The sequence below is a fragment of the Dermacentor variabilis genome, chromosome 4, assembly GCF_050947875.1.
Source record: "Dermacentor variabilis isolate Ectoservices chromosome 4, ASM5094787v1, whole genome shotgun sequence".
NCBI lineage: Eukaryota > Metazoa > Arthropoda > Arachnida > Ixodida > Ixodidae > Dermacentor > Dermacentor variabilis.
The window spans coordinates 140,252,763-140,323,959 of NC_134571.1; the positions used below are offsets into that span (position 1 = coordinate 140,252,763).

Sequence of the window (71,197 nt, forward strand, 5' to 3'; positions counted from 1 at the left end):
AACACTACTTCAGCAGCTGATAACGCTTGAGTGCAGAGAGCCTGGTCTGTACAAAGACGATGTGCGGAGCGTCAAGGAAAAGCTTGAACAGTTCGACAAAGAACGTTATCAAGGTGCCATCGTGCGAGCAAGAGCAGATGCACTGGCGGCAGGGGAGACGCCCACTAAAAGGGCGCTCGGTTTAGAGAAGGCACACGGAAGACGAAACCATGTCGATCAACTTTTAATGAATGGAGCTGTTGTTGACGACAACGAGAGCATAGCACACGCCTTCTTCCAATACTATCAGTCGCTCTTTGCATTTCAGGAAGCGAATTTAGAGGGTTTCAAAGCGGACTTTCTGCACCGCATGCCGCGTTTGAGTGATGAAGCTAAGGAGCGATTAGAAGGGAAAATAACGGAGAGGGAAGTCGAAAAGGCAATCGACGATTTAAACTTGGGCAAGTCACCGGGACCAGATGGACTCAGCGCCGCCTTATATAAGACATTGAAAAGAGAACTGGCCCCTTTATTAGTAGAAGTATTTAATGAAGCGTACGAGCAGAAATCATTGCCACCTTCTTTTGGGAAAGCGCACACCATTCTAATTCCGAAGAACGATAAATTAGATAAACTGAGATTCGTATCATCCTATAGGCCCATATCACTAACAAATGTGGATTACAAGATATTTATGAAGATTTTAGCGACCAGACTTCAAAGTGTCATAAAGGAAATCGTCACAGACCATCAAACTTGTGGAATCAAAGGGCGAACAATTTTTTCTAACATCCATAAGATGCGGTGTGTGCTCGAGTGCTGTGACGTCACCGGTGGCGGCGTTGCAGTTCTTCAGCTTGATCTTGAGAAAGCGTTCGATTGCGTCGCTCACGTTATTTTGTTCTCCATATTGGATCATGTTAATGTCGGTACCATCATCACTGAGGGTGTGGCCTTGGCGTACCAGAACTGCACTACAAGGTTAATTGTTAATAAGTCGCTGGGGGCCCCCATTAACATCATGCGTTCAGTGCGCCAAGGCTGTCCCCTCAGTCCTCTGTTATTTGCTATATACATAGAAGCAATGTGTGTGGCCATTACCGCAAATAACAATATACGTGGTTTTAGATTGGCAGAATCCGAAGTGAAGCTGCTAGCGTATGCTGATGACGTTGCAGTGTGTTGCACAGACGAACCAAGTGTGACTGAAACAATTGCTGTAGTAAAACATTTCTGTGACGTCACGGGCAGCAAAGTCAATTGGGGCAAATCCCTCGGGCTGTGGCACGGGGAGTGGTCTTCGGCACCGGAATACTTCGCCAATGTCAACTGGGTGAAAACTCCGACGAAGTATCTGGGTGTTCCCCTCGACAGGTACAAGAGCAGCGATGAGTACTGGAGGAACCAAACTAATGAAACGAAAGAAAAAGTGGACAGATGGACAAGCACTAACCAGTCTATTTTTTCAAGGGCGACAATTTGTAATATGTTTTTTATAGCGAAGTTATATTATGTTATGCAAGTGTTGCATTGTTCCAGGGCAAATGTGCAAAGGCTGCACAGAGTGTTCGCGGTCTTCATCTGGGGATCAGCATGGGAGAGAGCTAGCCGAACCAATTTGTTTAGAAGAGTGAAGGACGGGGGTGTTGGCTTGGCACATCTTTTTGTTCGACAACTTGTCAACCGCTTTTTGTTTTTTCGAGATGTGCGCGATCCTTTTCTGCGCACCGTATGTCAACTCAGGTTGAGCGACGCATTGCCGGCGTATGTTGTTAGTACGGCAAGCATGACCGGAAAACTTCGGGGTTATCTTAAGGAAGTGGTCGACAGTGTGCGCTTCCTTTCAGTTCGTTTTTCAAAAGATTATCTATGTCAAGTGAAAAGGAAAACACTGTATAATGATGTGTGCGACATTGTGTTCCCAGTGCCCTTATACAGAGCCATATACAGTGGAGGGCCAGGACAAGACGTCCTTAAACGGGTGAAACGCATGCAGGTGCCACCAGGGGTTAAAACCTTCTTTTTTAAGCTCCACACTGGAACACTTTCCGTGAAGACATTTATGGAAGAGCGAGGCTGTCTTGTGCCGTGGGGTTCACACTGCTTGATCTGCAAGAAGCCCGAAACCATCGATCACGTGTTCTTGCACTGCTGGGCGACTGTGTTCTTCTGGGACGTCTTGAAGCGAACACTGAAGAAAGAATTACCTGTAGGCCCCCAAGGGATCCGGTATCTGCCAATTAAGGATGAAGAGGGAGTTCCATACGACTTTATTATGTTGAATGCACTCCACTGTATATGGCGGGCTCGCATGGCAGGGTACCATTGCGATGCCGACGCCCGCCCGGTTCACATATATTTTAGAGAATGTATGTCGCGGTTCGTTGATGTACAGAAATTGCAAGAATGTGCACCGGATTGGCTGTCGAGGCTAGAAGCTCTGACAGCCATGAAGGAATTTTAATTTGACGACGCCGGTCCCATACGGACAGTCGGCATTATTGTAATTTTTTTTCTTTTTTTTCTTCCCCGCAAGCTTGTATTCCTGACATGTGTGTAGTATTTGTATATTCAGTGTTATGTCGAAAACCGGCATTAAATAAAAAAAAAGGATGGCCGAGTGGTCTAAGGCGCCAGACTCAAGGGAAACCTTGCCCAGCGATGCGGGATACACGAGAATTCTGGTCCACGTATGTGGGCGTGGGTTCGAATCCCACTTCTGCCACAATATTTTGCGTTTTTTTATACCACGCTGTACGCGCCGCTCACTGCGCGCTCTTCTCACAGAATGTATACAGTGTCAGGATGGCCATTCTGCTTCCGGCTCCCGAGCTGAACGGATCGCGGGATCATGGGCTCCAATGGAGCGGCATATGCGGCTGTTAGCCGCGGCAACAGGCTTTCGACGGAAGAAGATAAAGATTACCAGATAATTTTGCCTCGCCTACCTACAGGACGTATTGTTTTGAACACAGTTTTTTTGCACGGCGACGCTCGTGTTCGCCCGTTTCGTGTAGAAGATTTTCGAGACGCGCTTCAAGCTGTTGGTATGCTCTCTGGCGTCGTCGCCCTTGGAGCATACCAAATCAACCATGTATGGGCGGTGACGATGAAGACAGCCGAGGCTGCCGAAAAGCTGGCGGCCCTGAAGGAGCTGCAGGTGAAGGGGCGTCGCTGCCTGGTCATCGACCCCAAGGAACAACAGGTGAAGCTTCGTATCCACTGGCTTCTGCATGGGGTGGACGACGAAGACGTCAAGACCGCGCTGGCCTCCTTCGGCAAGGTGACGGAAGTGACCCGGGAGCGCTGGCGAGTGGATGGCGTTTCCGACAAGGGCTCGACGACCCGAGCAGTGCTGCTGCAGCTGAAGGCAGGAATGAAAGTCGACGACCTGCCCCACCAGATCCGCGTCGCCGGCGAGCTTGCGCTGGTGGTAGCCCCAGGACGTCCCATGCAGTGCCTGCGCTGCCGAGGCTCTGGCCACGTTCGTCGTGAATGCAAGGTTCCCCGTTGCTCGCGGTGCAGGCTTTTTGGACACAACGACGCGGACTGTGTGCGTTCATACGCAGTAGCCGCGGGTTCGGCGGAGAGCGAGCCGTCGACGTTAGACCATGTAATGGACGTGACCGAGGCGGAGGAAGCGGCCACGGGAGCTGGAAACGGCAAAGTGGCGGCAGAAACCGGCGTGACGACCAAGCAAGCCGAAGGAGGAAGGAATATCCCTCCCCCCAAAGAACCAGCAGCTACAGTCGAGAGCGTGAAGACGGCCCCGCATGAAAATGAGAGCCACCAGCCAGCTACGGATGCAACGCAGGCAGAGGCGGACGACAACGCGACCCCTGCTAGCGCCCGCGTCGAATCCGTCTCGGCACCGGTCAAGAGATCCCTGCAGCACGCGGAGAAAATCGACGGAAAGGCTGGCGGTGACTCCGAGGCACCACCCGCTAAGACGCTACCTGGAAGGCGCTCCACCCTCAAGCCTAAGCCGAACGTGGAGACTGACCGTAGGCTAACCCCGAAGCCGACCAAAGAGGAACCCGGGCGACGGCCGCCGGATGGCCACGGAGGCGTCTAGCGGTCAGCTAGACGTTAAGGTGAGCACCATGCTCCGGGCCTTCTCCCCTCCGGTTTTCACCAATAATGGCTACCAACCCGTCGCTTAGCCTCGGCACGCTAAACGTTCGAGGTCTGGCCGCCAAAAGGAAACAGAGTCAGGTTTACAGACTACTAGTGGACCACGACCTCGACGTTTTAGCCGTGCAAGAAACCAAGGTAGACGGCGAGGAGGAGACCGGGAGCATGGTGCAAAGGTTCACGTATAACTACTATACGGTAGTGAGCCACGCCTTAGGGACTTCGGCAGGGTGTGTGCTGTTCGTGAGGAAGCTCCCTGGTCTTGTTATAGATGGTTACTTCTCCTGTACTTCTGGTCGACTTGTCTTTTGTGACTTCAGCTATTGTAATGTCCAATGGCGCGTGTTTTGCATTTATGCGCCTAATACTGTGCAAGAGAGGGCAAATTTCTTTTTGAGTTTAAAGCATCATTTACATGTGCAAAAAATGATAGCCTGTGTAGGCGACTTCAACTGCGTATTGAAAGCTGAGGATAGGTCTACGCGTCGCGTGGTTTGTGACAAAAGTAGTGATATCCTGGCGCAGATCACACACGAATTCGAATTAGAAGATATCGCAGAATGTTTTCGCGGTCACGGAGACGTAAGCTACACTCACTTTCAGGGCACAAGTCACGCACGCTTAGACCGTATCTATCTTTCATATGATTTAGTTGAAAAATGCCAGTGCTACACAGTTACGGCCATATCATATTCTGACCACTGCCTGGTAATATGCACGGTGGGCAGGAAGAAAGAACGAAACAAGTTCGTCTGGGAACTGTGGAAATTGAATGCAGAGCTGTTACGGGATGAAACTTTTAACGAAAATGTAGTGGCTACTCTGAATTCTTTTGGAACAGACAGTTCTACGAAATTTGGTGAGGAATGGGAGTTGCTGAAGCAAAGCATTAAATTGAAGGCAATCGAAAGAAGTAGCGTACTGCGATATGAACAAAAGGCCAGAGAAAAGGATTTAACAACATTGCTAGAAAAATTTGCGAAGCTTGAATGCATGCAACCTGGCGCCTATCAACAAGATATGCGCGCCGTTAAGAAGAAGCTCGAGGTATTCGCCGAAGATCGCTTCCGAGGTGCGCTAGTGCGCGCCAGAGCAGAAAGGCTATCATGCGGGGAAACGCCAACGAAAAGAGCACTGGGGTTAGAAAAAAAGCACTCGAGACGTAAGCAGATTGAGGCTATCGAATATGAAGGGGTGGTATTAACGGATAACAATAATATAGGGCGTGCTTTCTTTGAGCATTACAAAGAACTTTTTACATTCAGGCCTGTCAACATGCACGATTTCAAGAAATTATTTTTGCAACGAATCCCACAGCTGTCGAGTGAGGTTAAAGAAACCTTAGAACGACCATTAACAGAACATGAAGTGATGAAAGCCATCGAAGACCTGAATCCTGGGAAGTCGCCAGGTCCAGACGGTCTTTGTGCCGCATGGTACAAATCGTTCAAAAGCCACCTAGCTCCTATCTTAACAGCAGTTTTCAAGGAAGCATATGAACTGAAAATACTTCCACCATCCTTTGGCCAGTCCCATACAGTACTAATACCAAAAACAGAAGAGACCAAAAAGCTCAAGCAACTTTCCTCCTACAGACCCATAGCGCTTACTAACTGCGACTACAAAATATTGATGAAGGTGTTGGCACGACGGGTCCAGTCAGTTATTCAGGAAGTAGTCGGCCCACACCAGACGTGTGGTATTCGTGGAAGAACCATTTTCACTAACATCCATAAAATGAAGTGTGTGCTGGAGTGTTGTGACGCCATGTGCGATGCAGTAGCCATCCTCCAGCTAGACTTGGAGAAGGCGTTTGATTGTGTTTCTCACGACATATTGCTTACCATCCTTGAACACGTTAATTTTGGCCACATAATCACTGAAGGGGTGACCATGGCGTACCGGAGCTGCTATACCAGACTTATAGTTAATCAGATGTTGGGGGCCCCCATTAACGTGAAGCGCTCCGTTCGCCAGGGTTGTCCACTCAGTCCACTCCTGTTTTGTGTCTACATAGAAACGCTATGTCTGGCCCTCATTGAAAATGAATGTATTAAGGGGTTTAGTCTTCAATCAGCAGAAGTGAAGCTACTGGCATACGCTGACGATGTGGCTGTGTGCTGTAAGGACAAACAAAGTGTATTGAATACTGTGAATATCGTCAAAAAGTTTGGTAACGTCACTAACAGCTACGTTAACTGGCAGAAATGTTTGGGGTTTTGGCATGGAAGATGGGCGTCTACACCAGACCACTTTTCGAACGTAAACTGGGTCACGACGCCAGTGAAGTACCTTGGAGCACCCCTTGATGCCTACAAGGACAGTAGCGAGTACTGGAAGGAGCGGACAAAACAACTAAAAGAAAAAGCCGACCGATGGAACGCCTGTTACTTGTCAATATTCGCGAGAGCTACAGCGTGCAACATGTTTCTCGTGACAAAGATCTGGTACGTAATGCAGGTACTACAGTGCTCTCGTATTAATGTGCAGAAACTGCACCGCGTGTTCGCTGTATTCGTGTGGGCATCAAGCTGGGAGCGATGTAGCCGAGATAATCTCTTCCGGCGCGTGAAGGATGGTGGTCTGGGGTTGGCGCACCTCTTCCTGCGTCAACTGGTGAATAGATTCTCCTTCTTTCGAGATACAAACGACCCATTTCTGCGCACGGTGATCCAAATGAGGCTGTCAAGATCACTTCCCGAATTCGTTGTAGGTACGGAAATAATGCCAGGACCAGTCCGTGGTTTCTTTCGGGAAATAGTTCAGAGTGCTTCCTTCTTGCGTGTTCGTTTTTCAAGTGCATATTTGTGGAGTGTAAAACGGAAAAAGTTATATCGTGATTTATGTGACAGTGTTTTGCTGGTACCTATGTACAGAGCCCCGTACAGTGGGGGCCCAGGCCTAGATGTATTGAAAAGGGTGAAGAAGATGCCAGTTCAACCAGCCACTAAATCGTTCTTTTTTAAATTACACACTGGTACTGTACCTGTTAAATTCTTCCTTGAACAACGTGGGTTCTACATGCCATGGGGAACCCACTGCCTTATATGTAAAAAAACAGAAAGCATAGATCATGTCTTCATCCACTGTTGGGAAGGGGTCTTTTTCTGGGACGTGTTACAAAGGACTCTAAAAAAGGAGCTACCTATAGATCCCCACGGAATCAGGTTTCTGCCAGTATATGACGACGAAGGTTTCCCGTACGACCTGATCATGCTTACGGGCCTCCACTGTTTATGGCGCGCAAGAATGGCGGGTTACCATTGTGACCCGGATGCCCGACCGGCGCGTCTGTACTTTTGTGAATCCATGCAACGGTATGTGGAAGTGATGAAGATGCAACAGCCTGTTCCTGAGTGGCTGTCGAGGGTTGAACCCCTTACAGCACTAAAGGAATTTTAATCCGACAACGTCGTGCCACAGTAGCGGACGGCAGCGAATGTAAATATTACTGTTCCTTGTTCCGTTTGTGTATTCATCCCTTTTTGCTTCTTTGGTCTTTGTTTATATCATTTAGGAATTTGTGTTGTGTTATGTCGAGGACTGGCAATAAAGAAAAAAAAAAGTGTCAGGATGGCCGAGTGGTCTAAGGCGCCAGACTCAAGGGAAACCTTGCCCAGCGATGCGGGATACACGAGAATTCTGGTCCACGTATGTGGGCGTGGGTTCGAATCCCACTTCTGACACAATATTTTGCGTTTTTTATACCGCGCTGTACGCGCCGCTCACTGCACGCTCTTCTCACGTGATGTATACAGTGTCAGGATGGCCGAGTGGTCTAAGGCGCCGGACTCAAGGGAAACCTTGCCCAGCGATGCGGGATACACGAGAATTCTGGTCTACGCATGTGGGCGTGGGTTCGAATCCCACTTCTGCCACAATATTTTGCGTTTTTTTATACCACGCTGTACGCGCCGCTCACTGCGCGCTCTTCTCACAGAATGTATACAGTGTCAGGATGGCCGAGTGGTCTAAGGCGCCGGACTCAAGGGAAACCTTGCCCAGCGATGCGGGATACACGAGAATTCTGGTCCACGTATGTGGGCGTGGGTTCGCATCCCACTTCTGACACAATATTTTGCGTTTTTTTATACGGCGCTGTACGCACCGCTCACTGCGCGCTCTTCTCACAGAATGTATACAGTGTCAGGATGGCCATTCTGCTTCCGGCTCCCGAGCTGAACGGATCGCGGGATCATGGGCTCCAATGGAGCGGCATATGCGGCTGTTAGCCGCGGCAACAGGCTTTCGACGGAAGAAGATAAAGATTACCAAATAATTTTGCCTCGCCTACCTACAGGACGTATTGTTTTGAACACAGTTTTTTTGCACGGCGACGCTCGTGTTCGCCCGTTTCGTGTAGAAGATTTTCGAGACGCGCTTCAAGCTGTTGGTATGCTCTCTGGCGTCGTCGCCCTTGGAGCATACCAAATAAACCATGTATGGGCGGTGACGATGAAGACAGCCGAGGCTGCCGAAAAGGTGGCGGCCCTGAAGGAGCTGCAGGTGAAGGGGCGTCGCTGCCTGGTCATCGACCCCAAGGAACAACAGGTGAAGCTTCGTATCCACTGGCTTCTGCATGGGGTGGACGACGAAGACGTCAAGACCGCGCTGGCCTCCTTCGGCAAGGTGACGGAAGTGACCCGGGAGCGCTGGCGAGTGGATGGCGTTTCCGACAAGGGCTCGACGACCCGAGCAGTGCTGCTGCAGCTGAAGGCAGGAATGAAAGTCGACGACCTGCCCCACCAGATCCGCGTCGCCGGCGAGCTTGCGCTGGTGGTAGCCCCAGGACGTCCCATGCAGTGCCTGCGCTGCCGGGGCTCTGGCCACGTTCGTCGTGAATGCAAAGTTCCCCGTTGCTCGCGGTGCAGGCGTTTTGGACACAACGACGCGGACTGTGTGCGTTCATACGCAGTAGCCGCGGGTTCGGCGGAGAGCGAGCCGTCGACGTTAGACCACGTAATGGACGTGACCGAGGCGGAGGAAGCGGCCACGGGAGCTGGAAACGGCAAAGTGGCGGCAGAAACCGGCGCGACGACCAAGCAAGCCGAAGGAGGAAGGAATATCCCTCCCCCCAAAGAGCCAGCAGCTACAGTCGAGAGCGTGAAGACGGCCCCGCAAGAAAATGAGAGCCACCAGCCAGCTACGGATGCAACGCAGGCAGAGGCGGACGACAACGCGACCCCTGCTAGCGCCCGCGTCGAATCCGTCTCGGCACCGGTCAAGAGATCCCTGCAGCACGAGGAGAAAGTCGACGGAAAGGCCGGCGGTGACTCCGAGGCACCACCCGCTAAGACGCTACCTGGAAGGCGCTCCACCCTCAAGCCTAAGCCGAACCTGGAGACTGACCGTAGGCTTACCCCGAAGCCGACCAAAGAGGAACCCGGGCGACGGCCGCCGGATGGCCACGGAGGCGTCTAGCGGTCAGCTAGACGTTAAGGTGAGCGCCATGCTCCGGGCCTTCTCCCCTCCGGTTTTCACCAATAATGGCTACCAACCCGTCGCTTAGCCTCGGCACGCTAAACGTTCGAGGTCTGGCCGCCAAAAGGAAACAGAGTCAGGTTTACAGACTACTAGTGGACCACGACCTCGACGTTTTAGCCGTGCAAGAAACCAAGGTAGACGGCGAGGAGGATACCGGGAGCATGGTGCAAAGGTTCACGTATAACTACTATACGGTAGTGAGCCACGCCTTAGGGACTTCGGCAGGGTGTGTGCTGTTCGTGAGGAAGCTCCCTGGTCTTGTTATAGATGGTTACTTCTCCTGTACTTCTGGTCGACTTGTCTTTTGTGACTTCAGCTATTGTAATGTCCAATGGCGCGTGTTTTGCATTTATGCGCCTAATACTGTGCAAGAGAGGGCAAATTTCTTTTTGAGTTTAAAGCATCATTTACATGTGCAAAAAATGATAGCCTGTGTAGGGGACTTCAACTGCGTATTGAAAGCTGAGGATAGGTCTACGCGTCGCGTGGTTTGTGACAAAAGTAGTGATATCCTGGCGCAGATCACACACGAATTCGAATTAGAAGATATCGCAGAATGTTTTCGCGGTCACGGAGACGTAAGCTACACTCACTTTCAGGGCACAAGTCACGCACGCTTAGACCGTATCTATCTTTCATATGATTTAGTTGAAAAATGCCAGTGCTACACAGTTACGGCCATATCATATTCTGACCACTGCCTGGTAAAATGCACGGTGGGCAGGAAGAAAGAACGAAACAAGTTCGTCTGGGAACTGTGGAAATTGAATGCAGAGCTGTTACGGGATGAAACTTTTAACGAAAATGTAGTGGCTGCTCTGAATTCTTTTGGAACAGACAGTTCTACGAAATTTGGTGAGGAATGGGAGTTGCTGAAGCAAAGCATTAAATTGAAGGCAATCGAAAGAAGTAGCGTACTGCGATATGAACAAAAGGCCAGAGAAAAGGATTTAACAACATTGCTAGAAAAATTTGCGAAGCTTGAATGCATGCAACCTGGCGCCTATCAACAAGATATGCGCGCCGTTAAGAAGAAGCTCGAGGTATTCGACGAAGATCGCTTCCGAGGTGCGCTAGTGCGCGCCAGAGCAGAAAGGCTATCATGCGGGGAAACGCCAACGAAAAGAGCACTGGGGTTAGAAAAAAAGCACTCGAGACGTAAGCAGATTGAGGCTATCGAATATGAAGGGGTGGTATTAACGGATAACAATAATATAGGGCGTGCTTTCTTTGAGCATTACAAAGAACTTTTTACATTCAGGCCTGTCAACATGCACGATTTCAAGAAATTATTTTTGCAACGAATCCCACAGCTGTCGAGTGAGGTTAAAGAAACCTTAGAACGACCATTAACAGAACATGAAGTGATGAAAGCCATCGAAGACCTGAATCCTGGGAAGTCGCCAGGTCCAGACGGTCTTTGTGCCGCATGGTACAAATCGTTCAAAAGCCACCTAGCTCCTATCTTAACAGCAGTTTTCAATGAAGCATATGAACTGAAAATACTTCCACCATCCTTTGGCCAGTCCCATACAGTACTAATACCGAAAACAGAAGAGACCGAAAAGCTCAAGCAACTTTCCTCCTACAGACCCATAGCGCTTACTAACTGTGACTACAAAATATTGATGAAGGTGTTGGCACGACGGGTCCAGTCAGTTATTCAGGAAGTAGTCGGCCCACACCAGACGTGTGGTATTCGTGGAAGAACCATTTTCACTAACATACATAAAATGAAGTGTGTGCTGGAGTGTTGTGACGCCATGTGCGATGCAGTAGCCATCCTCCAGCTAGACTTGCAGAAGGCGTTTGATTGTGTTTCTCACGACATATTGCTTACCATCCTTGAACACGTTAATTTTGGCCACATAATCACTGAAGGGGTGACCATGGCGTATCGGAGCTGCTATACCAGACTTATAATTAATCAGATGTTGGGGGCCCCCATTAACGTGAAGCGCTCCGTTCGCCAGGGTTGTCCACTCAGTCCACTCCTGTTTTGTGTCTACATAGAAACGCTATGTCTGGCCATCATTGAAAATGAATGTATTAAGGGGTTTAGTCTTCAATCAGCAGAAGTGAAGCTACTGGCATACGCTGACGATGTGGCTGTGTGCTGTAAGGACAAACAAAGTGTATTGAATACTGTTAATATCGTCAAAAAGTTTGGTAACGTCACTAACAGCTACGTTAACTGGCAGAAATGTTTGGGGTTTTGGCATGGAAGATGGGCGTCTACACCAGACCACTTTTCGAACGTAAACTGGGTCACGACGCCAGTTAAGTACCTTGGAGCACCCCTTGATGCCTACAGGGACAGTAGCGAGTACTGGAAGGAGCGGACAAAACAACTAAAAGAAAAAGCCGACCGATGGAACGCCTGTTACTTGTCAATATTCGCGAGAGCTACAGCGTGCAACATGTTTCTCGTGACAAAGATCTGGTACGTAATGCAGGTACTACAGTGCTCTCGTATTAATGTGCAGAAATTGCACCGCGTGTTCGCTGTATTCGTGTGGGCATCAAGCTGGGAGCGATGTAGCCGAGATAATCTCTTCCGGCGCGTGAAGGATGGTGGTCTGGGGTTGGCGCACCTCTTCTTGCGTCAACTGGTGAATAGATTCTCCTTCTTTCGAGATACAAACGACCCATTTCTGCGCACGGTGATCCAAATGAGGCTGTCAAGATCACTTCCCGAATTCGTTGTAGGTAAGGAAATAATGCCAGGACCAGTCCGTGGTTTCTTTCGGGAAATAGTTCAGAGTGTTTCCTTCTTGCGTGTTCGTTTTTCAAGTGCATATTTGTGGAGTGTAAAACGGAAAAAGTTATATCGTGATTTATGTGACAGTGTTTTGCTGGTACCTATGTACAGAGCCCCGTACAGTGGAGGCCCAGGCCTAGATGTATTGAAAAGGGTGAAGAAGATGCCAGTTCAACCAGCCACTAAATCGTTCTTTTTTAAATTACACACTGGTACTGTACCTGTTAAAATCTTCCTTGAACAACGTGGGTTCTACATGCCATGGGGAACCCACTGCCTTATATGTAAAAAAACAGAAAGCATAGATCACGTCTTCATCCACTGTTGGGAAGGGGTCTTTTTCTGGGACGTGCTACAAAGGACTCTAAAAAAGGAGCTACCTATAGATCCCCACGGAATCAGGTTTCTGCCAGTATATGACGACGAAGGTTTCCCGTACGACCTGATCATGCTTACGGGCCTCCACAGTTTATGGCGCGCAAGAATGGCGGGTTACCATTGTGACCCGGATGCCCGACCGGCGCGTCTGTACTTTTGTGAATCCATGCAACGGTATGTGGAAGTGATCAAGATGCAACAGCCTGTTCCTGAGTGGCTGTCGAGGGTTGAACCCCTTACAGCACTAAAGGAATTTTAATCCGACAACGTCGTGCCACAGTAGCGGACGGCAGCGAATGTAAATATTACTGTTCCTTGTTCCGTTTGTGTATTCATCCCTTTTTGCTTCTTTGGTCTTTGTTTATATCATTTAGGAATTTGTGTTGTGTTATGTCGAGGACTGGCAATAAAGAAAAAAAAAAGTGTCAGGATGGCCGAGTGGTCTAAGGCGGCAGACTCAAGGGAAACCTTGCCCAGCGATGCGGGATACACGAGAATTCTGGTCCACGTATGTGGGCGTGGGTTCGAATCCCACTTCTGACACAATATTTTGCGTTTTTTATACCGCGCTGTACGCGCCGCTCACTGCACGCTCTTCTCACGTGATGTATACAGTGTCAGGATGGCCGAGTGGTCATTCTGCATCCGGCAGCCGAGCTGTTCGGATCGTAGGGTCATGGCCTCTTCCGGGGCAACGACAGCGACCACTTTTGGTCGCGGAAACAGGATCACCGACGACGATAAGGATTATCCGTTTATTTTGCCTCAGCTGCCGAAAGGACGAGTTGCCTTTAACACCGTGTTTTTACACGGTGATGTACGCGCCAGACCTTACAAGGTCGAAGATTTTAGAGACGCCCTTCTGCCGACGGGACTGCTGCCGGACGTGGTATGCATAGGGGCGTACCAGATAAACCACGTCTGGGCGGTGACCCTGTCTGACGCCACTGCGACGAAGCGCCTCATGGCCCTTAAGGAACTGCAAGTGAAGGGAAGACGGTGTGTCATCGTGGACCCGCAAGAGCAGCAGGTGAAGCTTAGGCTTCACTGGCTGCTCTATGGCGTTGCAGACGAGGACATACGGACGGCGTTCATGGCTTTCGGCAAGGTGGAAGAGGTAAGCCGGGAAAGGTGGCGCGTCCATGGCCTGGGCGACAAGACGTCGACAACCAGGACTGTGCTTCTAAAGCTGAAAAGCGGCGTGAAAATGGAAGACCTTCCTCATCAGGTCCGCATCGGCGGAGAGCTGGCATTGGTGGTCGTCCCTGGTCGACCCATGCAGTGCCTGCGCTGCCAAGGCACGGGGCACGTCCGCCGGGAGTGTAAAGTTCCGCGCTGTTCTCGCTGCAGACGGTTCGGTCATGTTGACGCCGACTGCGTCAAATCCTACGCCGCCGTGACAAGCCCAGCAGTGAACGACGTGGCCGCAGAGCACGTCATGGACATGGTCGAGACGGAGGACGCCGCTAGAGGCATCGGAGACCTGGTACCGACAGCGGCAGTCGGCGAGACGTCGACCGTCGGCGCAGAAGGCACGGTTGCTCAAGGTACTGAGAAGCGGTGTGGGAAGGCGCAGGGCGCGACTGCTGTGGGCCCCGCGACGGGAACCATTAGTGAAGACCCGCCCGACAACGGTATGACGGCAATGCAGCAGGACGAGGCTGTGAAAGACGGCGACCGGACTGAGACTCTTGGCGGCCCCGTCAAACGCCCCCACGACCAGACCAAGGACCAAGGCGAGGGTGCGACTAGCACCACCGAGGGACCACCGACAAAGACGCCCCAGGGGAGGCGGGTGGGCTTCAAACCAAAGCCGAATGTGCCGCCTGAAAGAAAGCCTGTGATCAAAGTGTCGACGACAAACAATGCCGGGAAGCCGGATGGCCCCGGAGGCGGCTAGCCAAGGGCTGGTCGTGAAGGGTAAGCACCATGCTCCGGGCCTACTTTTCTCGCTAGATGAAGATGGATGAAATACCGTCACTTAGTATTGCCACACTAAATGTGCGAGGGTTGGCGGCTAGTCGTAGGCAATGTCAGGTCCTACGGTTGGTAACGGACCATGACATAGACGTACTAGCCGTCCAGGAAACCAAGGTTGACGGAGAGGAGGAGACCGGGAGCATGGTGCGACGATTCACGACTAGGTACTTTGTGGTGGTGAGTCAAGCGGTAGGCACCTCCGGGGGGTGCATTCTTTTTGTGAAGAAGCTGCCGGGTTTACATATTCAAAGTGTGTGGTCCTGTCTGGATGGAAGGATTGTTTTATGTGACTTTACGATCTCTGACTTTGAGTTTCGCGTCATATGCGTTTATGCGCCGAATTCTGTAGACGAGCGTGTCCTCTTTTTTTCGAACCTCTCACAATATGTTTGCTGTAATAAGCGCGTTGTGTTATTAGGGGACTTCAATTGTGTGTTGAGTGCTAGAGACCGAGCCAACAATGCCGGCGTGCGTGATAGAAGTAGTGACGTTTTGTCAAAATTAATTAATGAAAATGAACTTGATGATGTTTTTCAATGTCTGGAAGGGGAGCGTCAAGTGACATTTACGCGTTTTCAAGGCAGTAGTCATGCGCGACTGGATCGCATGTACATTTCGTTGGACACGATTCCAAGATGCCACGGTTATTGCGTTGTACCCGTGTCATTTTCGGATCACTGCCTGGTAAAATGTAACATAGGTATAAGGAAAAGGGAACATGCATTTAATTGGCATCTATGGAAACTCAATGACTTGTTATTAAATGATGCATCTTTTGTAAAGGCAGTGCGGGATGCGGTTAATGAAATACGCGAAGATGCGGCTGATACAATAGCAGAAAAGTGGGAATGTGTTAAACAAAAAGTTAAAATGAAAGCCTTAGAAAGGTCAAGCTGCCTCAAATTTGAGAGGGAATATAAAGAAAAGGGTTTGCGAACACTACTTCAGCAGCTGATAACGCTTGAGTGCAGAGAGCCTGGTCTGTACAAAGACGATGTGCGGAGCGTCAAGGAAAAGCTTGAACAGTTCGACAAAGAACGTTATCAAGGTGCCATCGTGCGAGCAAGAGCAGATGCACTGGCGGCAGGGGAGACGCCCACTAAAAGGGCGCTCGGTTTAGAGAAGGCACACGGAAGACGAAACCATGTCGATCAACTTTTAATGAATGGAGCTGTTGTTGACGACAACGAGAGCATAGCACACGCCTTCTTCCAATACTATCAGTCGCTCTTTGCATTTCAGGAAGCGAATTTAGAGGGTTTCAAAGCGGACTTTCTGCACCGCATGCCGCGTTTGAGTGATGAAGCTAAGGAGCGATTAGAAGGGAAAATAACGGAGAGGGAAGTCGAAAAGGCAATCGACGATTTAAACTTGGGCAAGTCACCGGGACCAGATGGACTCAGCGCCGCCTTATATAAGACATTGAAAAGAGAACTGGCCCCTTTATTAGTAGAAGTATTTAATGAAGCGTACGAGCAGAAATCATTGCCACCTTCTTTTGGGAAAGCGCACACCATTCTAATTCCGAAGAACGATAAATTAGATAAACTGAGATTCGTATCATCCTATAGGCCCATATCACTAACAAATGTGGATTACAAGATATTTATGAAGATCTTAGCGACCAGACTTCAAAGTGTCATAAAGGAAATCGTCACAGACCATCAAACTTGTGGAATCAAAGGGCGAACAATTTTTTCTAACATCCATAAGATGCGGTGTGTGCTCGAGTGCTGTGACGTCACCGGTGGCGGCGTTGCAGTTCTTCAGCTTGATCTTGAGAAAGCGTTCGATTGCGTCGCTCACGTTATTTTGTTCTCCATATTGGATCATGTTAATGTCGGTACCATCATCACTGAGGGTGTGGCCTTGGCGTACCAGAACTGCACTACAAGGTTAATTGTTAATAAGTCGCTGGGGGCCCCCATTAACATCATGCGTTCAGTGCGCCAAGGCTGTCCCCTCAGTCCTCTGTTATTTGCTATATACATAGAAGCAATGTGTGTGGCCATTACCGCAAATAACAATATACGTGGTTTTAGATTGGCAGAATCCGAAGTGAAGCTGCTAGCGTATGCTGATGACGTTGCAGTGTGTTGCACAGACGAACCAAGTGTGACTGAAACAATTGCTGTAGTAAAACATTTCTGTGACGTCACGGGCAGCAAAGTCAATTGGGGCAAATCCCTCGGGCTGTGGCACGGGGAGTGGTCTTCGGCACCGGAATACTTCGCCAATGTCAACTGGGTGAAAACTCCGACGAAGTATCTGGGTGTTCCCCTCGACAGGTACAAGAGCAGCGATGAGTACTGGAGGAACCAAACTAATGAAACGAAAGAAAAAGTGGACAGATGGACAAGCACTAACCAGTCTATTTTTTCAAGGGCGACAATTTGTAATATGTTTTTTATAGCGAAGTTATATTATGTTATGCAAGTGTTGCATTGTTCCAGGGCAAATGTGCAAAGGCTGCACAGAGTGTTCGCGGTCTTCATCTGGGGATCAGCATGGGAGAGAGCTAGCCGAACCAATTTGTTTAGAAGAGTGAAGGACGGGGGTGTTGGCTTGGCACATCTTTTTGTTCGACAACTTGTCAACCGCTTTTTGTTTTTTCGAGATGTGCGCGATCCTTTTCTGCGCACCGTATGTCAACTCAGGTTGAGCGACGCATTGCCGGCGTATGTTGTTAGTACGGCAAGCATGACCGGAAAACTTCGGGGTTATCTTAAGGAAGTGGTCGACAGTGTGCGCTTCCTTTCAGTTCGTTTTTCAAAAGATTATCTATGTCAAGTGAAAAGGAAAACACTGTATAATGATGTGTGCGACATTGTGTTCCCAGTGCCCTTATACAGAGCCATATACAGTGGAGGGCCAGGACAAGACGTCCTTAAACGGGTGAAACGCATGCAGGTGCCACCAGGGGTTAAAACCTTCTTTTTTAAGCTCCACACTGGAACACTTTCCGTGAAGACATTTATGGAAGAGCGAGGCTGTCTTGTGCCGTGGGGTTCACACTGCTTGATCTGCAAGAAGCCCGAAACCATCGATCACGTGTTCTTGCACTGCTGGGCGACTGTGTTCTTCTGGGACGTCTTGAAGCGAACACTGAAGAAAGAATTACCTGTAGGCCCCCAAGGGATCCGGTATCTGCCAATTAAGGATGAAGAGGGAGTTCCATACGACTTTATTATGTTGAATGCACTCCACTGTATATGGCGGGCTCGCATGGCAGGGTACCATTGCGATGCCGACGCCCGCCCGGTTCACATATATTTTAGAGAATGTATGTCGCGGTTCGTTGATGTACAGAAATTGCAAGAATGTGCACCGGATTGGCTGTCGAGGCTAGAAGCTCTGACAGCCATGAAGGAATTTTAATTTGACGACGCCGGTCCCATACGGACAGTCGGCATTATTGTAATTTTTTTTCTTTTTTTTCTTCCCCGCAAGCTTGTATTCCTGACATGTGTGTAGTATTTGTATATTCAGTGTTATGTCGAAAACCGGCATTAAATAAAAAAAAAGGATGGCCGAGTGGTCTAAGGCGCCAGACTCAAGGGAAACCTTGCCCAGCGATGCGGGATACACGAGAATTCTGGTCCACGTATGTGGGCGTGGGTTCGAATCCCACTTCTGCCACAATATTTTGCGTTTTTTTATACCACGCTGTACGCGCCGCTCACTGCGCGCTCTTCTCACAGAATGTATACAGTGTCAGGATGGCCATTCTGCTTCCGGCTCCCGAGCTGAACGGATCGCGGGATCATGGGCTCCAATGGAGCGGCATATGCGGCTGTTAGCCGCGGCAACAGGCTTTCGACGGAAGAAGATAAAGATTACCAGATAATTTTGCCTCGCCTACCTACAGGACGTATTGTTTTGAACACAGTTTTTTTGCACGGCGACGCTCGTGTTCGCCCGTTTCGTGTAGAAGATTTTCGAGACGCGCTTCAAGCTGTTGGTATGCTCTCTGGCGTCGTCGCCCTTGGAGCATACCAAATCAACCATGTATGGGCGGTGACGATGAAGACAGCCGAGGCTGCCGAAAAGCTGGCGGCCCTGAAGGAGCTGCAGGTGAAGGGGCGTCGCTGCCTGGTCATCGACCCCAAGGAACAACAGGTGAAGCTTCGTATCCACTGGCTTCTGCATGGGGTGGACGACGAAGACGTCAAGACCGCGCTGGCCTCCTTCGGCAAGGTGACGGAAGTGACCCGGGAGCGCTGGCGAGTGGATGGCGTTTCCGACAAGGGCTCGACGACCCGAGCAGTGCTGCTGCAGCTGAAGGCAGGAATGAAAGTCGACGACCTGCCCCACCAGATCCGCGTCGCCGGCGAGCTTGCGCTGGTGGTAGCCCCAGGACGTCCCATGCAGTGCCTGCGCTGCCGAGGCTCTGGCCACGTTCGTCGTGAATGCAAGGTTCCCCGTTGCTCGCGGTGCAGGCTTTTTGGACACAACGACGCGGACTGTGTGCGTTCATACGCAGTAGCCGCGGGTTCGGCGGAGAGCGAGCCGTCGACGTTAGACCATGTAATGGACGTGACCGAGGCGGAGGAAGCGGCCACGGGAGCTGGAAACGGCAAAGTGGCGGCAGAAACCGGCGTGACGACCAAGCAAGCCGAAGGAGGAAGGAATATCCCTCCCCCCAAAGAACCAGCAGCTACAGTCGAGAGCGTGAAGACGGCCCCGCATGAAAATGAGAGCCACCAGCCAGCTACGGATGCAACGCAGGCAGAGGCGGACGACAACGCGACCCCTGCTAGCGCCCGCGTCGAATCCGTCTCGGCACCGGTCAAGAGATCCCTGCAGCACGAGGAGAAAATCGACGGAAAGGCTGGCGGTGACTCCGAGGCACCACCCGCTAAGACGCTACCTGGAAGGCGCTCCACCCTCAAGCCTAAGCCGAACGTGGAGACTGACCGTAGGCTAACCCCGAAGCCGACCAAAGAGGAACCCGGGCGACGGCCGCCGGATGGCCACGGAGGCGTCTAGCGGTCAGCTAGACGTTAAGGTGAGCACCATGCTCCGGGCCTTCTCCCCTCCGGTTTTCACCAATAATGGCTACCAACCCGTCGCTTAGCCTCGGCACGCTAAACGTTCGAGGTCTGGCCGCCAAAAGGAAACAGAGTCAGGTTTACAGACTACTAGTGGACCACGACCTCGACGTTTTAGCCGTGCAAGAAACCAAGGTAGACGGCGAGGAGGAGACCGGGAGCATGGTGCAAAGGTTCACGTATAACTACTATACGGTAGTGAGCCACGCCTTAGGGACTTCGGCAGGGTGTGTGCTGTTCGTGAGGAAGCTCCCTGGTCTTGTTATAGATGGTTACTTCTCCTGTACTTCTGGTCGACTTGTCTTTTGTGACTTCAGCTATTGTAATGTCCAATGGCGCGTGTTTTGCATTTATGCGCCTAATACTGTGCAAGAGAGGGCAAATTTCTTTTTGAGTTTAAAGCATCATTTACATGTGCAAAAAATGATAGCCTGTGTAGGCGACTTCAACTGCGTATTGAAAGCTGAGGATAGGTCTACGCGTCGCGTGGTTTGTGACAAAAGTAGTGATATCCTGGCGCAGATCACACACGAATTCGAATTAGAAGATATCGCAGAATGTTTTCGCGGTCACGGAGACGTAAGCTACACTCACTTTCAGGGCACAAGTCACGCACGCTTAGACCGTATCTATCTTTCATATGATTTAGTTGAAAAATGCCAGTGCTACACAGTTACGGCCATATCATATTCTGACCACTGCCTGGTAAAATGCACGGTGGGCAGGAAGAAAGAACGAAACAAGTTCGTCTGGGAACTGTGGAAATTGAATGCAGAGCTGTTACGGGATGAAACTTTTAACGAAAATGTAGTGGCTACTCTGAATTCTTTTGGAACAGACAGTTCTACGAAATTTGGTGAGGAATGGGAGTTGCTGAAGCAAAGCATTAAATTGAAGGCAATCGAAAGAAGTAGCGTACTGCGATATGAACAAAAGGCCAGAGAAAAGGATTTAACAACATTGCTAGAAAAATTTGCGAAGCTTGAATGCATGCAACCTGGCGCCTATCAACAAGATATGCGCGCCGTTAAGAAGAAGCTCGAGGTATTCGCCGAAGATCGCTTCCGAGGTGCGCTAGTGCGCGCCAGAGCAGAAAGGCTATCATGCGGGGAAACGCCAACGAAAAGAGCACTGGGGTTAGAAAAAAAGCACTCGAGACGTAAGCAGATTGAGGCTATCGAATATGAAGGGGTGGTATTAACGGATAACAATAATATAGGGCGTGCTTTCTTTGAGCATTACAAAGAACTTTTTACATTCAGGCCTGTCAACATGCACGATTTCAAGAAATTATTTTTGCAACGAATCCCACAGCTGTCGAGTGAGGTTAAAGAAACCTTAGAACGACCATTAACAGAACATGAAGTGATGAAAGCCATCGAAGACCTGAATCCTGGGAAGTCGCCAGGTCCAGACGGTCTTTGTGCCGCATGGTACAAATCGTTCAAAAGCCACCTAGCTCCTATCTTAACAGCAGTTTTCAAGGAAGCATATGAACTGAAAATACTTCCACCATCCTTTGGCCAGTCCCATACAGTACTAATACCGAAAACAGAAGAGACCGAAAAGCTCAAGCAACTTTCCTCCTACAGACCCATAGCGCTTACTAACTGCGACTACAAAATATTGATGAAGGTGTTGGCACGACGGGTCCAGTCAGTTATTCAGGAAGTAGTCGGCCCACACCAGACGTGTGGTATTCGTGGAAGAACCATTTTCACTAACATCCATAAAATGAAGTGTGTGCTGGAGTGTTGTGACGCCATGTGCGATGCAGTAGCCATCCTCCAGCTAGACTTGGAGAAGGCGTTTGATTGTGTTTCTCACGACATATTGCTTACCATCCTTGAACACGTTAATTTTGGCCACATAATCACTGAAGGGGTGACCATGGCGTACCGGAGCTGCTATACCAGACTTATAGTTAATCAGATGTTGGGGGCCCCCATTAACGTGAAGCGCTCCGTTCGCCAGGGTTGTCCACTCAGTCCACTCCTGTTTTGTGTCTACATAGAAACGCTATGTCTGGCCATCATTGAAAATGAATGTATTAAGGGGTTTAGTCTTCAATCAGCAGAAGTGAAGCTACTGGCATACGCTGACGATGTGGCTGTGTGCTGTAAGGACAAACAAAGTGTATTGAATACTGTGAATATCGTCAAAAAGTTTGGTAACGTCACTAACAGCTACGTTAACTGGCAGAAATGTTTGGGGTTTTGGCATGGAAGATGGGCGTCTACACCAGACCACTTTTCGAACGTAAACTGGGTCACGACGCCAGTGAAGTACCTTGGAGCACCCCTTGATGCCTACAAGGACAGTAGCGAGTACTGGAAGGAGCGGACAAAACAACTAAAAGAAAAAGCCGACCGATGGAACGCCTGTTACTTGTCAATATTCGCGAGAGCTACAGCGTGCAACATGTTTCTCGTGACAAAGATCTGGTACGTAATGCAGGTACTACAGTGCTCTCGTATTAATGTGCAGAAACTGCACCGCGTGTTCGCTGTATTCGTGTGGGCATCAAGCTGGGAGCGATGTAGCCGAGATAATCTCTTCCGGCGCGTGAAGGATGGTGGTCTGGGGTTGGCGCACCTCTTCCTGCGTCAACTGGTGAATAGATTCTCCTTCTTTCGAGATACAAACGACCCATTTCTGCGCACGGTGATCCAAATGAGGCTGTCAAGATCACTTCCCGAATTCGTTGTAGGTACGGAAATAATGCCAGGACCAGTCCGTGGTTTCTTTCGGGAAATAGTTCAGAGTGTTTCCTTTTTGCGTGTTCGTTTTTCAAGTGCATATTTGTGGAGTGTAAAACGGAAAAAGTTATATCGTGATTTATGTGACAGTGTTTTGCTGGTACCTATGTACAGAGCCCCGTACAGTGGGGGCCCAGGCCTAGATGTATTGAAAAGGGTGAAGAAGATGCCAGTTCAACCAGCCACTAAATCGTTCTTTTTTAAATTACACACTGGTACTGTACCTGTTAAATTCTTCCTTGAACAACGTGGGTTCTACATGCCATGGGGAACCCACTGCCTTATATGTAAAAAAACAGAAAGCATAGATCATGTCTTCATCCACTGTTGGGAAGGGGTCTTTTTCTGGGACGTGTTACAAAGGACTCTAAAAAAGGAGCTACTTATAGATCCCCACGGAATCAGGTTTCTGCCAGTATATGACGACGAAGGTTTCCCGTACGACCTGATCATGCTTACGGGCCTCCACTGTTTATGGCGCGCAAGAATGGCGGGTTACCATTGTGACCCGGATGCCCGACCGGCGCGTCTGTACTTTTGTGAATCCATGCAACGGTATGTGGAAGTGATGAAGATGCAACAGCCTGTTCCTGAGTGGCTGTCGAGGGTTGAACCCCTTACAGCACTAAAGGAATTTTAATCCGACAACGTCGTGCCACAGTAGCGGACGGCAGCGAATGTAAATATTACTGTTCCTTGTTCCGTTTGTGTATTCATCCCTTTTTGCTTCTTTGGTCTTTTTTTATATCATTTAGGAATTTGTGTTGTGTTATGTCGAGTACTGGCAATAAAGAAAAAAAAAAAGTGTCAGGATGGCCGAGTGGTCTAAGGCGCCAGACTCAAGGGAAACCTTGCCCAGCGATGCGGGATACACGAGAATTCTGGTCCACGTATGTGGGCGTGGGTTCGAATCCCACTTCTGACACAATATTTTGCGTTTTTTATACCGCGCTGTACGCGCCGCTCACTGCGCGCTCTTCTCACAGAATGTATACAGTGTCAGGATGGCCGAGTGGTCTAAGGCGCCAGACTCAAGGGAAACCTTGCCCAGCGATGCGGGTTACACGAGAATTCTGGTCCACGTATGTGGGCGTGGGTTCGAATCCCACTTCTGACACAATATTTTGCGTTTTTTTATACCGCGCTGTAGGCGCCGCTCACTGCGCGCGCTTCTCACGGGTCGAGGTGCCATGAACTGGCACAAGTGTTTAGGTTTCTGGCACGGAGAATGGGAAGACAGGCCAGAATGCTATGAAAGCATAAAGTTCACAACTGTGCCATCGAGCTACCTTGGTGTTGCACTTCAATATTATAAAGATGCAGCGAGCCAGTGGGCAGCGCCAAATTAAAAAGTGAAAACACAGACATCAAAGTGGGGCGGACGATGCATGTCTATATTCACCCGTGCGACGTTATGTAAGTTGTTTTTGGTCGCGAAAGGGTTTTACATGATACAAGTGTTGTGTATGTCAAGAATTAGTGTGCAGAAATTGCACAGAATATTTGCTGCTTTTTGTGGGCATCTGGTTGGGAAAGGGTGAGTCGTGTAAACTTGTTTCATTCGGTGAGGAACGGAGGGGTAGGTTTATCTCATTTGTTTTTGAAGCTGGTCGTGTCGAGATTTGTGTATTTCCATGACCAAAGTGACGCATTCTTGTGCACTATTATTCAAGTGTGTTTGTGTGATGCATTGCCAGATTTTATTGTTACGTCGCACACGTTTCGTGATGTAGCTGTGAAAGTATTTATGCGTGAAGTTTTGGATAGTGTCGTTTTCTCAGAGCGGATCAATGTAGAAGATTATCTTTCAGATGTTTCCAGAACGAAGCTTTACAAGGACCTTATTTATGTCATGTGCCCTACGCCGATTTATCGTTCAGCATATCATTTAGGACAAGAGCGGAATGTGCTGAAACGTGTGAAATGTTTCCCTGTGAAGGCTTCCACCAAAATGTTCTTCTTTATGTTACATTGTGGCACACTCCCGGTCATACCTTCACTCTAGGAGAAAGGTATCTTCGTGACTGGGAGCGTCAACAGCATCATTTGTAAAAAGGCAGAGACAATATAGGGCAGATTTTCTTGAATTGCTGGGATTCCATTCTCTTACGGGACATCCTACAGAGAACTCTCAAAAAAAATTTCCCGTTAACGCCTTTCGGGATAAGGTTTCTGCCTGTTGAGCAAACAGAGATGGTGCCGTATGACCTAATTATGTTGATGTCTCTGGAGGACGCGTATGGTGGTCAGAAATGCAGACCAAGATGCACGACCAGCAGACGAGTATTTTGTTAAAAAAATTGTATATGTACGTGACGCATATAAGTGTCTATGCGGGCCCCCAGAGTGTCTATCGATCTTTGACCACCTCACGACAACAAAATACCTTTAACGAAGCTGTACATTGTATAATACAGCCGGTGCTTTTATCGCCTTATGTCATTGTGAATGTGGTTTCTCCTTTGAATTCAAAATTTTGGATTGAGCCATTCCATGTTATTCGTATTGTATCGCTAACAGGCAATAAATTAACAAAAAAGTGTTAGGATTGCCGAGTGATCTAAGGTGGCAGACTCAAGGGAAGCCTTGCCAAGCTATGTAGGTGCACGAGGTTTCTGGTCCACGTATGTGGGCTGTGAGCATTTCTTACGCTCGTCTTTTTCATCTGCATATTATCATCATCATCCTACGTTGATCGATCCTCATATCTTCCGTTTGTGATCATCATCAACAGGTGTGTGCCTTTGCTGGTTCAACGCCGAGCACTCAGGCCAAATAAACGCCGCTTCAACAGAAACGTCATACGTGGTGGAGGTAACTTTTCGACCCTCAGTCCTCTACTATTACAGTCTACTCTCTGGAGCTTCGTCCAGACCGCCGCTTGTGCCCACTGTCCGCTAGCGTGTCTTAGGCCGACCCACCCTCTACTTCTACTGCTACCGTTCCGACACCGCAAGTCACCCCTTAGGTGCAGAGCAGCCACCAGCGTGACCCCCATCTCCTGCTAGCTGGTCTTCGTGGGGAAGACGTGCAGGACTTGATGGATGACTACGAGCGAGTAAGTTCCGCTAATCGTCGGGACGACCCCCTCAAGCTCCGCCATATCTCCTTCTACTTGACATGTGTGGCGAAGACATGGTTCTTCAACCAGGAGATGGACTTTACTGACTGGGCTGCCTTTATGCAGCAGCTCCAGCATGTGTTTGGTTCCCCGGCGGTTCGTTCTGCCATCGCAAAGCAAACCCTTGATACTCGCCAACAACAGCCAGGTTAGTCTTACACTTCGTATATCGAGGATGTTCTTGCGTTCTGCCGCCGTGTGAGTTGATCTATATCAGTCAAAGTACGTCACATTATGAAAGGCAAAAGACAGTTGCCTTCAATGCCTTTGCCATCAAGAACACCGCTACAATCGCTGACATCGTCACAACGTTTCAGCGCCTGGATGAACTTGAGTCTGTTCGCCTTCAGCCGTAGGTTGGCGAATATTCTTCCACGGCGGACGAACAACGGCGTCTCATGATAAGAGCAATGATACGCGAAGAATTACAATCAATGGGCTTCTTATCGCCGTCGGTGTGCCCTAGTCCGCCTTCTCGCGCGGCCTTGCGTGACGTCATCAGGGATGAACTGGCCTGCGCACTGCGGTATCCCCGGATACGAGAAGGCTCAGAGACTGGCGCGCGCTCATCTCTCTACCGCGCTAGCCAGAACCTCCGATACTCCTTATCCTCTCCTAGCTACCACACCTGAGGTAGCAGACCCGATGGCAAACAAGCATGCGACCAAATAACGACATGCCGCCTGCCTCACAGCAGTGGGCAATCCACTTTCTATAACGTCGCTTGCACCGGAGGTATTCACACGGCGAGAGTCAGTGTTGCATCGGAGAATTCAGACAGGCACCCTCCTTACTCCTCACTTGCTGAACGGTTTCCAGAGGGGTGGCACACCACCACCCGTAAGTGGGTTCTGTTCCATGTGCACATGTCGGGCTGATCTCAACCATCTGTGTTGGGAGTCCCCCCCCCCCCCTAATCCCGCCGAGGCTTCGTGCCCTGGCCACCATACAGCGTGGACCCTGGCCTTCTTCTCTCCGGATTTGGGCTTGTCCGGATACCACGTCTCCGGACCATGCCATCGAGCTCTGGCGAGCACTGCTGTTGTTCCTCCAGGACTCGGCGGCATCATCCGTCGGCGATCAGCTCCGCGACAGCCACAAGCGTCAAACGGCCCCCACTTAGCTGCCTCCAGGACGTTCGTTAACAAAACGGAGGCAGCCTCACCCTTCCCCTTTTGCAATAAAACCCCTCCCTTTCCACCGCAGCGTCTTCGGCGCATTTTAATGTGGAATAAACGAGGTTTCATTAATTCATTCGCGGCGTACTCCGTCGCCTTGACCAGCGGCCAGGATGGCCCCTTCCACGTGTGTGGGAAATTAGTGTGGGCGTTTATTACGCTAGTCTTCTTCATCTGTATATTATCATTGTAATCCTACGTGGATCGATCCTCGTCTTCAGTTCTGTGTGTGTTCATCATAATCGGGTGTGTGCCTTTGCTGGTTCGGCGTCGAGTACTCGGGCCAAATAAACGTCGCTCCAGCAGAGATGTCATAGGGAGTAGGTTCGAATCCCACTTCTGACAATTTTTTTTCGCTTTTTTACTCCACTATACGCGACACTCATTATTCTATCTTCTCACGGGGGGCACACTGCGTCAGAATGGCCGAGAGAGGATTTTATACGTCTGGCCGTGATAGCGAAGGGACGCTTTTGGAATGGGCTCCTCCGGAGCGGTACCAGCGGCCCAATTGGGCCACAGAAACAGGTTTTCTGCTGATGAAGTCCTAGACTATGAAGTTGTTCCGCCATCGTTGCCAAGAGGTGCGTCTGTTACGAATACTGTCTTTCTTCACGGGGATGTGAAAGCCATGCCTTACAGTGTAGAAGATTTTCTGGACCCGTTGATTCATCTCGGAGTGCTCCCTGAAATGACAGCTTTGAGGGCGTTCCAGATGAACCACGTTTGTACCGCCACGTTTAAAAGTGCCGAAGCTACTAAGATGATGGCAGAAATCGGTGAAGTTCGGGTCAAGGAGAAACTGTGCCTTGTGGTTGACCCCCAAAATCAAGAAGTGCATATCAAGCCCTGCTGGGTGCTACGCAATGTAGCGGATGACGAAGTGCGCTCTGCTCCGGCACCCTAGGAGAAAGTAAGCGATATCTACAAGGAGCGCTGGCGAGTGCACGGAATAGCTAAGAGCTCGTCTACTCGCACGGTTGGTCTGAATCTCAAACCTGGTGCAACGCTAGAAGATTTACCCCATCAGTTGCGGGTTGCAGGAATCATGGCTGTACTCGTTGCTCCGGGACTCCCGCCGCTGTGCTTCAGGTGCCATGCCACAGGTCATATCAGGCACGACTACCAGATGCCGCGTTGTGCCAAGTGTTGGCGACTTGGCCATGATGAAAGCATCTGCGTGGGAACCTACGCAAACGTGGCGGGAGTCAAAGCAAACGAATAATTGTCGACAGAACATCTATTCGACGAGGCAGACCCAGCTGAAACTGTACACCGAGGCAGGTAGCTCGCTAACTCTTGGTGCGGCTAGCGCCCTCCGTGTGAAGCAAAAGCTTGCAGTCATTAATGTGGAAGTATCCGCCAACGCTTCAACCGAGGCTGTAGAGACACTGGTGATGCGTGTCCCAACGAGCCGGGGCTATGCACCTGGCGTCAGGGTTGAGGAATGCCCTGTAACTACAAACCTCATCATGGCTAGTGCCAGCAGCCTTGCGCCAAAACGACTCCACGAGGATGGAAAAGAAGGGCACAAGACCGACCAGAATGCAACGGATGAGCCGCCTGTTTAAACGACACCCAGCCGAAGGACTACATTGAAATCCGCGCCGAAATACCGCTCGAGCCACGGCCCGAGCGGAAACCGCAAGCACCGCCGGTGACCTGAGGCGGTGTCGAGCCTTTTTTTTTCTCTCTCTCCAACCGGACACTATCAACGGAATTTAGCGAAAAAAGTGCGTCGATGCCGTCATGGCGGAATCTAAGTTGTAATCAAAATGGCTCGGGCGACTGGGATATGTTATAGAAATGCGAGTGGTTTGCAGTCTTGTGATAAGCGAGGTGCTACCGTGCGGTTTCTGTAATGAAAAAAAAATAACAAGACGGCTGTTACTCTCCAAACGCCTATTTATTTATTTATTTATTTATTTCAACATACTGCCAAGCCTTTGACAGGGTTATTAGGAGTGGGGTACAGAAAGAAACGGTAATAATAGTAATTGTCAGGGTAGATATGCTAAACAAGTACAAATAAGAAGGAAAAATGTAGGCACCCTTAATGTGCGGGGCTTGTCGACACAGAGAAAGCAATGCCAGCTGAGTCAACTTTTTGTGGAAAATGAACTGGACGTAATTGCCATACAGGAAACAAAAAACGGAAGTCAAAAGGAACGAACCGCATGGTTGAACCTTATAGGACGTACTACAATGTATGCGTTTCGCATCCAATTGGTACAGCCGGTGGTTGTGCGATGTTCTTGAAGCATTCCACAGGAATATTTGTTGACAGTGCATACGCGTGCGACACTGGACGGCTTATTGTATGTGACATCACGTTGCAAGCCCAGAAGTTCCGAATGGTCGCTTATATGCCCCGAACGCAGAAAATGAGCGCAGAAGGTTTTTTTGAAACTGTTGAACATTATCTGAACTGTGGCAGGGCAATTATAATTATGGCGGACATTAATTGCATATCCAGAGTAGAAGACAGGACAAGAGATGTACCGATACGGGATGTGAGTGCCAGGGGGACAGCCACGCTAGATTAGATCGTATATATATTTCGGCAGGTTTGGCACCAGATTGCAATAAATATGATGTCAAAACGTTTCCTCTAGGGACCACGGCTTGGTTGTGTGTACGTTAGGTCCGACGAAACCGGCGAAGCTTAACTGGCAGCGTTACAAATGCAATGCTAAATTCCTCGATGATGAGGTGAAGCTGTTAAAAGGAAAAATTGAAGACCTACTGGCCAATGAACCATAGTGTTACGCAGAGGCATGAGAACATTTTAAACAAAACGCAAAAGACTCAGCCATTGAAAGAGCCGGGGCATTGCTGCTAAAACAAAACAAAAAGAAGAAACTAAGCTGCAAAATCAGCTTGCCTTTTATTTGAATGCAGAAGCTACTGCTCCGGCTGACTTTGCTAGAGAAAATAAAATAAGTTAACAGCAAACTAGAAATTGTTAATGCAGAAAGGCACAGAGGAGCAGTAGTACGCACGCGTGGGGAAAAGGTATATATGGGCGACACCCCGACCAAACGTGCTCTATCAGATGGAGAAAGCTTCGCGTCGCGCAACCAAAAAAAAAAGAAGCGATAATGTACCGAGATGAAGTTGTGCAAGACGAGGAACTGGTCAAACATCGCACGTTTGTTGATTATTATCAAGAATTACTTGGCCACGAACCACAGATTAAGGAAGATTTTGAAAGTGATTTCCTCAGCCGCATGCCAAAACTTGAAGCAGAAGTTAAAAATAATCTCCAAGCGGCAATCAGTGTTGCAAAATTGAGGGGGCAATTGCGGAGGAATCGCCAAGCCAAGATTAAGATCAAGGCCATTGAAAGAAGTAGCGTACTACGATTTCAAGAGAAGGCCAGAGAAAGGAATTTTAAAAACATTGCTTGAAAATAATGGCGACGCTGGAATGTATGCAACCCGGCGCTTATCAAGAAGATATGCGTGCTGCTAAGGAGAAGCTCGAGGTGTTCGACGAAGAGCGTTATCGAGGCGTGCTCGTGCCCGCGAGAGCAGATAGACTAACATGCGGGGAAACGCCAACAAAAAGAGCACTGGGACTAGAAAAGAAGCACTCCAGACGTAAGCAGATTGAGGCCATCGAATATAACGGGGTGGTAGTAACTGATATGAAAAATATAGGGAGTGCTTTCTTTGAACACTTCCAAAAGCTTTTCGCATTCAGGCCCGTCAACATGCAAAGTTTCAAGCACCTATTTTTGCAGCGAATGCCGCAACTCTCGAGTGAAGTTACAGAGACGTTAGAACGGCCAATGACAGAGCATGAAGTTATGAAGGCTATAGAAGATCTGAATCCTGGTAAGTCAACAGGTCCAGACGGTCTTTGTGCCGCTTGGTACAAATCGTTTAGAGACCACGTTGCTCCTAGCCTAAGTGCAATATTCAATGAAGCATACGAACTGAAAATCCTTCCACCATCCTTTGGCCAGTCCCATACAGTACTGATACCTAAAACAGAAGAGACCGAAAAGCTCAAGCAACTTTCCTCCTACCGCTTTCCTCCTACAGACCCATAGCGCTTACTAACTGCGACTACAAAATATTCATGAAGGTGCTGGCACGGCGGGTCCAGTCAGTTTTAAGGAAGTAGGCGGCCCACACCAGACGTGTGGCATTCGCGGCAGAACCATGTTTACTAACATTCATAAGATGAAGTTTTGTGACGCCATGTGTGATGCAGTGGTGATCATCCAGCTTGACTTGGGAAAGCGTTTGATTGCGTTTCTCACCAGATATTGCTCGCCATCTTTGAGCATGTTAATTTTGGCCACATAATCACTGAGGGGGTGACCATGGCGTACCGGAGTTGCTATACGAGGCTTATAATTAATCAGACGTTGGGGGCCCCCATTAACGTGGAGCGCTCCGTTCGCCAGGGTTGTCCACTCAGTCCACTCCTGTTTTGTGTTTACATAGAAACGTTGTGCCAGGCCATCATCGAAAATGAATGCATTAAGGGATATTGTCTTCAATCAGCAGAGGTGAAGCTATTGGCATACGCTGACGACGTGGCTGTATGCTGTAAAGATAAGCAAAGCGTGTTGAACATTGTGAGTATCGCTCGCAAGTTTGGTAACGTCACTAACAGTTTTGTTAACTGGCAAAAATGTTTGGGGTTTTGGCATGGAACGTGGACGTCTACACCGGACCACTTTTCAAACATGAGCTGGGTCACGACGCCAGTTAAATACCTTGGCGCACCTCTTGACGCCTACAGGGACAGTAGCGAGTACTGGAAGGGGCGGACAAAAGAAATAAAAGAAAAAGCCGACCGATGGAACGCCGGTCACTTGTCAATGTTCGCAAGAGCTACAGCGTGCAACATGTTTCTCGTGACAAAAATCTGGTACGTAATGCAGGTCCTACAGTGTTCTGGGTCATAATCAGAAGGTGGTTTTGGCACGTAAAACCCCATAATTTAATTTTTTTTTTACAGTGTTCTGGGATTAATGTGCAGAAACTGCACCGCGCGTGTTTGTTGTTTTCGTGTGGGCATCAAGGTGGCAGCGATGCAGCCGAGATAATCTCTTCCGGCGTGTGAAGGACGGCGGTCTGGGGTTGGCGCACCTGTTCTTGCGTCAACTAGTGAACAGGTCCTGCTTTTTTCGAGATACAAATGACCCATTTCTGCGCACCGCGATCCAAATGAGGCTGCCAAGATCACTTCTTGAATTTGTTGTAGGTACGGAAATAATTCCAGGACCAGTCCGTGGTTTCTTTCGGGAAATAGTTCAGAGTGTTTATTTTTTGCGTGTTCGTTCTTCAAGTGCATATTTGTGGAGTGTAAAACGGAAAAAGCTAAATCGTGATTTGTGTGACAGCGTTTTGCCGGTACCGATGTACAGAGCCGCGCACATTGGAGGCCCAGGCCTAGACATATTGAAATGACTCAAGAATATGCCAGTTCAACCAGCCACCAAATAGTTCTTCTTTAAATTACATACCGGTACTTTACCCGTTAAAATCTTTCTGGAACAACGTAGGTTCTACATGCCATGGGGAACCCACTGTCTTATATGTAAAAAACCAGAAAGCATAGATCATGTCTTCATCCACTGTTGGGAAGCGGTATTTTTATGGGACGTGTTGCAAAGAACCCTAAAAAGGAGCTACCTTTAGATCCCCACGGAATCAGGTTTCTGCCAGTATATGACGACGAAGGTTTCCCGTACGACCTGATCATGCTTACGGGCCTCCACTGTTTATGGCGCGCAAGAATGTCTGGTTACCATTGTGACCCGGATGCTCGACCAGCACGTGTATACTTCCGGGAATGCATGACTTGGTATGTAGAAGTGCAGAAGTTGCAACAGCTGGTTCCTGGGTGGCTGTACAGGGTTGAACCCCTGACAGCACTTAAGGAATTTTAGTACGACAACGTCCTGCCACAGTAGAGGACGGCAACGAATGTGTATATTACTGTTTCTTGTTCGGTTTCTATATTCACTCCTCTTTTCTTATGGTCTTTTTTATATCATTTAAGGAATTTGTGTTGTGATATGTCGAGGACTGGCAATAAAGAAAAAAAAAAGAATCGCCAAGCCCTGATGGCCGAGTCTTCTAAGGCGCCAGACTCAAGGGCAACCTTACCCAGCGATGCGGGTTGCACGAGGCTTCTGGCCTACGTATGTGGGCGTGGGTTGGAATCCCACTTCTGACAGAATATTTTGCGTTTTTTTTATACCGCGCTGTACGCGCCGCCCATGAGACGCGCGCGTCTCGCGGGCGACATACAGTGTCAGGATGGCCGAGGGCGATTCCACTTGCGGCCACCGTAGTGTACGGTCGTGCAATGTCGAGCTCCCTTGGAGCGGCGAATGCGGCCCAGCAGGGCCGCAGTAGCAGGACAGGTGCACGTGACTCTACGGACTATGAGATTATTTTGCCACAACTGCCATCAGGTTCGTATGTCCTAAATACTGTTTTCCTTCACGCATCAGCGTAAAAGCCAGTCCGTTTCGAGCTGAGGACTTCCGAAATACATTGGTTTGTCTGGAACTGCTCCCCGAGGTAGTTGCCCTGGGGGCGTTTCAGATGAACCACGTGTGGGCGGTGACCTTCAAGAGTGCGGAAGGAATGAAGAAGTTGCTCGCCGTAACTGATGTGACTGTGAAGAATCACCGCTGCCTCGTGATAGATCCGAGCACCCATACTGTGCGCCTGAGGCTCTATTGGCTGCTTTACCACAGACAAGATGAAGACGTGCGCGCTGCTCTTGCACCGTACGGCAAAGTGACGGACGTTTGCAGAGAGCAGTGGCGTGTACCAGGACTCGGCGATAAGGGCTCCTCGACACGGACGGTTAATCTGCAGCTGAAGGGTGGCGTGACTTTGGACAACCTGCCACACCAGCTACGAGTGTCTGGCATTAAGGCCCTTGTGGTGGTACCGGGAAGACCGCCGCGTTGCCTGCGGTGTCAGCGAACAGGGCAGATTCGCCGAGACTGCCGCGTTCCACGGTGTAAGCTTTGTCGGCGGTTCGGACATGGTGATAGCCAGTGCGCTAAAACCTACGCAAGCGTAGCAAGCCAAAGGAGCCGGGAGGACCCCACCGAGCACATTGTGGACGAGGCGGGCGCGGCGGAGGCTGCGGGAATCAAGGACAGCAAACCTACGTCGGCAGCTATCGAAACTTCCGAGAAGGGAATTGTGAAAAGTGTTGGAAGCGACAACAGTTATGTGGCATCTGTACGACAGGAAACCGCTACGCCAACGTGCGCCGTAGACGTCTCTGACACTAATCAAGCCTCGCCGAGTAGCGACCAAGAAGACATCGACGTCGCGAACAGCTCGTCTGCGAAACGGCCACACGCGCAAGTTTCCAAAGGTGGCAACGGGAAGGCACAGGAGCCGCCCAGAAAAGTTCATACCGCCGTCCATCTTTCAAACCAAAGCCTCACATTCCGCCAGATCCCAGTCCGACGGTATCGAAGGCGCCCCCGTAATAACGATGGCGTCGCCCAGCGATGCCTTTATGCGAGGTAAGGGACGGGCTCCAGAGGACGCTTTTGCCTAGGAAATGAATTTTGCGCGTTGTGACAAACGGCAGAATGTATGGGTTTTGTAACCTTTTTTTTTCTTTATTTTCAGTTCTCGACAGGTTCACATGCACCTACATCTTATCAGCAATACAAACATAAAGAGGCAAAATAATTCATAAATACCACACAAAAACAGGGCAGAAAAAACATGCTCTTATATAGCGGCCAGCATGACTTGGTGGACTTTGTCTATTAAACTTATTTTAGGAACGCCAATGCTTCTATCCTCGGTAGTCACTCAGGCACACCAACTTGTCCTTTTTTTGTACTTCTAGAAAGCGCGACATGTGTTCACGGAAATGCAGGCGCGCAGACCGCGTGTCTGGGTCACCGTAGAAGTCTTCCATTTGGGCTCGCCATAGACAGTAGGCGCCTGTCAGCATGATGAGGTCAAATGGAACCCCGTCCTCATTATCTAACGGCAGAAATCTGATGCCGTACGAATGTAACGGGAAATCTTTCTTTGCAGGACATTCCAGCAGTACATCCTCTCCCAACAATGTATGAAAACATGATCTATTGTTTCCGTTTTTTTTTTCTTTTTTTGCATATCACACAGTTGGAACCCCAGGGCATGTAAAACTTCCGTTCTTCTAAAAACTTTCTCAATGTCAGAGTGACAGTGTGAAGTATGAAGACAAAAGATTTCACTCCTGGCTGCACGTGCATTCTTATTACGCGTTTTAAAAGGTTATTTCCATGACCTAGGTCATGGAAATCACCTTACACAGTAGAGCTCTACTGTATATGGTTCTGTACATTGGCGCTGGAAAAATAATATCACACAGGTACACTTTCCTTCCTTTTTACTCTGAACAGATAATCATTCGAAAAACCGTACCGACAAAAACGGACGCTTGCTACTACCTCCTTAAATAACTCAAATAGAGTACCAGGCATAATTTCACTGGTGATAACAAAACTCTGGTAACGCATAGCCAAGTCTCACTTGACACACCGATCTTAATAACGGGTCGCTGACGTCACGAAAGAAGAAAAATCGATTTACAATTAAGCTGCCGCACGAAAAAGTCTGCCAGATCCAGGCCCCCTTCTTTCACTCGCCGATTAAGATTAGTGCGGCTGGAGCGTTCCCAGCTGGACGCCCAAATAAAGACAGCGAAGACTCGATGCAACTTCTGCATATACGCTCGCGAACAATACAACATTTGCATAATATACCATAATTTACTAACAAAAAATAAATTGCACACTGTCGCTCTGGCGAAAATTGAGAGATGTGCACCTTTCCACCTCTCCGCCTTTTCTCGTGTTTCTTTCACGTTTTCTGGCCATAAATCATCAGTTTTCTCATAATTTTCAAGTGGAACGTCGAGGTACTTCACTGCGGTTTCAACCCGCTTTGCATTGCCAAATGTGTCTGGGGCTGACGGCCACTGGGCGTGCTACAACCCCAGGCACATTTTCCTGTTCAGAAACCTCCCCGTTTTTGCCTCTCCAAACCGTCTTACTGCAGCGAATGTCTCTAGTAGACTCTCTTTTTTCCGTACAGCATCTATATCACCAGCGTACGCTAAGAACTTTACCTCGGAAGTCTGCAGTGGAAAGCCATGAACCCGATCATTTTCATTTATTGCTAGACGCAACGTTTCAATATATATATGCATAAAATCAATGGGCACTTTGCTGAGCTAAACTGCGATAGGCGAAAGCCTGTCTATGACTGCCTCTGTTGCTGTTGTCTGAACTGTTCTGCGAACGGCCGCCACCGTGGCCGCGAGCATGGGATGCAAGCGCAGTGCTCGTGCTCTTCGGAGACACCCGACTGCCTCGGATATATGTTATTTTTATTTTTGTTTATTTCTACTTTTTATTTATTTTTCTATTTGTTTTTTTTATTTATCATGATGACCACCCATTGTTCACCTAGGGTCATTCATCAAGCATTGTGACAGCTGTCACGAGTTGCGATTGATCACCGCTTTCCTGCGTCCACCACGGACTGTGCACGGACACTCATGAGCCACTAAAGTCTTACGCCTTAAAAGAGGAAACTCGCTGGGCCCCCTTGACGTACTCTTCTCTGGACGTCAGCGGGGGGCCCCAATCTGCTGTTGACTATCAGACGCGTTTTGCTGTTCCGATACGCTATCGATATTCCGTCAGTGATGATTCAGCCTAAATTAACATGTTCTATCCCAAACAAAATGACATGCGATAGACAATCGAATGCCTTTTCTAGGTCAAGCTGGAGGATTGCAACAGGCGACCGAGTGGCATCACAACACTCAAGCACACACCTCGTAGAATGGATATTAGTAAAAATGTAGTGACCCTTAATACCACAGGTTTGGTGGCTCCCACAGTCTGCGTCACAATGGTCTGAAGTCTACTAGCCAATATTTTCATAAATATTTCATAATCACAGCTAATTAACGAGATTGTTCTGTATGAGGTCACACGTCTTAGCTTAGCTTTTCATTTTGTTTTTGGAACGAGCACAGTGTGTGCTTGTAAGAATGACAGCGGTAACGTTCCCATCTCAAATGCCTCACCGAAGACGTCTTCCAACTCAGAAGACAAGTCATATTTGAACGCTTTGTACCATGCCGCGTTCAGACCATCCGGCTCGGGTGACTTGCCAGGCCGAGCAGCTCACACCTCCAAACAAATTATTTTTTAATCGGTCACGTGCCCATGGTGGGACCGAAACTTTCTGCCCCAGCGCAGCATCTCGATGACCCAACCATTAGGCTGTACGTTGATTGCGATACACAACAACCAGGGGAAAAAAGCATGCAGGGGTTTTGGTAAAGTTCACAAAAGAACACGTATGCGATCATGTAGTGAAGTTACTCACATAAGGCTGAGAAAATTTGGTGGCGAAGTAAGGGTCGCAGATGCACGTACACTTCGATTGTTCCAACGCCAACCAGCTTTTTTTTATATATATATATGATCGCGACTGTGCCACATTGCCTTGCGCGGAAGCAGTTAAACGCGCCAGTTTACGCCACGCACGCACGAACCAACTGGTCATATCTATAGCGCCTGATTAACCGCATCACACAGGTTCCAGGATGTTCGTTGGACTTGCATAAATTTTCTCCTTAACATTAGACGGCAGCGGTTGCGGTAGATATAGTAACCTACAAAAATAACATCGTGCCTGTGCAGTGGCGTAGCCAGAAATTTCGTTCGGGGGGGGGGGGGGGGGGGGGCTGACGTTGCAGCTCGGCCGCCTCCTTAAGAAGAAGCTTTAGCTCGGGTGTTCCCATCTAAAAACGTCTAGAAGGGGAATTCGTTTTTCTCGGTAACCGCTGCACCAAATTTGACGAGGTTTGTTCCATTTAAAAGAAAACGGAAATTTTATTGACTGCTGATCCCTACTTTTTCATTTACGTTGTGGATTATTTATTAAAAATTGGCCAAAATCGCACAATTTCAGAAAACGAAACTATCAAGTTTAAAACTCTGCAACTCAACAACGAAAAACGATATCACAATTTTCTAAGTTGCATCTAATAGTACATCTACAGCGGAAAAAATTTATATGTTACACATGAATCTAAGAAAAATTAGTATTGTGGAAATATGGCTTGTGCAGAACCCTTTTACACAACGTAACCATCCACCAAATTTGTCCGGTTTGACTCTTATAATAGATGTCATTTGAAAAACCACGATATCTGTTCTTGATGCATAGCTATTAGTTTGTAAACGTCGTGCTGCTATTTTTTTCGAACTTTCCAATTTTTCGAAATATTTTAAACAAAATTCAGGCTCTAAACTGAAATTCCGCTTCCAACAGACACTAGAATTTAACTTTCTCTCTCAAATGCAACAAATTTTATTAAAAGTGATCCAGGGGTTATCTCAGAAAAGGGTTCCTGCGTTTTACATGTATTTGAATAGGCGGCGTTGTAATTGGGCCCGAGCTAAAGTTTCCTCTTAAACAATTTGTCGAGGGATCAAATACATGAATAATAATTGCATTGCCATGGCCAAAGATGCTGCAAACGAATTCTTGAACACTACGCACTGTCAAAACAAGTAAAATATGTATTTTTTTCACGAAATAATATACTCGTATGTGCCAAAAAGTTTGCCCAAGATAACTGATATCAATGCTTCCATGTTTTTGTCTTTTTAATAAGTAAAGAAAACATCACACGAACTTTAGAACTATATCAGTTCGAAACCAGCAAAGCAGTGCATGCCGTTGATATAAAAATGTAAAGGCCATGAAATGAACAAGTTGAGGACAAATACGTACGTTAATGAAACTTTGTCATTCAAGGACCTTGTTTAGATTCTTGTACATATGCAATGGCCAGTGAAATATCTCAATGACGCTTTCATTTGTTCCAATGTATTACGCAGGAGCAGCTGTCACCGGTCGTGTATCGTGAGTAATTGCACCGAAATTAGTCGCAACATAGAGCACGTATAAAAAGCAGCTCTGCAAAATGTACGAGGGCGAGTCAAATGAAAGTGAGCCAATGCGGATATATGACCAACGGGGTACTTCATTTAAATGTAATCACCATGAGAATTTAGACGTTTGTCCCATTGAGTAACGAGTCGCGTGATTCCCGTCTCATAAAACTGCTTGGGTTGCTGTTTCAAAAAGTCTCCAGTTGACTCTTTCACGTCATCGTCCCACATGAATCTGGCTCCTTTGAGCTGTTTTTTTAAATTGCCCAAAATGTTCAAGTCGCAAGGCGACAGATCTGAGCTGCATGGCGGATGTTGCAGCGTTTCCCACTCGAACTTTACCAGTTTTGCATTAACCACATCAGCGACGTGGGGACGGGCATTGTCGTGAAGCAAGATGACTCCATTACTCAATTTTCCACCTCGTTTGTTCTTGATTGCGACACGCAGCCGTTCCGGCGTTTAAACATTTGATAGTCTCTCAAGATTTAGCAAATTCTATCAGTAATGGCCCCTGATGATAAAAAAAGGCAACACCTTTCCGGCGGGAATGATGGCTTTTGCTTTCTTTGGGCATGGTGAATTCGAATGTTTTCACTGTAAGCTTTGCCCTCGTGTGTCAGGCTTGTAGTAGTGGCACCATGGTTTGTCCCCGATCACAATTGCAGAGAAGAAGTCGTCACCCTCATTGTGATACCGGATCAGATGAGTCAAGGCAACGCCGAACTTCGTCTTCTGGCAATGGTTCAAAATTTTGGGCATTCATTGCGCACACAAGAGCCGATAACCGAGATCTTCATAAATTATGGCCTGAACCGAACCGTGACTGATGTTCGCACGTTGTGCAAGTTCATCGATGCTTATCCTACGTTCTTGTCTCCTCAGCTCATCGAGCTTTGCAATTTTGTTGGAGGTGATTGCACGATGGCTTCGGCCCGGTCTTGGATCGTCTTTGCTACTTTCGCGTCCTTCTTTGAACCGTTTGCTCCAACGCTTCAGAGTGGCCAATGAAATGCAATGTTCAACGTGCACGGCAGCCATACGGCGACTAATTTCTTTTTGGGAAATACCGCCAGCTGTCAAAAACTTGCCGGCACCACGCTGTTCAACTTTTGGAGTGTCGTTTATGTCACGAAACCATGTTCAAACCAGTGTATGAGAGCATTATAGAACATTTATCCTCACACCTGCGTACCACTTTTGTAAATGAGAGATGCCTGAGTGCTATGCGCATGCACCGCAGATAATGAACCGAACCATTATTGCGCGGAACGGCTTGACTCACTTTCATTTGACTCGCCCTCGTACATTAGAAATGCGAAGATGCAATGGGGTATACAAATGCGAAAATACAGCTTGATAAAGGGCAAAAAAGTGTCAGTGCAAACAAAGTTCACTGCAAGTATACACAAAACCTCGCAACAAGATATTTCAGTTATAAGTCTCCAATAAATCTACGTATCTAAGAAAAAGTCACTACATAATGCGTCAAACAAGGCAAATGAACATGTTGCGCAGTCACAGATTCACAAAAAACTAGATCCCGCCCCCATTCCATTCACTCCCCCCGATGTATCGCGTGTGAATTACTTGCTCCCCGCTTTTCTCCTTTGCGCACACAAGACTGAGTCACCATCGTCGGCTCACCCATTCAACACCCCACCCCCCCGATTTCACTCGCACATACAGCATGCGGCGCTCGGTCACGATGTTATCGCCTTTGGACTTTATACAAAACATGAGGGCGACAGCGACGGCAGGGATGTGCCTGGCGTGTTATATAATATATCGAATTAATATAATAAGAGTATCCGGCAACTGAAGCGTCCCGTGGCCCATTACTTTCCGCAAAATAAGTAACGAAATCGAACTTTCACCATGCGACAATTCACTGCGTCCTAACAATGTATTTTTTTTTTCTCCTTTTGTGGGGCGGGGGCACCGAAATGAAGAAGCGCAAAGGACAGTATGTCGGCTGCAATCGAATGCCTACTTTGGGCACCTAATGTGGCTACCGAAGGAATATTGAAGAAAACGTGAGACGCTTGGTCCACCGAGAAGCATACGCGTACTGCTCGGTATCCTACGCCGGCGAGATAAGACTTTGCGGAGAGGTTGCGCTCAAGCGAACGCGGTGCAATCCGTCGAGTCCTCACAGTGATGTCGGCGAGCGACCATTGTTTCTTTTTCTCGTCTGCTAGCCAGAAAATCTCCAAAACTCTGCCAGGTGAAAATCCACTCGCCCAGAGCAAACCGACCGCGCAGCGAAGTGCGCCGCGCAGTAGTCGTGGGAACACGAGAAAAACGTATGCGCTCTGACTGGCTCTAGCAGTCCGCAGGTAGGGTAACGAGAACAAAAAAGTTGAAGAGGCTCAATGTTTCCGCGCGAATAAATGTCAAAGCACAAAAAATAAATAAGGACGTAGTTACCTTGGCTGGCTTTAGTGTATACTTTGGCGTAGGTGAAAAAGAAAATGTTGGTATTTTTTTATGTGACATGAAGGCACAAATGATCCACCACAACGCTTCGTCTCATCGGACCTCGCTGCGTGCTTTGTCAACTTATCTGATAGTGTGTTGATTTGGCTTGTATCGTATGTTCCGATGTAAGACTTTAGAAAAGTCAGTGCACCTTTGGCGTCAAATATTTATAACAGTATTAAACCCACAAAGTTCCGCAATCGAAAATCTAAAGCACAGCTTTGGAAATGTCAATGCATCTTTCACACCAAAAGTTTACGAGGTTTATTCCCGTAAAGTTTCGGAATTCACATCCATGCGCTCCATAGATTCCACGACCTCCGCGAGGTGCCGCGGCGAGCCCGCTCGCCATCGAAACGCCCTTGAAGCTTTGTGCTCGGATGGGGCTCCTTGCGCTATGTGACTCCCGGTACGTGGGCGTTGCCGCAAAATCCAGCCCGAGTTCGCTATGTTCGCGGTGAAGTGTCTTTTCGAGCGTGAAAAAGGCATTCTAGACAAAATCCAGGATGATTACCGGCGCCGGGGGTTTCTTTGGTCGGCGGTGCGTGAAAGGTACGAAAAAATTTCGGGGAGGGAGGGCGCGCTGAAGCCCCATAAGCCCCCCCCCCCCTGGCTAGGTCCCTGTGCCTGTGGCGCTGCCCTTCGAGCGAAATGTGCGCTGGTCATATCGCAGAGTCACTTCTTTACATGCGTGCGTGCACTCGTAGCTGTCCATCACGAGCAGTGTCTTTACCAAGTACCATGTCATGTCTCAAGTGCAGCTGTGCAGTCTAGCTCATAAAACGAGCGTGCACTTAATCTTTGGATAACTAGCCTGCTAGCAAATAGTATGGAGCGGCGTAATTTGTCAAGTGTTTACCTGAAGAGTATTTCCCGTATTGGAGACATCCTTAAAGAGGGAAGCTGAAACACTTTACGAAAAAAAAATGATTTCTCTGCGGCATTCGACAGTTTTGAGTCCCCTGAACACGAATATCTGGTTCAAGGAGGGCGGAAACAAACGCAAGCGGCTGTTTTTTCAAGAAAACGCGCACCAGCGCCTCAGGGCATCGTGCGAGCGCCGCTGTTGCCCGTGATTGGCCGGGGCCGCTGTGACGTCAATCACGGCAGTCGCCGGTCGGCGCCGCCGCATGCCGCCGTTTCAGAGCGTAGCACGCTGTTCTGTTCTGGCTTCATAGCTGAGTTGTAAGCATTATGGAACGTTTTCGCTGTCTCGGACAGCTTGTATTTTCGCCGTACATGTTGAACCGACAGCCGATACGGAAAACGATGGCGGCAATGGCGGTAACGGCGGCAACGACGATGTTGAGTGCGCCAACAGCGAGAGCGATTTGTGCACCTTCTCGCGCGTTGGAAATCTTAGCTGGTACGTATGTTTTTTTTTCATGTAGCTGCACGTTCCAATGACGGGAGAAAAAATGCGCTAAAGTGTCACTGGGAAATTGCTGCTGGAAGAATGCCGAAGCACTAACTTCTCATTAGATTGTAAACGCGGGTGCAATTCCGCGATGTCAAGCACCTTGCCGCTGCTTGTCTAAAGTCCCGTGGTTTTTTTAGTGTTGATACACGTTCGCGAACATAAGTGCCGCGTTTCGAACCGCGCACATGCAGTGCTGCGAGGTACAGTTACGGAAGTTGCTTATCATACACATCCAGAGATGGCCAGAGGTATTATATGTGCAATATTCATACTATGGTTCGACGACTTTGCGATTGTGGCTCGATCAAGAATCGGTATGCGTGCTTCATGCAAGTGTTCACATAAATATATTAGGCAGTTTTAGCACCGCCGTGTGGTAAACACGATAACTGCAACCGTACGTCGAATGTCACTAGGCAAGCCTATACTCCATTTCATACCTCAGGTGCAACGCTGTGGAAGCTACGCACGAAGTCCGGTCACCAAAATTTATTACTGCGCGCGTTTCCGTTTATGCTTCGCAGCGTGCCAGCGGCGTTTGCTTGCGCGAGCATGCACGTGAACCTGCCGCGACGGGCAGCTCCACGAAAGAACATTTTACGAAAATAGCAAAATAAAACAAACGTGAGCGGCGGCAGATCTCTCGTAGCGTCGTTCAGTAAAGCGCAGGACGGGGAGAGGCATGCCAGTACATGCCAGCACGCCGGTCCGGCAGCTCGGTCGCCGCGAATGACGTCACTCTCGCTGGTTCTCTCCTCTGGCAACCACCTCACCCGGCGCTCCGGGAAGCGATGGGGGCGTGTCCGCGGGGGTGATCTAGAAAGCGATTTCCGCCCCTTATATTAACAAAACGAAGAAAAAAAATTCGGAACCGTAAATTATTAGGTCTGTTCTTCCGAATCCCAGCAATTCGTGGAAATTGAAAACCGTTTCAGCTTCCCTTTAAGTCGTAAATGTCGCCTGTTTCTATCAGTCGTCTCTTAAATAGCAGACGCTGAAACACCACCTGCGATTGTAACGCAGTACGTAATTCATTAAGCAATCTTTCTGGACGTACAGAATTCCTGGCACTCCTGCAAAATTGCATGTGTCCACACCCTCAATACCAATGCGATTCTGGAAGGTCAATCCAGATTCCCATAGCTGACGGTTCAAACATAAATACCAGTTTTGAAAGTTCTTGAAGATTGCTTAGTCACTGTTATTTCCAACACAAACCACGGTCACTTTCCGTCCTTTACTTTTCCGCCACTGAAGCGCGTCTCGCAATGCACTCCTTCACTTCACCACCAGATTTTCTCGGCCATAACTCAATAGCTTCACTACGTGAATGCAAGAGAGTATGGACGGACGGAAAAAACTTTAACGAGAAAAGCACCTGCAAGGTTGCCAGCCCGGGCTCAGGCCACCCGCGCATTATGTGTGCTGAGGCATGGCCTTTCCACCGCTGCCCGGGCCCGCCGGATTACCCTTATATAGTTCGTCGTGTAGTTCCGAGCTAGTCGGAGCGCTTATATAGCCATCGCTCCTCGAGAAGGCCCGGTTCTATTTTGTTCTCCACGTATATTGCTGTGATATCTGTGCCTTTTCATAAGACGTGTGCCCTGTTTGCGTGTTCGTGCCTGCAGAGCTTGCAGCTCTCGTCTGGGTATTGTCTGGAATTTACTCTGTTTAAGTGTGCGGCGTTTCGGAAGGTTCTGGTTTGCAACCTTCTCCAGTCTGTTTCTTGAGACCTGTCGAGTTGTTTGTGGGGTTGTGGGTGTATGTCGTGGTACGTGACCAGTCTGTCCCCATAGAGTTTCTCACTATAACACCTAGAGGGTAATCTGGCGCCACCGTCTATGGGAGTTTCTTAAGGGGGCACCGTGCCGTCATGGGAATGACGGTATATGTGTCTGCGAGGCTCGTGTTGGCTGGTGTTGTAAGAGGCTTCGTCTAAAACGTGGATATGGCTACGCAAATAACGCGTTCTCAAAGTAAAATCTTCATAAAATGTTTCCATTCACGCATATTACATCTTTACTCACCCACGATGCATGACCAAGCGAAGAAATGCAAGAACAGACGACCAACTGTTTCAAAGCGAGCGCGAACCTTGTCGTCTGTCCTCCAACTTTAGCGGCCCGCTGGTACTTTTTACGTAACATGTAGTCGTACACACAATAACAAGTTCTCATAGTTAAACAAAACATGTTTTCGCGTAATAATAAAGCTAAAACAGCTTTTCACGTGCTGTTCTAGTAGAAAATGAATCATTGTGACAGACGGAACGGTACTTGCCAAGAGCGTCTTCAAGGTGTCCTGTCTCTACGAGAACGATGTCAATCCGAATCCACAATATACCGGCATTCCCATGCATACCACAGCGCAGCAGCGCCAGATTTCCCTCTAGGTAATGTAGTGAGAAACTCTATGTCTGTCCCTGTCGTCTTGTGTCGCTACTTCGTCGTCGTCGCCTCCTCCGTGTTCTCCATCGCCTCCGCCGCAGTCCTCCCCCCTTCCTCATTATAGGAACTTCACAAAGGGCTGCGTCTCCACCGAGGCGTCCGAAATCCTGAACCGCACAGCAGAAGACTTCAAGAACAGCAAAATCACACCCAAATACCTCAAATGGACCCCGGCACATGTGGGAGAAGTAACCGCCGAATACCCGAGCGCCCCTACCAAACTCAACGAGAAGGCCCACCGAGCCGGGCGAGAACTAACCCACCGCGGCTCGCACAGTGACAGCCCAACAACCTGCAAGAGAGTAATGAGTGTTATATTATGAACATTGCCAAAGTCCTTGCATGATTTTTTTTCTTTCTGGTTGTTGTGTATCGCGACCAAATTTTCTACAAGATTAGAGCAAAGCAGTCGATGTGAAACTGCGGCTGCTGTAGGTGTTGTGATAGACATCATTCATTCAATGAGCGCATAAGTAAAGAATAAGGCGCGTATTTTAGAAACCAGAAAGCCAATTTACACTGACGCAGTCGACATGAATTTCCGGCTTCTAAAATCCTCAATTTGGACGGTCCCGCATAACGGGGAAAGCCGTTTACTCGAGACACGCGGCACGGCCTGTGCCTGAAGTTTTTTTTTTTTTCGCGTAGATCTAATTTTATTCGACATAAGTATTCCGTGAATGAAAAGGTTTATGCAATTGCTCCACGTCCTTTCATGCGGTCTATTACGCATGCGCTGCAAAGAAACAGAAAACAGTACTATATATTCACCAGCTTCAAAGAACGCTATAGAGACAAACACTATAATCAGGTGTAGGCAAGAATATGAAGCAACACCGTCGGTGAATATCCCGTCAGCATGGAGGAAAAGCCGTGCGCAGCCAGTTCACGGACGGTATGCTAACAGCATCGTGGAATTGCGTCAGAGCCACACGCTCTACGCCCGCGCCCGGGCACGTTGATTCATAATTGTCCATGTCCAAGTCGTAGAGAAGTACGCAGAATGGTATGTGTCTCGGAGGGCCGTGAAAAAATATTCGGGAGAGCGAGGTATCTGTGTGGAACACGATCGCAACCGGCTCGAAACTCCTTGCGCTCGCTGAGACGGTGCTGCTCATGTCCATCGTGGTGTTCACATCCATTGTGACGTTCGTGTCCATTGTGACGTTCGTGTCCGTTGTTGTGTTCATGTCCATCGTGTTGTTGGCGTCGACTGTGCTATTCATGTCCAGGGTCGCATCGGAGGTGACGTCGCTAGTGGCGCTGGATGCGGTCAAGGGAGTCGCAGTGCTCGAGACAGGTGAAGGTATCCTGAGTAGGTTGCATTTTTGCACCGTGGTGTCTACGCACAATTCCGTGACGCTGCAAATTTCAAACAACGAAGCGGTGCCCGGAATCGCCGTGAAGTTCGAAGGTCTGGAGGCCAGAGTAGGGCGACCTCGAAGGTCGAGGATCCATGGCGTCATACTGACGCCGGCACAGATCCTCTCTTCTAGGTGGACGTTGCTTGACATTATATGCAGGAACCCGACCGCTGCCGACGCCACCTCACTGCACAGCTCAAACGTACCCGCGGTCGGTCGAATAAGATGCGTCTCGAAAAAGGCAAAATCAAGCTGGTCCAGGACGCTGGTTGGCGGACTCCGGGCTAACTGCTGGTCAGCAGGTAAGATGGCAGTGATCAGCTTTGCTGGGCTGACCCAGCCATTGAGCCAGTATGCTTCGCGAAATTTGCCGACGAGGGCTGACATAGTTCTGTCATCGTTCACATTCTGGCAAGTGACATGTGGAGCCACCCAGTGAATTGTGAATCCGTCTAGTCGGTGAATGTCGATTGTCTGAACAACACTCGTCACGAAGCGTGCCATAGCCGAAGGGTCTCTGCCCAGTCGGGAGAAATGCGCGCTGTCTTCAGGGTAGCCACCCAGGGCCATGAGCACGCCGACCCTCTGTGAGAGCCGGTGTTTGTTCAAGACCTGTCGGAGCTTCCAGAGACCGTACGCCGCGTCGAACCGCTGGGCGCGGCTCGAAACGGTGGCGTTCACAATTGCCACCGACCAGTACACGATGTAGCTGCAGTAGCTTAGTGGTAAATTCTCCGGCACGAAGTCGAACATATGATCCCTTAGGAAGCGAGAGTTGTTGTAGAGGCAGAAAACTCTCTGCGATGCTTGGTGTCCGAAAGGTTTGTAAGCCGTTAAGCTGAGTTCGCTAATATTGGTGTTAATTGCGTTACTCTCTCGGCAGTGAGGTGGAACGCCTGCCCATGGGTCAGCCGTGGATGGTGCGGCATGCGACGAAAATATGTTTGGCAACGTCATCGTCGTAAAGGAGGTAGAACCTTTAGGCTCGGTAACCGGAGGCATAGCAACGACGTCTTTCGGTGTGAAGAAATAGGACAGCGCAAAGAGACAGGCGGGCATCAGGAGCATTCCGAAAACGACGCAGCATAATGCTCGAGCCTCACAAGAACGGCCAACAACAACCCGGGGCGTGGTTGTTGAGAGGGTGCTTGAATCAGACCCGTAAATGATGTTGCTAAGCGAGTGCAGATTCGGCTGTACGTTCCCGGCAGTGGGGAGCGGAAATGCCGTGGCCTTGGGCGGTGGCACGGATTGCCCCGCCTGCTTTGCCTGCTCGAGCGCTTGGTCGTCAGGCGCCTCGAAGATTTTGGGTATCCACGAGAACAAATTGCCAGGAGCCGAAGTAGCCGCATGGTCGGGACGAATGCCCTCAGCGCTGCCGATGGCACGCAGCTGCATCGTTCCGCGGGGATCGGGTTCGGCGCGAGCTGCTCCCTTGGCATCCCGCGTGACGGCGCTCGCCGGCGCTCCGTTTGCAACGGCAGCTGCGACTTGGGCGCCCTGCACGGCGGTGCTCACTGGGCTTCCGTGGGCATTCTCCTCAGCGCGAGCTGTGCCTTTGGCGTCTGACACGACTGATGTTGCTGGCGCCGCGTTCTCTCGTGCATCGGGTTTGCCGGCGACCACGGTGACAGGCGGGACCTTACCGATGTGCTTATTGCCGTGATGGTCACCTTGGCCTTCGGCAGTGCGGACGGCAGTGTTGTAAGGCGGATGGCTCTTGCCGGCGTAGCTTTGACGACGTACGTAGCCGGCGTGCTTTGCGTCGTGATGTGGCTGCAAGTCGCGGCCAGCTGCCGGTGGCGATGCAGGAATGCCGGGATGAAGGCCGCCAGCGTAACAGTCGTAGCGCTGCGCGTCCGGCGGTTCGTGGTGAACGCCGAGCCAGTCGAGTACCTCGCGGGCGTTGTTGAACGTTCCAGCCGGCCTGATGGCCGTAGTTGCCCCTGGTGGCCGTGGTGCCGAGCCCGCAGCTAGCGTGGCTGCTGGCCCGTTTGCTCGGGCGGCCTCTTCTTGGTGTCGGTTGGCGCCGCCTCCGCGATGCGCGTCGTCTGCCTGGCCAACGATACTTTTTCGACGGGACGGCATTGTTGGCAAACTCTGCCCAGACGACGTGTATCAGCTGGGCAAGAAATGCAGATAGGCGCAGGTCAATTCGTGCCTGCTCTCGGGTTGGACTGCTTCTTCTTTCTTGCTGCTTCTTTGCCTTCTAGTGGATGATGATGATGATGATGATGATGATGATGCCGTATTCAATGGCGCAAACCCACTGTGGGGTATAGGCCACGAACCGGATTGTAAAATGATATTGAGAAAAGAAGGAATATAAATGACTAATAGAGGATGAAAAAGAAACCGAAATTAAATCAATAAAGCAGTATACAATAAGTTAGTAAGCCTTGCATATATAGGAATAGTAACATGAACTTAATATAAAAATAACTTAATATAAAGGATAGACGTAAAAATGAGTAAGTTAAATTTTGAATAACTACTTTAATAATATAACTCTGCATTTGTGTTATTGCTATTTGAATTTTCTCAATTGATAATTTATTGAAGCTGTTATGACTGCAGTAGACAGCATGCTGTTTGTCACGCCCAAGAGTAGCATGCGACAGCCACACTGGTAAGATAGTCGGAGGACAGTTTGCACGCGATGCTGGGCGCTGCTAATTTTCCCGTAACGAGCTCCCCTCGCCAGAGAAGAAGTGCCACAAAGGGAAGAAATAGTTGCCACTCCAGGGGAGGCCAAGACGACGCGAAGGGCTCATGGACGTTTTCCGGAAAAAAGCCGCCCCGGACTGCTACCCGCCTGATATTGAGACGCAGCGGAGCAGACCAGTTGGGAGTAACAGATCTCGCTCATTCCCATGGCCAGACCCCCTCTGCGCCATTCGGCCCGCTGGAACTTGGTGGGGCTGCCGGTCTGATAGTCCATCTGCAACAGTGTAGTTTGTGCTTCTTGACTGGCTGTCGTCCTGGTGGGTTTTGACCTGTACGTGTGTGATTGGCTACTGCCAGGAGGGAGTGTTTTAACAGAAGTGCTATAAAGACGGTGCGGAGAGAAAAGAAGCTGCTCTGGGCCGTCGAAACGATTAATAATATTTGGGGTTTTACGTGCCAAAACCACTTTCTGATTATGAGGCACGCCGTAGTGGAGGACTCCAGAAATTTCGACCACCTGGGGTTCTTTAACGTGCACCTAAATCTAAGTACACGGATGTTTTCGCCCCCATCGAAATGCGGCCGCCGTGGCCGGGATTCGATCCCGCGACCTCGTGCTCAGCAGCCTAACACCATAGCCACTGAGCAACCACGGCGGGTGGGCGACACGTTTCACCGCCTAACAAATGTTATCGCACAGCGCACGACGCGCTTGCATGTGTGGGAAGTTTCAGGAATGTTATCGATGGTTCCATCCACTGTGACCGAAACTTGTGTAACCTGATTGCATGTGTGCGCGACGCGAATAATGTAGAACTTTGTGGAAGGCGGCGCGGTTCCCAGCGGTTAGTCTGGAACATTCGACAATTGATGTGTAAAAGCCGACGCGCTTGACCCGTTGCTCAGATTTTCGACTGTTGCAGACAGTGCTCGCCGCTCTCGTTGTGCTTTAAGCGTAGCCTGTTTTGTGGGCACAGGTTCGCCCAATAAAAGCTAGTTTTGCCTTTCACAGTATTGCTACTGTGTTCTTTGACGTCACGACCACGTGACATCTGGTGGAGGTGCTTTGCGTTCATGTACCGGACGCCCCCCACAAAGCCGTGACCCAAGACCCCACGCGGAAGACAACACCAACGTCGCCAAGAACCAGCGAGGTAGCCGCAGGCTGCAAGGACTGCTCCCGGAGCACGGACTTTTGCCTGAGACGACCAGGAAGATCGCCACCAAGTCCACCCCAATGACAGCCCCAGCGTCCCCCGTCGTGCTGCAGCAGCCCAAGGAGCCTCCGACGTTCCGCGGTTCAACGTTCGAGAACCCGGAAAGCTGGCTTGAGACGTATGAGAGAGTCGCTACATTTAACAACTAGAACAGCGACGACAAACTGCGACATGTCTTTTTCGCATTGGAAGACGCGGCCAGGACGTGGTTCGAAAACCGAGAAGCCACCCTAACGGCCTGGGAACTGTTCCGAAGCGGCTTCCTGCAGACATTTGCAAGCGTCGTGCGCCGAGAACGAGCCCAAGCGCTATTAGAAACCCGGGAGCAGCTGCCTAATGAGACAACCGCGATCTTCACGGGGGAAATGGGTTGTCTATTCCGCCACGCCGACCCTTAAATGCCCGAGGAGAATAAAGTTCGCCTACTCATGCGTGGTGTGAAGGAGGAACTTTTTGCCGGAATGGTACGAAGCCCACCGAAGACCGTCGACGAGTTTCTTCGCGAGGCCACCAGCATCGAGAAGACACTCGAGATGCGAAACCGGCAATTCAACCGCCGCACGAACTCGACGAACTACGCCGGAGTTCAGTCACTGGCCACCCACTACCTACGCGAGACCATCAGGGCAGTCGTACGAGAGGAGCTTCAGAAGATCTTCCCTTCATCACAACCTCAAGTGGCCTCAATCGCCGAAATTGTCAAAGAAGAAGTCCAGCGATCGCTGGGAGTTCCTGAGGTGCAACCTCAATTACCGCATCCGCAGCCAGAAGCGATGACCTACGCCGCCGTCGCACGCCGTCAAGGTCCCCCTCCGCGACCGCGCCAGGGCCCTGTAACGCCGCAATTTCGTCGACCACCGCCGCCGCCGCCAGCACGCCCACCCGTCGCTCAGCGCAGCTACCCGAGGAAGACAGGCGTTTGGCGCGCTCCTGACCACCGCCCGCTCTGCTACCACTGCGGAGAAGCGGGTCACGTCTACCGACGATGCCCATACCGGGAGATGGGACTGCGAGGTTTCGCCGTCAACGCTCCACGCCCGCAACAATGTGAACGCCCTCGCGATATCGCCGACTATCTCGCCGCTACTCAGTGGAGCTCTCGATGACCGTCGCGTTCGCCATCACCAGGCCGCTACCTGTCGCCGGAGCGCCGACCATACACTGGCCCAGCCCGGGGCCGGTCAGTGAGCTCATATCCGGAAAACTAAAAGCAGCAACCGATGGAGGTGCGGTTGCTGTTTGTCGAACTGACGAAGATCCTCCGCCGCCGACGAAGACACCGAAGAAACTACCTCGACGACATAACGACACGCCGCCGTCCCGACGAAGTCTGGAAGCAAAGAATACGACGACGAAAGACGACCTGACGAAGCGACGTTCCAGCTTCAGTTCAACACGACGCAGCCGTGATCCGACGCCGAGACCTAACTGCAACACCAGACAAAGAACCACCGATCTCGACGTGCTTCTCGACGGCCACGCAGCTACCGCTTTAGTGGATACAGGGGCCGATTACTCCGTAATGAGTGGACACATCGCCGCCCAGTTCAAGAAAGTTAAAACTGCATGCGAAGGCCCTCAGATTCGAACCGCTGGAGGACACCTCATTACGCCGACTGGAATCTGCACGGCAAGAATTACCGTTCGTGACCGGACTTACCCTGCCACCTTCGTTATCCTCCCTGCAGTGTTCACGAAACGTCATTCTCGGCATGGGCTTCCTGAACCAACACGGCGCAATCATAGACCTGAAGTCAAGATCGATAACGCTGTCGGAAGATCATGCGATACCGCCGGAGAGCTTTCGCAGTCACCACGCCTTGAGTGTGCTCGAAGATCAAGTGAGCATCCCGCCTCGCTCGAGCATTGTTATTTCGGCCGGGACAGAAATACCCGCTGACGTAGAAGGTGTCATCGAAGGCGACCAACGTCTACTGCTCGACCGTGAAATTTGCGTCGCTAGAGGAATCGCTCGACTGCACGGAGGAAACACGAAAGTGTTGCTGACAAACTTCAGCCAGGAGTTCAAGCACATCAACAAGGGCACGACGATCGCATATATCGAGGAAATTCTGGAAACCAGCAATGCATTTGTCTTCTCGGATTCTGCCGCATGTACCCCAACGACCGTAGTTTCCGAACCAGACTTCGACATAAATTCAAGTCTCCCCATGATTAAGCAACAACAGCTGAGAAGCTTACTTCGACGATACAAAGAGTGCTTTTCGACGTCATCAAGGTTTCGACAAACGCCAGTCGCAAAGCATCGCATAATAACCGAAGAGTGTGCTCGATCACTCCGAAAGAGCCCTTACCGAGTTTCTACACAAGAACGTGAGGCTATAAGGCACCAAGTCGACAAAATGCTGCGCGACGTCATTATCCAGCCGTCCAAAAGCCCGTGGGCATCTCCTGTAGTCTTGATGAAGAAGAAGGACGGAACCCTACGTTTCTGCGTCGATTATCGTCGTCTGAACAAGATCACTAAGGAAGACGTATACCCCCTCCCACTAATAGACGACGCATTGGATCGGCTCTGCAACGCTAAATACTTCTCGTCGATGAACCTCAAGTCTGGCTATTGGAAAAATAGAAGTCGACAAAAGAGATCGCGAAAAAACGGCCTTCACCACCCCAGACGGCCTCTACGAGTTCAAGGTTTTGCCATTCGGACTGTGTTCGGCCCCCGCAACGTTCCAGGGCGTGATGGACACGGTTTTAGCAGGATTGAAGTGGCAGACCTGTCTCGTTTACTTGGATGACGTTGTCGTCTTCGCCGGAAATTTCGACGATCACCTCAGGCGGCTTGCGACAGTACTAGAGGCCATCAAGTCATCAGGGCTTAGTCTGAAGCCGGAAAAATGCCGCTTCGCTTACGATGAGCTTCTGTTCCTAGGCCACGTAATCAGCAAATCTGGTGTCCGTCCTGACACGCAAAAGACAGCTGCCATCGCACAGTTCCCGCAACCCATCGACAAGAAGGCAGTGCGTAGATTCCTTGGCATGTGTGCCTACTACAGTGTTGCGTTTCGCCTGCGACACGTGGTTTTGCCGGCGCGACTGCGGCGGGGCGGCAGACATTTTGGCCCGATCGTCGTCGCCGCAACACTCATCGCCAGGTGTTTCCAGGCGCGTCTGCGGCGATGCGACCGCCTGGGATCCTCCTCGCATTCCAGTCATTGTGCCCGAAACAGGCGATGCCAAAGCAGGGATCTCATTCCAGTTATTGGGCCCGAAACAGGCGATGCCAAAGCAGGGATCTCGTTCCAGTCATTGTGCCCGAAACAGGCGATGCCAAAGCAGGGACCATCTTCTCGTTACAGTCATTGTGTCCGACCGGCAGCGCCACGACAGGGTGCTACGAGATCGTGCGCAGCGCCACGACGGGGTGCTACGAGATCGTGCGCAGCGCCACGACAGGGTGCTACGAGATCGTGCGCAGCGCCACGACAGTGTGCGTCACCATTAGCCCATTGTACATTCACGTGCTCGTCTTTTGAGGGGTTCCTTCTTGCCCTCAACTGCGAGAGTATAAAAACAGCTGCCCCCGGACGCCAAAAGGAGGGCTCCGATTTCTTCAGTTGAGTGAAGTGCTCTCCCGTCTCTCTACTTCGGTCAAACCTGACCGCCAACTCTTTGCGATGTTAAAATAAACAAGTTGTTTCGTTGTTACCAGTCGACTCATGCTTTGCCGGGACCTTCGGATGCTTCGAGTTGTACCCCAGGCCGCCAGGCCAACGCTACCCTTGGGGCTTGCGACCCAGGTACAACCACGGGCGTCAGCGCCGAGTTCCCAACAGATCGTACCAGCAGTCCGGTCCAAACATCTGGTTGCCAGCGGTGAGATCACCTCCGACTTCAAACAACTGTCTGCCAGCGGCGAGATCGCGACAACGGAGGCCAGCAGCAAAGAGATGCAGTTGACAGTATGCTGAGCAGCTCAACGACGATCCGGGAGCAGTGCAACGAGCCCTGTGTGACGACTGGTTGCCTGCAGCGGAACGACTGCGCGGAATTCCTGCCTGCGAGGTTTGGTGAGTGCGGGACTTTCTTCTTCTGAGCTTTGCCAGGCTTTTGTTAGTGTTAGAAACAGAGCTGGTAATTGTGGTTGTCGTTGCTGCCGGGTTAGTTTGCGGCAAGACAATAGTAAGCAGTAGAGAAAGCAGCATTCAGAGCAGCCATGGATTTGAAGTCGTTGCGCAAACCGAAATTGTTGGAGCTTGCAAGAGAGTTGGGTCTGGATGTCTCAGACAAACTAAGAAAACCTGAACTGCTAAAGGCTATTCTTGAGTTAGAGGCTGAGGATGACGAGCTGTCGGAATGCCTTGAGACAATTGAAGAGAGGGAGACTGCAAAAAGACAGGAGCGCGAACTTAAAGAGCAAAAAGAAAAAGAAGAGCGCGAACGTAAAGAACAGAAAGAAAAAGAAGAGCGTGAACGTAAAGAACAGAAAGAGCGAGAGCAACAAGAGCGTGACCGTCAACACGCTTTGGAAATGAAGCGTCTTGAGGTAGAGATGGAACGCGCTCGTAATGTAAGTCAGGCACACGGTGCAGGAGAACGCGTATTGTTCAAAATGACTGACCTGATGCGGCCGTTTAAGCTTGGAGAGGACATTGGTTTGTTCCTGGTTAACTTTGAGCGAACGTGCGAGAAGCAGGGGTTCTCTCGGGAAACGTGGCCACAGCGCTTGCTCACTTTGTTACCCGGCGAGGCGGCCGACGTAGTCGCTCGCTTGGATAGAGAGGAGGCAGAGGATTTCGACACAGTGAAATCGAGTCTTCTAAAAAAGTACCGGCTGTCTGCGGAAGCGTTCCGTCGGAAGTTTCGGGAAAATGAGAAAGGCAAAAATGAGTCATATACAGAGTTTGCGTATAGGCTTATGTCGAACATGCAGGAGTGGCTCAAAGAAGAGAAAGCGTTTGGTGACCACGATAAAGTTCTGCAGTGTTTCGGGCTAGAACAGTTTTATAGTCGGTTACCGGAGAACGTGCGATACTGGGTCTTGGATAGGCCAGACGTGAGTACGGTGGCTAGAGCCGCTGAGCTAGCCGAGGAGTTTGTGACGCGTCGAGCTCGCGGAGCTAAGGACGGTCAAAAGGGTGAATTTGGCTCCAAGTTTGAGAGGCCAAGGTTCACGCCCATGAGATTTAAGGGGGACACGCGTAGTGAGGATGCGAGTGAAAGCAATCCGACCAAACGTAAAGAGACGGCAGCCGAAGCCGAACGCAGAAAGCGGTTCGAGATGAGGCGAGCGGGCGTTTGTTATACGTGCCAGAAGCCGGGTCACTTTTCGGCGCAGTGTCCGGAAACAACACCAAAAGTTGTGTTTTTTTCATTAGGCAGCACTGACGAGAACATGAAGCTTCTCGAGCCTTACATGCGAGACCTCCTCGTGAACGGGAAAGAGTGCCGAGTGCTTCGCGATTCCGCAGCTACGATGGATGTAGTTCACCCGTCTTATGTAGAACCCCATATGTTCACGGGCGAGTGCGCGTGGATCAAGCAAGCCGTGGAAGCTCATAGCGTGTGTCTGCCAGTAGCAAAGGTGCTTATTGAAGGACCTTTCGGAGCGCTTGAGACAGAGGCGGCAGTGTCATCTATGCTGCCACCCCAGTACCCGTACCTATTTTCAAACAGGTCAGATCACCTCCTGCGCGAGAAGGGGCTTTTGTTTGGTGAAGCTAGTGTTCAGGCCTTAACCAGATCGAAGGTTCGGGAGCTCGCTGCAAAGGCGATAGTTGCGGGGCCGACGTTATCAAACAACGAAAAAGGGTCAGAGGCGCAGCAAGCTGATATTCAGAGCACGCCCGAACTGAATAAACTTGAGTCTGTAGCGTTGAAGGCGCCAGATACTGGAGAGGAAAATCCCGATTCGGGAAAGTTAGAAGAGCTATCTACTGATTTGCTCATCGCGCCTACGTCAGACGGACTTGATAGGTTGCTAAAAGTCAGCCGGTCGGCTTTGATAGCCGAGCAAAAAAAGGATGGCAGCCTGGAAAACGTGCGCTGCAATGTCAAAGAAGGTATCGCCAGGAAAACTGCGCGTTTTGTGGAAAGAGGTGGAGTCCTGTACCGGAAGTATCTAGACCGCAGAGGAGTGGAGTTCGATCAGCTGGTCGTGCCTCAATGCTATCGTCAGGATCTGTTGCGCTTGTCACACGGGGGTTCGTGGTCCGGACACCTAGGAGTTAAGAAAACTAAGGACCGTCTCTTGCAAGAGTACTATTGGCCAGGGTGTTTTCGGGACGCAGACCATTTCGTGAGGACATGTGACACTTGTCCGCGGGTGGGCAAACCAGGGGACAAATCGAGGGCGCCGTTGAAATTGGTACCTATCATTACGGAGCCTTTTAGACGGCTCGTTATTGATACTGTGGGACCTCTGCCGGTAACAGCCACGGGGTACAGACACATTTTGACTGTGATCTGCCCAGCGACAAAGTTCCCTGAAGCAGTGCCGCTTAAAGAACTCAGCTCAGTTGAGATAGTTAATGCACTACTGTCCATATTTGCGCGAGTTGGTTTTCCTGCAGAAATTCAATCAGATCAGGGCACAGTGTTTACTAGCGCTTTGACGACAACTTTTCTCGAAAGGTGTGGGGTAAAGCTGCTACACAGCTCAGTGTACCACCCACAGTCGAATTCCGTTGAGAAGCTCCACTCCGTCATGAAGCGCGTGTTGAGAGCGTTGTGTTTTGAACATCGAACTGACTGGGAGCTGTGTCTGCCTGGGGTGATGTTTGCTTTAAGGACCGCGCCGCATGCGGCTACGGGGTTTTCGCCAGCTGAACTGGTGTACGGTCGCTCGCTTCGATCTCCGCTTCGCATGCTTCGAGAATCGTGGGAAGGTAGGGGCGACGACCCAGTCGTGGTGGAGTACGTACTTAAGCTCCTCGAACGCTTAAGAAGGGCACAGGAGTTGTCAGGTGAAGCAATGGCAAAGGCCCAGCAGAGGGCCAAGGTTTATTATGATCGGACAGCCAGGGCCCGTCGTTTTGAGGTGGGCGATGAGGTCATGATATTGCGCACATCGCTAAACAACAAACTAGACGTGCAGTGGGAGGGCCCAACGCGAATTGTTCAGAAACTGTCGGACGTTAACTACGTGGTAAGTCTGCCAGGAAAGCGGAAAGCACAGCAAGTTTACCACTGTAATCTGCTCAAACCTTATAGACAAAGGGAAGCAGTGGTGTGCCTGATGGTAAACGTTCCTGAAGAGCTTCCGGTCGAGCTTCCGGGACTAGGCTCAGTGACGAACAGGGAAGACACCGGTCAAGTCATTAGTGACCTTATCAGTAAAGCGCCGCTGTCGCCTGAGCAGAAAACCGAACTACACCAGCTATTACAAGAGTTTCAAGGTCTGTTCTCTGAGAGGCCTGGTAGGACTTCTGTACTTACTCATGATATTGAACTTACCTCCCCAGAGCCAGTACGATCCAAGGCGTATCGGGTGTCACCCCGCCAGAGCGATATTATGGAGGCTGAGGTAAAGAAAATGCTTCAGCTCGGTGTTATTGAGGCAGGTGAGAGTGATTATACCTCCCCTTTGATTTTAGTTGAGGTACCGGGCAAGGAACCTCGTCCTTGCGTCGACTACCGCAGGCTTAATTCCATCACTAAGGATCAAATTTATCCGATCCCTAACATCGAGGAGCGCCTTGAGAAAGTTAGTAGCGCTCAGTTTATTTCCACCCTAGATCTTGTCAGGGGTTATTGGCAGGTTCCACTTACAGAAGAGGCTAGTAGGTATGCGGCGTTCATTTCACCAATGGGAACATTCCGTCCTAAAGTGTTGAGTTTTGGTTTGAAGAACGCGCCATACTGTTTTTCAAGTCTCATGGATAAAGTGTTGCGGGGACAGCAAGAATTCGCTTTACCGTATCTAGACGACGTAGCGATATTCTCCGCATCCTGGTCTGAGCATATGACACACTTGCGGGCAGTGCTAACCCGCCTGCGCGAAGCGGGCTTGACAGTCAAGGCTCCTAAGTGCCAGATAGCACAGGCCGAGGTTGTCTACCTCGGTCACGTGGTTGGTCAGGGTCGTCGCCGCCCCTCTGAGATAAAAGTGGCCGCTGTGCGAGACTTTCCGCAACCGCGCACCAAGACCGATATTCGGTCGTTCTTGGGTGTCGCCGGCTACTATCAGAGGTACATCCCTAGGTACTCTGATATCGCGGCTCCCCTGACGGATGCTCTAAGAAAAACAGAGCCTCAAACAGTCGTCTGGGACGAGACAAAGGAAAGAGCTTTTAGCGCCCTAAAGAGTGCCCTAACAAGCCAGCCTGTGCTACGATCGCCAGACTATACAAAAGGGTTCATTGTTCAGTGCGATGCTAGTGAGCGAGGCATGGGCGTTGTACTGTGCCAACGGGAAAATGGAGAAGTAGAACACCCCGTCCTGTATGCTAGTCGTAAGCTGACCAGTCGTGAGCAGGCGTATAGCGCCACCGAGAAAGAGTGTGCGTGTCTCGTGTGGGCCGTTCAGAAATTGTCATGCTATCTAGCCGGCTCGAGGTTTATCATTGAGACGGATCACTGCCCTCTCCAATGGCTGCAGACCATCTCTCCCAAAAATGGCCGCCTCCTGCGCTGGAGCCTCGCTTTACAACAATATTCCTTTGAGGTGCGTTACAAAAAGGGGAGTCTCAACGGTAACGCCGATGGCTTAAGTCGAAGCCCCTAACGTAGGAATCAGCCTCAAAATTGTTTGTTACTGATGTTTTTCTTCCTGAGGCAGGATTTTTTTTAACATATTGCTTTTGTTTAGTGTTTCAAAGTGATGATATGCTTTCTAGTGCAATTTTTCAATTTGTGGACGCGTTCTGAGTGATGCTAGACTACTGTAAGGAACTAGGCAGTGGTATAAAAAGGGGAAAGAGCCTGGCAGGGCTTAGTGAGGGTTGTGCCGTGCTTGCTGACTGAGCGGTTGAGTTTTCAGCGTAGTTCTAACGCTTGCCGGGAACGAGAACAAAAATGTGAACTCTCCCGAAGTCACTTTGCAGTGTCCCGTGCGAACCTGAACGAGAGAACGAGGCCTTCTCTGTGCGCTGCGCTCAAGAAACGTCGAGGGACGCCCGACTTCGGTTATGAGCATCATCGAGCGACATCCCTCCGGACAGCGGATGCAGTCCCCTGTCCATCGGGATCTCCTTCCCCCGGCGGGGCGGTCTGTTGCGTTTCGCCTGCGACACGTGGTTTTGCCGGCGCGACTGCGGCGGGGCGGCAGACATTTTGGCCCGATCGTCGTCGCCGCAACACTCATCGCCAGGTGTTTCCAGGCGCGTCTGCGGCGATGCGACCGCCTGGGATCCTCCTCGCATTCCAGTCATTGTGCCCGAAACAGGCGATGCCAAAGCAGGGATCTCATTCCAGTTATTGGGCCCGAAACAGGCGATGCCAAAGCAGGGATCTCGTTCCAGTCATTGTGCCCGAAACAGGCGATGCCAAAGCAGGGACCATCTTCTCGTTACAGTCATTGTGTCCGACCGGCAGCGCCACGACAGGGTGCTACGAGATCGTGCGCAGCGCCACGACGGGGTGCTACGAGATCGTGCGCAGCGCCACGACAGGGTGCTACGAGATCGTGCGCAGCGCCACGACAGTGTGCGTCACCATTAGCCCATTGTACATTCACGTGCTCGTCTTTTGAGGGGTTCCTTCTTGCCCTCAACTGCGAGAGTATAAAAACAGCTGCCCCCGGACGCCAAAAGGAGGGCTCCGATTTCTTCAGTTGAGTGAAGTGCTCTCCCGTCTCTCTACTTCGGTCAAACCTGACCGCCAACTCTTTGCGATGTTAAAATAAACAAGTTGTTTCGTTGTTACCAGTCGACTCATGCTTTGCCGGGACCTTCGGATGCTTCGAGTTGTACCCCAGGCCGCCAGGCCAACGCTACCCTTGGGGCTTGCGACCCAGGTACAACCACGGGCGTCAGCGCCGAGTTCCCAACAGATCGTACCAGCAGTCCGGTCCAAACAACAGGCGCTTTGTCACGGACTTTTCACGCATCGCTGAGCCGTTGGCACGTCTAACTAAATGTGCTGTTGAGTTTAAGTGGGAAACGCCGCAGGCCGACGCATTTGAAGAACTCAAACGACGCATGCAGTCGCCGCCGGTACTTGCGCACTTCGACGAGTACGCCGATACAGAAATCATACTGACGCCAGTAGCCTAGGCCTCGGTGCCGTTCTAGTCCAGAGGAGAAACGGAGTCGAACAGGTGATAGCTTACGCTAGCCGGTCGCTTTCAAAAGCGGAAGGCAACTATTCTACGACCGAAAAGGAATGCCTCGCCATCGTTTGGGCTACAGCTAAATTTCGCCCTTATCTTCATGGCAGACCATTCAAAGTCGTCAGCGACCATCACGCGCGCGTTGTGTTGGCTAGCGAATATAAAGGACCACCCTAAAACAGTGCTTGCATGTACGTTCCGTCCTGACGGAAAGGCGAAGTGTACTCGCCGACGAAGCTGAGACGGTGCTGTGTTGGCTACATGCAGATACACGGATACGCCGGCGTCATCCGCGGTGAGCTCTGTGGGAGGCGTCTCGAGGTAGGCCAGTTTGAGGCGGTCTACTGCGACTACCTCTTCGCGATAATTTAATAGAATGGTGGCGCACTTCGGCGTCTTGTAGAGCACACGGTACAACCCATAGTAGTAGGAGGGTGTAAGAGGTGCCTCTTAAAGCGTCTCGTCTGAGAAAAACGTGGGTCGAAGACGCAAGGTCCGGATGCACAAAGACGCTGTGGTGCGAAGATATTTTTTGAACGCCTTTATTGAAAACAAAAAGAGAGGAGGAGCCCTTAAGGGACCCTGCAATGGGTGGAGTCCCTATTCCAGGATTGGTACGAGCCGCCAGCTTAGTCCTCTGGACCAAGGCCTTCTGGGCCTGAAGGTCCGAGCAACCGAGCAGCGTCGCCTCCCACTCCTCTCGGGTTGGCTTAGGGTTGAGGGAAAGAGCTGAATTTAGCTGACAAGCCCAAACCATGTGGTAGGTGTCAGCCACTTCCCCACAGCATTGGCACTTGCCAGTGTAGGAACAATCGAAATGTTTCAAGATTGTCGGTTACAATAAAGTGTTAGTGAAAAGGCGGATCAAGATTCGTTCATTAGCCTTGCCAAGCCCTTTTGCAGGAGTTGGGTATTAATAATAATAATATTTGGGGTTTTACGTGCCAAAACCACTTTCTGATTATGAGGCACGCCGTAGTGGAGGACTCCGGAAATTTTGACCACCTGGGGTTCTTTAACGTGCACTTAAATCTAAGCACACGGGTGTTTTCGCATTTCGCCGCCATCGAAATGCGGCCGCCGTGGCCGGGATTCGATCCCGCGACCTCGTGCTCAGCAGCCCAACACCATAGCCACTGAGCAACCACGGCGGGTATAGGAGTTGGGTATTGGCGATGCCTATCTTTGTAAAAAGTCGTGATATCGTTGAATGTAACAAGATAGCTGCATTCGGATTCCAGGTACTCACGGTCTAACTGGGACGCCCGGTAGATGAGTGCTCGGGCCGCCGTGTTCGCGGCTTCATTCCCTGCTAGGCCCTGGTGGCTCGGAGTCCAGACCAGACAATGGGGGGTAGGATCAATTCTCCCGTTGCTATAGTTCTCCAATATTCGTTCCGCTAGCGGGGTGACCCAACCAGCTTCATAATTTCGACAAGCCCTGCGCGAGTCGGTTATGATATATTGAGACCGGGGGTCAGAGGCATCTAGGGCAATAGCTGCTACTTTTGCATGTGTTGAGCCCGAGGCTCTGAAAGTGAGCCCATCTACTTGCTTTCCCTCGTGGATGACCATTGCTGTATACCACGCCCCGCGGCATGGACCGGCCACATCCACGTAGAAGACTTCGCGTTTGTTGCCATAGTGGCGTTGCAAGGCGTCCGCCCTCGTCTGGCGACAACCACTGTGGTCTTCCCTATCCATCTTTATGGGGAGGGGTCGAACTCTAATGGCGCGTTTCCAGAGTTCGGGCACTCGGACCCGCTCCTGAATGTGAAAGCTGTGTTTCAAGTGGAGCCGGTCCAGCAGATGCCGTCCCGACTTTGTCTGAGCTAGACGTGTGTATTGGCTGGTAGTGCAAAGATCGAGGCAGGACGGGACGCAGCTGCTCAATGCAGTCCTGTAGGCATTGAAGCTACTGCAGCTTCGGGAGAGCAGGAAATCGCGGATGAGGAGCCCTTGGTCGTACGAAGGTCAGTCAGTGGGTGCAGAAACTCGGCGCAACGCGGAATCGAGCGTCGGGAGAAACTCGCTAGGCCCAGGAACTCCCGCAGCTGACGTAAGGTAGTGGGCACTGGGAAGTATTGCACGGGCTGGGCATGGGAGGGCAATGGACGAATTCCCAGCGCCGAGATGTGGTGACCCAGGAACTCGAGCTCGGAAGACCCAAAGACGCATTTCTGGGGGTTGACAACACTGGACAAAGTGTTAATTGAAGGCGTTGAAAGACTTCCCGGAGATGACGCTCATTATCTTGTGAATTGGGACCCCCAACGAATATGTCGTCGATGTAGACATAAACCGCCGCGAGGCCACGCGTTACCTCGGTAATTAATATTTGGGACGTTTGCGCTGCCTTGCGTAGCCCGGAGCGCATGCGCGCATATACTCGAACAGGCCGAAGGGAATAGTATAATAGCCTTCTTCAAAAATCCACATTGGCAGGCTCAATGTGGATTTCATCATAGGCCTTGACAATGTCCTTGACAAGGTCTGCATCCTTCCAAGTGGCCTGTGAAATCGTGAATGTGTGGAAGGGGTTAGCTATCGTGCAGCCGCGTGTGAGCATTGAGCGCCCGGTCGAGCGCCGCACGGACGCCAGTCACCCGGTTCTTTCTTGGGCAGCAGATGGAGGGGGGAGGCTCAACGAAGACTGAATAACACCCAGCTGGAGCATTTGCTCGAATTCCCGCTTATCAATGGCCAAACGCTCACCGAAGAGGCGGCGCGAACGAGCTGCGACGGGTGGACCACGCGCGACAATGTGGTGGGTCACACTGTGCTTGCGTGGCTAACTTAAATTGCAGGGCCTCGTCACCTCAGGAAAGTCTTCTAGGATTCGAGCGTACGAGCATGGTGGAATCAGCGTGCGGATTACAGTGGGCGCTATAGCCGACAGAACTCTAGGAATGGATAGTCGCGTCTTGCTGTTAATCAGGCGACGCGGCGGCGCATGCTGACGTCGAGGTCGACATGGGTCAGGAAGTCAGAGCCGAGGATAGGCTGAGTGACTTCGGCAAAGATGAAAACCCAGCAGAATGTGCGCCGTAGGCCAAGGTCGAGAGTGAGGGACCGTAGACCATGCATACGTGACGATGGAGGTAGAGTTCGCCGCGCTGAGCGTATACGGCCAGATGACTTGGAAGCGCGACCACGCTTGGAGGACGGCAATATACGCTGACCTCGGCACCCATGTCTACAAGGAAGCGCAGGCCGGAAATGCGATCCATGGCGATGAAAAGGTGACCAGGTTGTAGGGCGAGGTCACATGACGCCGTCAGGGATCTCGCGGAGCATTTCCTATATTGTGGCCGTATTGGGGCCTTATATATGGCGCCAAACTAGACGATACCGCCAGTTGGGCACGCACAACAGGTGAAAGAGCCATAGATGCAAGGATAGCAGGACTCGGTGGGAAACCGAGTGAACTAAGAATATCCCGTCCCTGGGTTTTCGAGCGCTAGTGTCAGCTGAGCGGCCTATAGTGTACTTTTATAAGTTTATCTCGAGTGTTAGTCGCCCCAAATCGATCTAGGCTAACAGTCGCCGCATGCACTGAAAGGCCAAGTACAAGTTTGCGCGCTTTCCTTAGTAGGGTAGATAAACATGTGTTCAGTGCGAGTTAGGTTATGACAAGGTGACGGGTGTCTGTGTATCCAAGCCGAGGCACAGCGTCTCGACGACGTCTCAAAATAGTCTTAGCCTCGACCCTACCTGGAACACTGCGTACTGCGAGCGCGAAGAAGCGCCAGCGATCGGACGCAGGCGACCTTATTACGCGTATCAGCTAACTATAACAAGAAAAAAGCATCCCGGTTCACAAACAGAACCCTCATTTTCTTTTTTTGTCCCAGGACATATTGATCGGGTAGCATTACAGTTTCTGACCTCATTTGATCAGTGCATAATATCCCTATTTAGCTTCTGAAAGCACGGAAGACGTTATTGCTTAGATATTGTGGGATGCTATATGTAATATACTGCTTCTAAATCGCTCGATTATATCCGCGTCTATAGAAACTTGCTTAACACACCTTCTAATGTACAGAAATTAGCGTATCTAACCTATGTTCGTCCGCAACTAGAATCCGCTTCATCCACACGGTCACCATACCAGGAGTACCTTATCGGCATGTTGGAAGCTGTTCAGAGAAGAGCATGCAGCCAGATTCATGTCGCGTGAGTACCACCATCTTTCCAGCATTACCCGAATAAAAACGGGCATTTCAATTCATTCATTTAAAAACTCTTTGCGTGATTGCTTTTCTATGCCTGTTTCACATGTAGATTTATATCACAAAATCTCACCGTATGCCGATTCATGACCCAGTACACACGTCGCAACGTCTTCACTACGCGCCCGGTTTCGTGCTCATACATTGTGAAACGCAGACATTTTTTTAACTCATCATCCCTGCCTCTCGCTATTGCACGTTGGTACAATCTTCCGGACCACATCGAATCCATGTCAAACCGTGAAACTTTTCGTGATATCCTGAATACGCTCTTTGATAACACTGTATAATTATGTTTTACTGTACCCTTTGTAGCGTTTATTTTGTTCCCCTTTTATTTGACTCTTAATATATATTTTTTTCTCTTCTGTAAAAACCGCTACACCCTGTACTCAATGCCTTCAGTGTGCGCTTAAAGTACAGTGAATTATTTATTAATTAATCAGTTAGTTAGTTAACTAATTAAAATAGACATTGTAACCATGTTGAGTCAGCTGTTGCAGGAGTCCATTAATCTTTTCTGACACCGTGCTCCAGAATTATTCCAACCAAATTGTAGCCCGTTGTATTCATAGACGTCGAAGTGCGTGACAAAACTCGTGTATTGCTTGTATTTCTCTTGCATAGCTATCTGCCAGTATCCTTTGCTCAGATAAATTCTTACCCGCCGTGGTTGCTCGGCGGCTATGGTGTTGGGCTGCTGAGCACGAGGTCGCGGCATCGAATCCCCGCCACGGCGGCCGCATTGCGATGGGGGCGAAAACACCCGTGTACTTAGGTTTAGGTGCACGTTAAAGAACCCCAGGCGGTCGAAATTTCCAGAGTCCTCCACTACGGCGTGCCTCATAATTAGAAAGTGGTTTTGGCATGTAAAACCCCATAATTTAATTTTTAACAAATTCCTGAAAACCATCGGCGGCTATTCCGTTTAGTTGATAATGTCATCAATTCGCAACGTTGGAAATGTGAAACGTTCCCTTTTATTAATCTGACAGTCAGTGCACTAAACGTGACTTCTTCCTTCCGGGCTGTTCTAGCGGGAGAGAGGAAGGCCGACGTTGGCGACCTCGTTATTCCAGAGCTCAGCATTTCCTGGAGCTCCTTTTTAGCCATAATTTTTTTTTTCCTGAGAAAGGATATGAGGCTTCCTGCGAACAAATGGGGTGTGTTTCAGCTTAAAGGGCACCTTGATCACTGATGTTGCAGATGGGTAGGCTCCGATGCAAATAACGTCCGAATAGGCGGTCGGAACATCTGAATCAAGTGTAAGCTCGTTCCTGCACGAGATGTTAATTTTCAGGCGCTTCACGTGCATTCTTGACAGTTTGAAAGTGAGTTCAACGTCCTTGATGAATATAGCATCGATGTCAAGTTTCACGCCCTTAAACTTTGTTGTCATGGTTTATTGAATCCTGCAAAAATGTAGTCTTGCAAAAATGTAGTCTTGTAGTCTTCCGCCGCGAGTTATCAAATAAGAGCTCTCTCTTTATCTCCTGTTTTTGTGCCCTATACATGGCTAGCGCTGGCTTTCCGAGCATTCTTTCTTCCCACACCTTTCTTTCAGTCTCCTTCACCTCCTTTCCTACACTAGAACCACGTTGGACACCCTCCCTCGGCTGTAGGTATCTAATCCTCAGCTTCCTAGTTCTGAGTGTCCACTTTGTGTTCAAACTTTTCATCTATAGATATTTGTACATTTTTCCCGCCCACCTTTTTGCCCCCAGTGCTGCGAGTCTCTGTTCATATTTTAGCTTACTTATTGCCTCTCTACCTTCGAATGACGTCCATCCCATGTCCCCCTGCACTCCCTCATTAAGGGTGTTCCCGTGCGCTCCTAAGGCCAACCTGCTGTTGCGTTTCGCCTGCGACACGTGGTTTTGCCGGCGCGACTGCGGCGGGGCGGCGGACATTTTGGCCCGATCGTCGTCACCGCAACACTCATCGCCAGGTGTTTCCAGGCGCGACTGCGGCGAGGCGACCGCCTAGGGATCTCGTTCCAGTCATTGTGCCCGAAACAGGCGATGCCAAAGCAGGGATCTCATTTCAGTTATTGGGCCCGAAACAGGCGATGCCAAAGCAGGGATCTCGTTCCAGTCATTATGCCCGAAACAGGCGATGCCAAAGCAGGGACCATCTTCTCGTTACAGTCATTGTGTCCGACCGGCAGCGCCACGACAGGGTGCTACGAGATCGTGCTCGACATGGTGCTACGGCATCGCTACGACAGTGTGCGTCACCATTAGCCCATTGTACATTCACGTGCTCGTCTTTTGAGGGGTTCCTTCTTGCCCTCAACTGCGAGAGTATAAAAACAGCTGCCCCCGGACGCCAAAAGGGAGGGCTCCGATTTCGTCTGTTGAGTGAAGTGCTCTCCCGTCTCTCTACTTCGGTCAAACCTGACCGCCAACTCTTTGCGATGTTAAAATAAACAAGTTGTTTCGTTGTTACCAGTCGACTCATGCTTTGCCGGGACCTTCGGATGCTTGCAGTTGTACCCCAGGCCGCCAGGCCAACGCTACCCTTGGGGCTTGCGACCCAGGTACAACCACGGGCGTCAGCGCCGAGTTCCCATCCGATCGCTCCAGTGTCGCGATCCAAACATCTGGTTGCCAGCGGTGAGATCGCCTCCGACTTCAAACAACTGTCTGCCTGCGGTGAGATCGCGACAACGGAGGCCAGCAGCGAAGAGATGCAGTTGACAGTATGCTGAGCAGCTCAACGACGATCCGGGAGCAGTGCAACGAGCCCTGTGTGACGACTGGTTGCCTGCAGCGGAACGACTGCGCGGAATTCCTGCCTGCGAGGTTAGGTGAGTGCGGGACTTTCTTCTTCTGAGCTTTGCCAGGCTTTTGTTAGTGTCAGAAACAGAGCTGGTAATTGTGGTTGTCGTTGCTGCCGGGTTAGTTTGCGGCAAGACAATAGTAAGCAGTAGAGAAAGCAGCATTCAGAGCAGCCATGGATTTGAAGTCGTTGCGCAAACCGAAATTGTTAGAGCTTGCAAGAGAGTTGGGTCTGGATGTCTCGGACAAACTCAGAAAACCAGAACTGCTAACGGCTATTCTTGAGTTAGAGGCTGAGGATGACGAGCTGTCGGAATGCCTTGAGACTATTGAGGAGAGGTCAAAAAGACATGAGCGCGAACTTAAAGAGCAAAAAGAGAAACATGAGCGCGAACTTAAAGAGCAAAAAGAGAAACAGGAGCGCGAACTTAAAGAGAAGAAAGAAAAAGAAGAGCGCGAACACGCTTTGGAAATGAAGCGTCTCGAGGTAGAGATGGAACGCGCTCGTAATGGAAGTCAGGCACACGGTGCAGGAGAACGCGTATTGTTCAAAATGACTGACCTGATGCGGCCGTTTAAGCTTGGAGAGGACATTGGTTTGTTCCTGGTTAACTTTGAGCGAACGTGCGAGAAGCAGGGGTTCTCTCGGGAAACGTGGCCACAGCGCTTGCTCACTTTGTTACCCGGCGAGGCGGCCGACGTAGTCGCTCGCTTGGATAGAGAGGAGGCAGAGGATTTCGACACAGTGAAATCGAGTCTTCTAAAAAAGTACCGGCTGTCTGCGGAGGCGTTCCGTCGGAAGTTTCGGGAAAATGAGAAAGGCAGAAGTGAGTCATATACAGAGTTTGCGTATAGGCTTATGTCAAACATGCAGGAGTGGCTCAAAGAAGAGAAAGCGTTTGGTGACCACGAGAAAGTTCTGCAGTGTTTCGGGCTAGAACAGTTTTATAGTCGGTTACCTGAGAACGTGCGTTACTGGGTCTTGGATAGGCCAGACGTTTGTACAGTGGCTAGAGCCGCTGAGCTAGCCGAGGAGTTTGTGACGCGTCGAGCTCGCGGAGCTAAGGACGGTCAAAAGGGTGAATTTGGCTCGAAGTTTGAGAGGCCGAAGTTCACACCCATGAGATTAAAGGGGGACACGCGTAGTGCGGATGCGAGCGAAAGCAGTCCGACCAAACGTAAAGAGACGGCGGCAGCCAAACGCAGAAAGCGGTTCGAGATGAGGCGAGCGGGCGTTTGTTATACGTGCCAGAAGCCGGGTCACTTTTCGGCGCAGTGTCCGGAAACAACACCAAAAGTTGTTTTTTTTTTCAATAGGCAGCACTGACGAGAACATGAAGCTTCTCGAGCCTTACATGCGAGACCTCCTCGTGAACGGGAAAGAGTGCCGAGTGCTTCGCGATTCCGCAGCTACAATGGATGTAGTTCACCCGTCTTACGTAGAACCCCATATGTTCACGGGCGAGTGCGCATGGATCAAGCAAGCCGTGGAAGCTCATAGCGTGTGTCTGCCGGTAGCAAAAGTGCTTATTGAAGGACCTTTCGGAGCGCTTGAGACGGAGGCCGCAGTGTCATCTATGCTGCCACCCCAGTACCCGTACCTATTTTCAAACAGGTCCGATCACCTCCTGCGCGAGAAGGGGCTTTTGTTTGGTGAAGCTAGTGTTCAGGCCTTAACCAGATCGAAGGTTCGGGAGCTCGCTGCAAAGGCGGTAGTTGCGGGGCCGACGTTATCAAACAACGAAAAAGGGTCAGAGGCGCAGCAAGCTGATATTCAGAGCACGCCCGAACTGAATAAACTTGAGTCTGTAACGTTAAAGGCGCCAGATACTGGAGAGGAAACGCCCGACGCGGGAAAGTTAGAAGAGCTATCTACTGATTTGCTCATCGCGCCTACGTCAGACGGACTTGATAGGTTGCTAAAAGTCAGCCGGTCGGCTTTGATAGCCGAGCAAAAGAAGGATGGCAGCCTAGAAAACATTCGCTGCAATGTCAACGAAGGTATCGCCAGGAAAACTGCGCGTTTTGTGGAAAGAGGTGGAGTCCTGTACCGGAAGTATCTAGACCGCAGAGGAGTGGAGTTCGATCAGCTGGTCGTGCCTCAATGCTATCGTCAGGATCTGTTGCGCTTGTCACATGGGGGTTCGTGGTCCGGACACCTAGGAGTTAAGAAAACTAAGGACCGTCTCTTGCAAGAGTACTATTGGCCAGGGTGTTTTCGGGACGCCGACCATTTCGTGAGGACATGTGACACTTGTCAGCGGGTGGGCAAACCAGGGGACAAATCGAGGGCGCCGTTGAAATTGGTACCTATCATTACGGAGCCTTTTAGACGGCTCGTTATTGATACTGTGGGACCTCTGCCGGTAACAGCCACGGGGTACAGACACATTTTGACTGTGATCTGCCCAGCGACAAAGTTCCCTGAAGCAGTGCCGCTTAAAGAACTCAGCTCAGTTGAGATAGTTAATGCACTACTGTCCATATTTGCGCGAGTTGGTTTTCCTGCAGAAATTCAATCAGATCAGGGCACAGCGTTTACTAGCGCTTTGACGACAACTTTTCTCGAAAGGTGTGGGGTAAAGCTGTTACACAGCTCAGTGTACCACCCACAGTCGAATTCCGTTGAGAAGCTCCACTCCGTCATGAAGCGCGTGTTGAGAGCGTTGTGTTTTGAACATCGAACTGACTGGGAGCTGTGTCTGCCTGGGGTGATGTTTGCTTTAAGGACCGCGCCGCATGCGGCTACGGGGTTTTCGCCAGCTGAACTGGTGTACGGTCGCTCGCTTCGATCTCCGCTTCGCATGCTTCGAGAATCATGGGAAGGTAGGGGCGACGACCCAGTCGTGGTGGAGTACGTGCTTAAGCTCCTCGAACGCTTAAGAAGGGCACAGGAGTTGTCAGGTGAAGCAATGGCAAAGGCCCAGCAGAGGGCCAAGGTTTATTATGATCGGACAGCCAGGGCCCGTCGTTTTGAGGTGGGCGATGAGGTCATGATATTGCGCACATCGCTAAACAACAAACTAGACGTGCAGTGGGAGGGCCCAGCACGAATTGTTCAGAAACTGTCGGACGTTAACTACGTGGTAAGTCTGCCAGGAAAGCGGAAAGCACAGCAAGTTTACCACTGTAATCTGCTCAAACCTTATAGACAAAGGGAAGCAGTGGTGTGCATGATGGTAAACGTTCCTGAAGAGCTTCCGGTCGAGCTTCCGGGACTAGGCTCAGTGACGAACAGGGAAGACACCGGTCAAGTCATTAGTGACCTTATCAGTAAAGCACCGCTGTCGCCTGAGCAGAAAACCGAACTACACCAGCTATTACGAGAGTTTCAAGGTCTGTTCTCTGAGAGGCCTGGTAGGACTTCTGTACTTACTCATGATATAGAACTTACCTCCACAGAGCCAGTACGATCCAAGGCGTATCGGGTGTCACCCCGCCAGAGCGATATTATGGAGGCTGAGGTAAAGAAAATGCTACAGCTCGGGGTTATTGAGGCAGGTGAGAGTGATTATACCTCCCCTTTGATTTTAGTTGAGGTACCGGGC

General features: G+C 50.1%; 1 protein-coding gene and 6 non-coding genes across 7 annotated transcripts; 6 read left to right on the forward strand and 1 right to left on the reverse strand.

Annotated features, from left to right (window-relative positions):
- The first annotated feature begins 7,680 nt into the window (after positions 1–7,680).
- TRNAL-CAA (transfer RNA leucine (anticodon CAA)) lies at positions 7,681–7,799 on the forward strand. Its single transcript has 2 exons — positions 7,681–7,718; positions 7,754–7,799. It is a non-coding gene; the product is annotated as a tRNA-Leu (tRNA).
- A 73-nt stretch (positions 7,800–7,872) lies between these two features.
- Positions 7,873–7,991, forward strand: TRNAL-CAA (transfer RNA leucine (anticodon CAA)). The gene is made up of 2 exons: positions 7,873–7,910; positions 7,946–7,991. It is a non-coding gene; the product is annotated as a tRNA-Leu (tRNA).
- A 74-nt stretch (positions 7,992–8,065) lies between these two features.
- TRNAL-CAA (transfer RNA leucine (anticodon CAA)) lies at positions 8,066–8,184 on the forward strand. The gene is made up of 2 exons: positions 8,066–8,103; positions 8,139–8,184. It is a non-coding gene; the product is annotated as a tRNA-Leu (tRNA).
- A 4,976-nt stretch (positions 8,185–13,160) lies between these two features.
- TRNAL-CAA (transfer RNA leucine (anticodon CAA)) lies at positions 13,161–13,279 on the forward strand. The gene is made up of 2 exons: positions 13,161–13,198; positions 13,234–13,279. It is a non-coding gene; the product is annotated as a tRNA-Leu (tRNA).
- Positions 13,280–23,332: 10,053 nt separating this feature from the next.
- TRNAL-CAA (transfer RNA leucine (anticodon CAA)) lies at positions 23,333–23,451 on the forward strand. Its single transcript has 2 exons — positions 23,333–23,370; positions 23,406–23,451. It is a non-coding gene; the product is annotated as a tRNA-Leu (tRNA).
- A 73-nt stretch (positions 23,452–23,524) lies between these two features.
- On the forward strand, positions 23,525–23,643 carry TRNAL-CAA (transfer RNA leucine (anticodon CAA)). Its single transcript has 2 exons — positions 23,525–23,562; positions 23,598–23,643. It is a non-coding gene; the product is annotated as a tRNA-Leu (tRNA).
- A 22,253-nt stretch (positions 23,644–45,896) lies between these two features.
- On the reverse strand, positions 45,897–48,694 carry LOC142579857 (uncharacterized). Its single transcript, XM_075690476.1, has one exon. It carries the CDS (start codon positions 48,603–48,605, stop codon positions 46,008–46,010), a length of 2,598 nt encoding a protein of 865 aa, XP_075546591.1. The 5' UTR covers positions 48,606–48,694; the 3' UTR covers positions 45,897–46,007.
- Positions 48,695–71,197: the final 22,503 nt, after the last annotated feature.

Coding starts and splice junctions, on each gene's coding strand:
- LOC142579857 (XM_075690476.1), bottom strand. CDS start 48,605: ATGCCGTCCCGTCGAAAAAGTATCGTTGGCCAGGCAGACGACGCGCAT.